Below are 72089 nucleotides of genomic sequence, written 5' to 3' on the forward strand. Positions count from 1 at the left end.
TTGCAAAAGTAGCTGCTTCTCCCCCCCCCCCCTCCACACACACTTCTTTTTTTATCAGAAGCTTTAGAACCGATGAAATTAACATTTGCTGAGAGCTTTCCCCTGCTAGACAAGTAGACTTTGACCAACAGAGGGCACTCAATGGTTTTTCAAAGGAGCCTGATAGGAACTTAAAAGGGTTGAATAGGAGATGACTGAGTATGGTTTTCAAAGTCTTTAGTACTGGTCAATCTATAATTTATTGGAAATGCTACCGATTTCCACAATAACGCAGAGTACAGGAATGAAAGAGAACCCTGTCATTTGGTCAAGTCAGATACTAGGATTAAATCTGTGATGTACACAGCCAGCTCTTAGGTACATCTTCAGAATTGTAAATTATGTGTAAAAGTTGGAAGGAACTCTGAGTTACAAGTGTAATTACTCAGTAGTGGTGAGTTTTACTCTTGCTGGTGTAAAAATCATTGCTTTGAATATCATAAGTGTAGACAAGTCAGACACCACTGCTGTTCCAAACAGGCTATTTCTTCCAGTTCATAAATAGGCAAGTTTCCTGGCACAAGCCTTACTTGTGCTATTGATTTTCCTGACTGTTTTGACTTCTGTTGCTCACTTATTTTCAAATCCAAATAATTGCATTTAAATCTAAAACTCGAAGGGGAATTTCATTAGAGCAAGTTGGGTATTTTTAGCCTATCTGTCTAGAATGCATAGAAGTAAAGTGGAGTAATCTATTAAAGATGTAACACAAAACAGTTCATCAATACGATGGAAAACTTTACAAATTAGTTAAAAGTAAGCCAAGATTTTTCAAACAGAAGCCAAACTATGAGAACCTGGCAGGAGTACTGCATGCAGAAGTATTGTACATCAAGGTTGTGTGCATGTAGTTGTATAAGGTAAACAGACCCCACTCAAACCCCTAAAACTCAAATGGGGAAAGTGATGCTGCATACTCACTCTGGAGGACACAGAAGTTAAGCACTGATGGAGTTTTAAGCATGTGCTTGATTCTCTTTACCAAACCTGCAAGCCTGTGATCCACGTGTAAAAGCAGATGTGCACACGTCAGGTAACATAGACGTGTTTAGCTGGAGAAAGGATGCTAAGGGTTAAGGCAGAGAAAAGTGCAGTAAGTCCTCATTCATCCATTCATCTGTATTAATCCCTCAGAGAATTACTGTATGATCTGTGTTTGTAGTTACAGACAAAAAAAGAGAGAGAGAGAGACAGTGAAGAACTAGTCAAAGGTTAGAGGGAAAATTCTTATCTTTTTGCAGTACTTACTAGGATGGAACGAATTGAAGGATTTCTGTGAAGCTGCTGGAAATGTACATGGATCAGAGCCTGGCTCACACACAGAATGAGGATTCCTTTATTGTAAACCTGGCAAGGAGAAGCTAATGAGGATTCTTTTATTGCAAACTTGGCAAGAAGAAGCTAAACCTGGTTTTCCCTGCTTTAACACTTAGCTCTGCCTAGAGTTTCTCAGCAGATCCCACTGTCTGACAAATAACCATCAATTAATTTCTGCAGTTTTTATTAGTAGGCATAAAAATAATGGCATCTGATTAAACCCATTTGTGCTTTCCCATCTTATAAATCCATAATAGGTTATGGATTGTTGCAATACATTACATCTAAACAAAAAAAATCATGGCAAGTTTGAGTCAGGGTATCTTTAGAAGGTTATGAAGCTGTAATTTATTAGGCACAGTCAGGTTCTATTTCACAGTTTATTCCAGCTACAGTCCACAGCGTCTGGTAAGCAATAGCATGACTTTGAGGCAGCACACTGTAGGAGATTCAGGTGCTCTTTCTGTCTCCAGCTTCTTGTCAGTGGATTGCTTTAACATTACAGACACACAGAAAAATTCTGTCTGCAAAAGGAGACCTTCAGCGTGCTGCTACAAAATAACGCTTCTCTAGAGGGTTATGTTTTCTCCCTTGGAAAGTTGAAACTGTGGCTGGTGTTGCTGAACACTTGTTCCCGTGGCTCCGACGCGTTCAAATACGCAGCATGCATGATGCCAGCAGACGCTGTGCTTGCAAGTGTGGAGCTGCAAAGACTGAGTTTTGCTTCTTCCCGCTGAGCACACGACGCCTTTCATCATGTAACGTTTTACCTTTGGTGTTCTACCGCCGTCCTGGGCAACACTTCATCTTCAGCATGCCAGCTTTATTAATTCATTCGGTATTCACTGTAATAACACTGATCACAACTAACTCGTTCCGTAGCCTTGTACATGTCACAAGTGCTCACGTGGAATTCCACTGCAATCCAGCATTAATGAAGGCACCACCTAATTTTCAGAGAGAAGCAACACTCTGTCATCTGCCTCACAAAGTAACTTTCTTAAAGTCTCAGTGGTCCAAATATTTGCCTGGGTGTTAGGAATATGGATGGATGTATTCCCCCTCTGAGGAAAATTGTGCATACTGTGTGGGTGAATTATGCAAGAACAACATTGGCTAAAATAATTGCAATTTAGACAATGTTGTTCTTGCACAATTTATTACACGTGTGCCTACTCTGTATGCCACTCTGTAAAGTATATTGCACTGCATTTAATACTGGTAAATACATTTCTACTTCAAAAAATATGAAAGCAAGTTGCCTTTCCAGAAAGCTTAGAAGCAAAGCTATGCAAGGGATTATTTTCAATTAAAGAGAAGTCCTTTACATGTTCTATGGCTATAATCCACATATAGATATTAATATATATCAGAAGTCCTTTACATATTCTAAAGCTATAATTCACATGTAGATATTAATATATAGCAGAAGTCCTTTACATGTTCTATGGCTATAATCCACATATAGATATTAATATATAGTAGAAGTCTTTTATATGTTCTCTAGCTATAATCCACATATAGATATTAATATATAGCAGAAGTCTTTTACATGTTCTATGGCTATAATCCACATATAGATATTAATATATAGCAGAAGTCTTTTACATGTTCTATGGCTATAATCCACATATAGATATTAATATATAGCAGAAGTCTTTTACATGTTCTATGGCTATAATCCACATATAGATATTAATATATAGCAGAAGTCCTTTACATGTTCTCTAGCTATAATCCACATATAGATATTAATGTATAGCAGAAGTCCTTTACATGTTCTATGGTTATAATCCACATATAGATATTACTGTATAGCCGTCCTTTACATGTTCTATGGCTATAATCCACATATAGATATTAATGTATAGCAGTCCTTTACATGTTCTCTAGCTATAATCCACATATAGATATTAATATATAGCAGAAGTCCTTTACATATTCTAAGGCTATAATCTGCATATAGATATTAATGTATAGCAGAAGTCATTTACATATTCTATAGCTATAACCCACATATAGATATTAATGTATAGCAATTGACTTAATCTTGTCACCCAAAAGCCATCAAGCAGCTTAATCAGCCTGCTTTCTGCAATGACGTTGTGAGCCAAATGATTTCCTTTAATTGAAAACAAACATACAATTGTTATACTTTTTTATAAAGTATGCCTTAGATCTGAAAATTACTGTATTGAGTAATAAAAATAGATGTTCAGTTTCACTGCAGCTTTGTGCAGTACATATACAGCTACATGATGCCACTGCAAACCCTTGAACTAATATTTTCAGGGATTTTCTCAGGGATATTTTCAGGGTCTTAGCCTGCAAAGTTGTTTTCTGTGCTACAGTGTCTTGGACTTCAGAAATTTCCCACTTTTGCTCATTTTCAGGACAGATTTGTAAAGTGTATCTAAATATTGTGTTCACACAAAACCACATTGCCATTAAAAAATACCTGAGGTGCTTGTTTCACCTGATTTGATATTCTTAGGTTAGTGGGGGCATGTGTGTGGTATTTTAGTTTAGTTTAGTTTGTTTTGGTTTATTTTGCCATGCTAAAACCCACCTTAATTGTAAAAGGGAAGTTTGAAAACTGAAAGCAGTGTCCTATGATTTAGACTGCTGCCTCGTGTCTGAATCATATGCATTAAAATATCAGTCCACAAAGTTCTCTGAATAAATTTATCTGTAGGAACCAAGGGAAATAAAAATAAACAGAATTCAGCCAGTGAATGTCTTAAAATAATGTTGATTTCTTTTCCAATCCAAACCTGGCAAAATTTTGATTGACTTCAACAGGGTCAGGATTTCCTCAAGGTTGGATGTGGCACTTGGTGCCATGGTCTAGCCTTGGGCACTGTGGTAAAGGGTTGGACTTGATGATCTGTGAGGTCTCTTCCAACCTTGGTGATACTGTGATACTGTGATACTGTGAAATACAAGGTTGAGATTCTGCTATTTTTTTTTAACCCACTATACTGCAAACCACTGCTTGACTAGAGGTCTACTCTTCCTCAATATCTAACTATGACTACTATTAGCAGTTACAGGTGTTCTGCTGCGAGATGAGAGAGAAATCCCAATGTTCTATGCAATATTAATTACTGACACAGCAAATAAGAGACATTTAGACACAGCATATTGAGCTTCATGGTTATATTTCTTAGAACTTTTAAGTGTTATGGTATGAAAGGTAAATAATTTGGTTTTGAATAGAGAACAGAGGAAATACATTCTTACATTAGGATAAAAAAAAAACCCACACTATTCAATTTATAACTTCTTAGAGGACCTGTCACCTTGTCTATTATGTAGGGTGATGTATTGCTTCAGAGAATGCAGGCAAAAAAGATGTTAAGGTGCCCACCAGTGAATGACTGAAGTCAAGCTCTGAATTCAGTTCTATAATCAGAACAAATATGCCTTGTACTCTATGCTTTCTATTCCCAGATTTTGGTCTTCATTTTCTAGAAGCACTAAAATGCATCCCTCACAATCTTTCTGGACTATGTAGCCTGAATCTATTAAGCAGCAACCTTCCCTAAGAGGAAAATTGACTGTGAGAGCCTTGCTGTTGCAATAAACACTTTTTGGCTTGTCTAGTGCTCATCACCTCCTGGTAACTCCCAGAGCAAGAAGTTTTAGAACCTATTTAATGTAGTCATGAATTTCTGCAGTGTTTCTTCTGCTGAAGATGTGGATACTGAATCACAGCATCACAGAATTTCTTAGATTGGAAAAGATCTTCAAGCTCATCGAGCCTTATCATTAGTTTCACACTGGCAAGTCCTTGACTAAACCAAATCCCTCAGCACAACATCTAATCACTATGAATCTCTATGGTTGGAATCATCAGTTTAGCTCTTGGTTTGAGCTTCCCAAGGATCTTCATCACATGGAACTGGATCTAGTCACCTCCTCTGAAATACTCTAGGTGAAAGTTCTGTATTGGTGTATTTGGTTTTATCTTACTTCTTAGGTGAGCAAATCCATTTCCTTTCTCTCAAAGTTCTATAACTCAAACAATTGGAAATATTTTCTTGTTCTCAAAAAGATTCAAAGTCAGAAGAGTTCCAGATGCTTCTTTTCCAGGTGTTTTATCTTATGCAGTGGTACAGCAGGAAGGGGCACGATGTGCCTCTCCTTTTGCTCCATGCTTATGAAAGATAATTGCAACAAGAATTAGTTGGGTTGTGTGTTTTGGAAGAAAATGTCAGGGTGTTGGTGCCAATAAAAGCAACCTGTGCTTGAGACAGAATTAGATACAGCAGTCACAAAATGCTACCTTCTCTTAATACTCTAAATTAGATTAATAAGTGAAAGCATGCAATAACTGTAAAGTTTCAGGAATTGAAGTAGCAGAAAGAAGGTTAAACAGGTAGGGGCGGTATGAAAAGAGTAAGCAAAGTTAAATGGAATACCACAGAACTGATTAACCCTGCAAAAATCTCCTCCTAGGGTAGTGTTTACCATAGCAGCCTACTCCCATATTAATACAACTTTCAATTATAATACCTGCAACCTCAGTGTCGGCACAAAAGGGTCATTCTTTCAACTTAAATGGAAGGAATGTGAATAAAACATTGTTATACACTTTTGCTTAATTTCTGGTTTGTTTAGTTCCTCTTCACTACTGGAAAGAAGTGATCTTTCTCCTAGATAGATGTAGTTGTTTATTATAGTAATGATAATTAAAATAATGATAACAGTAAAAAAAAAATTACACCAGAATACAGCATAGTACTCAAGTTTATCCAGAGCATGAACTACCACATCATGTAACTAGTATCTCAGAAGACTTTTAACTCACAGAGAAGTTGCACCAATTAGATTATACCAATTGCCAGTGAAATACAGGATGAAAACAAATATTAATAAGTCACAAGATTTAAATCAGATCATGAAGTACTAAAATGTAGGTCCAAAACAATTGCTTTGACACCAAGTTGGGAGGGAGAGTTGATCTCCTGGGGGTAGGAAGATGCTATAGAGGGACCTGGCCAAGCTGGGCCAATGGGCTGAGGCCAATGGTGTGAGATTCACCAGGACCAAGTGCAGGGTCCTGCACTTTGGCCACACTAACCCCATGCAGCACTACAGACAGGGGGGTGAGTGGCTGGCTGAGAGGGCCCAGACTGTGCTGGTTGACCACAGCTGAACATGAGTCAGCAGTGTGCCCAGCTGGCATGCAAGGCCACTGGCATCTGGGCCTATATCAGGAAGAGTGTGGCCAGCAGGACTAGGGATGCAATTTTGTGCTCTGCACTGGCGAGGCCTCACCTCGAGCACTGTGTGCAGCTCTGGACCACTCACTTCAAGAAGGGTATTGAGGTGCTGGGACATGTCCAGAGGAGAGCAATAAGACTGGTGAGGGGGCTGGAGGAAAAGTTGTATGAGGAGAGTCTGAGAGAGCTGGGGGTGTTCAGCATGGAGAAGAGGAGACTTAGAGGGGACCTTATCACTGTCTACAACTACCTGAAGGGAAGTTGTACTCAGGTGGATGTCAGGCTCTTCTCCTAGACAATGTGTGACAGGACAAGAGGGTATGGACTGAAGCTGCACATGGTGGGGGGGGTTAAGGTAGGATATTAGGAAGCACTTCCTCAAGGAAAGGGTGATTATGCATTGGAATGGGCTGCCCAGGGAGGTGGTGGAGTCTGGAGGTCTTTAAGAAAAGATTGGATGTGACACTTGGTGGCATGGTTTAGCTGCTGTCATGGTGCAGGTCATAGATTGGACTTGATGAACTCAGAGGTCTTTTCCAGCCTCAACTATTCTGTGAAAATTCCCTGTTGGTATTTAGCAGGATTCCCCCATCATAGTTTGCTCTTTGGGGTTGACACAATAAACAAAGTTTTCCTAAAGTGTTTAGATGCTATTAGGTATGCACTGGGATTTATAGCTAAGCCTCAGTGCCACCAAAGCAGTAAAGGAATGACATTCTTACTCTACTTTGGTTTAAAAAAAATCATATGTAACATCAGTCTCTGCTTAACCACGAGAACAGATTTGTATACACTACACATGGCTCTCAAGCATCTAATACTGGCCTGCTGCATATCACCCCTTCAATATCACCTTGAAAAATATGGCATTAAAAACTAACTAGCCTTTCCATCAGTAATCTTTAGGTTCAGAAGACTCCAATTCTATCATTTCCAAATCTGGTTATATATTGCAATGTGCTTTCTTACCTTCAAAACAAGATGAAATGCATCGTACATGGCTCCTGTGACAATTGTCTATGTCCTTTGCAGCTATGAAAGAATGGCTTGAAACACCCATCAATAAGAAAACAGCTTTAAAAAAGAATGCATTTAAGTGTAATGTAGCAATAACAATAACTAGCATATGCAGTAGTCAAGGATTCCATTAAACTGTATGGTGCTTCAGCAATGCAAGCGCTTAAATCAGTGACACGGAGCCAGAAAATAGGTTTATGCTTCTGAGGTGGTAGGGGGAAGAAAAATGAGACAGCTTGGATGAAAGAGTAATACAGAGCAGCTGAGGAGATGGTGGGCAGAAAAAGGGGGAGGAGGAAAAAAAGGAGGAAAACAAAGAGTTAGATGTTATCCCATTGTAGGAAGGCCATACGAGGTAGCAGAAGGGCTCTGGTGGTTGTTCAAGTAGGAGATGATTGCGGAGCACAGCTGTAAAGTCATTCCTAGCCTGTGGTGCTCTAAAGCAGTTACCATGGCCTAGCCCTTGGGGTCAGGCTCTGCAGCAGCTTTGCAGACTGCAGATTGTTTCACGTCCTACTTGAACTCTGCTGGTGGTGACTGCCAATTTCCAGCTCACTGGACGCCTGCTACTCGAGAAGTTTGCAAGGTCCTGCTTTAGGCAGGGGGTTAAAGCTTGAAATGTCAGCAGACTTTCTTAACTCCTGCTGTCTGGAAAGAGTAGCCTGAAATTCATAGAATCATAAAGTGGTTTAGGTTGGAAGAAACCTGAAGGATCATCCAGTTCCAACCCCCCCCCGCCATAGGCAAGGACACCTCCCACTAGAACAGGTCTCTCAAGGCCTCATCCAACCTGGCCTTGAACACCTCCAGGGAGGGAGCAGGCACAACCAATAGGCCTGGATGCCAGACAGTCAAAGTGACAGACTGGAGATCGCTGCCATGGCACAGGGTTTTTTTGATAATCCTCACAGAGTCACTCATTTACACTGTGTTTTGAGTCTGTGGTTCCTGATTTTCCTCCCGCTGCCCACAGCTACCCTGAGCACCAAAAGAACGGTCCTTCGTGCTTCATTTGCAGCAAGTGGCTGCATGCACACCAGATACCTCAGCCTCAGGGAACTCGTAGTCACTCAAAACAGAAGCTGGTTGCCCCACACTCCTTCCTCGCAAATACTGGACTTGGTTAATGCCACTTGAATCTGCACGATCACCACAAAGAGATACTAAAAATTGATCTACCGACATTGCCACAAAGTCATGGTGCAGCAATACTGCAGCCACCATGCCTCCGTTACCATTTCCTTCACTTACATCCCCAAAATAAGAAGAGAAGGCTTTGAGGAGGCCTTGTGGTGGCCTTCCAGTGTCTGAAGGGGGCCTACAGGAGGGCTGGGGAGGGAATATTGACAAGGCCTTGTAAGGAGAGGATGAGGAGTAATGGGTTTAAACTGGCAGAGGAGAGGTTTAAACTGGATGTTAGTAAAGTGTTCTCTCCAGTGAGGGTGGTGAGACACTGGCACAGGTTGCCCAGGGAGGTTGTGGCTGCTCCCTCCCTGGAGGTGTTCAAGGCCAGGCTGGATGAGGCCTTGAGCGACTTGTTCTAGTGGGCGGTGTCCCTGCCTGTGGCAGGGGGTTGGAACTGGATGAGCTTTGAGGTCACTTCCAACCTAAACCAATGTGTCCAGAGAAGGGCGACAAAGCTGGTGAGGGGCCTGGAACACAAACCCTATGAGGAGAGGCTGAGGGAGCTGGGGGTGTGCAGCCTGCAGAAGAGGAGGCTCAGGGCTGACCTCATTGCTCTCTACAGGTACCTGAAGGGGCATCGTAGCCAGGTGGGGAGTGATCTCTTCGCCCAGGCAACCAGCAACAGAAGAAGGAGACACAGTCTCAGGTTGTGCCGGGAGAAGTATAGGCTGGATGTTAGGAGGAAGTTCTTCACAGAGAGAGTGATTGGCATTGGAATGGGCTGCCCAGGGAGGTGGTGGAGTCACCATCCCTGGAGGTGTTCAAGAAAAGCCTGGATGAGGCACTTAGTGCCATGGTCTGGTTGACTGGCTAGGGCTGGGTGCTAGGTTGGCCTGGATGATCTTGGAGGTCTCTTCCAACCTGGTTGATTCTATGATTCTATGATTCTTGTGACATTAAGAGTTACATTGCCACCTACTTTGCTCATGCCAGAGGTTAAAACCTCAGAGCTGGCTGATGCTACTGAGAAAGGAATGAAAAACATGCCTCCACCATGGAGCTGGCTGATGCTACTGAAGAAGACATGAAAAACATGCTCCCTCACTGCTGCCATTCCTCCTTTTCCCTAGCAGCAACAGCAAGGCTTCCTTGCGTGTCTCCCCACTTTACAGAGCTCTCCTGCTCCCAGCCTGTGCCTGTGTCAGTGAAATGATCTGTGCCATTCTTCCTGGTGTCAGTATCTCCACGCAGTGTTACCCTGAGCCATGGAGATGGCACAGACCTGCTTGGAACAGGCTTCACTGCGCAATGCAGACGTGCCCTCAAAGACACAAAGAGTTAACACAGTGTAATTTTCCTAATAAAACTAAAGGCAGTGCATCATTTTTTTATAAGCTATGTGACACCATGTAATTTTTGAGGAATTTTATACTTTGCAAGGAAAACAACAATACCCTGTGTCTTGGTTTTTTGCTGCCAAAACCCAGCCATTACTTCGTCCTGATTGCAGTAGTAAATATTGCGGTGAAGACATCTAATGATGGCTACAAAGATTCTTTAATTTTGCCTCAGAAATGCCATTCCAGAAGTTTACTGAGCATGTTCAGCCTCATCTCAAGCCCATGAAAAATGCTGTGCACTGTGTATGGGCTGAAGTAGACCTTAAAGAAATAAATGCAACAGAAAAACTGCAGGCAGCATTAACACATCCAAAGGAGCATGATAGGTAAACATGTCTGTGTGACACAGACAGGTAAAGATAGGAGCTAAAACTATATTCCTTTGTACCATCATACTGTCAACAAGAGACAGAATTAGCAGCTCAAGTGCCCATCCCTCTCCTGCTGCCAGATTGAACATGTTGAGAACTGTAAGCAGCATCTCTGAGGCTGATAGAGAAGAGCCATCCACTCTACAGACTCTCAGGAAGGGGAAAAAACTCTGGGAAAAAAACTCTGTTGTGGGAAAGAAACTCTGGAAGGATGAGGAGCCTAGGAAAGCTGGTCAGTGTTCAAGGATCACCTCCTCCAGGCCCAGGAGCATCTCCAAAAAGAGGAAGGCAGGTGAGAACGCCAGGAGGCCTGCATGGATGAATAGAGAGCTCCTGGACACACTTAGATGCAAGCAAAAAGCCCACAGAGAATGGAAGCAAGGACAGGTGACCTGGGGCTAACACAAAGAAATTGTTCGTGCAACCAGAGCTCAGGTTAGGAGAGCTAAAGCACACCTAGAATTAAATCTGGCTGGGAACATCAAAGGGAACAAGAAGAAGAGGTGTTCAAGGCCAGGCTGGATGAGGCCTTGAGCAACCTGTTCTAGTGGGAGGTGTCCCTGCCTATGGCGGGGAGGTTGGAACTTGCTGCATGCATTTATTACCTTTGCATAGTAATGCAACCCAAGGAGCATGCCCATGAAGAAAAAAAGTTAAAATGGATTGTTTTTGTTGTAGCACTACATTGTCAGGTGTCATTCAGCACTTGTATGCCAACCAAAGACAGTCAGGGAAGGGATCATGCAGAGAGCAGCCACACCAGCCTGTGATTTTTTCACCCTTTGTATCAGCCTTTATGGGCAACTAGAAAAAGTGGTAGGCGGTGAGATACTGCTGAATGCAGCCAATTCACAGGATCACAGGATCACAAGACATTAGAGGTTGTAAGGCATCCAAGGAGATCATCAAGTTCAACCCCTCTGCCAGAGCAGGACCAACCAATCTAGCACAGATTACAGAGGAACACATCCAGACAGGCCTTGAAAGTGTCCAGGGAAGGAGACTCCACAACCTCTCTGGGGAGCCTGTCCCAGTGCTCTGTGACCCTTATAGTAAAGAAGTTCCCTCTTGTGTTGAGGTGGAAACTCTTGTGCTGCAACTTACATCCATTACTCCTTGACCTGTCCCAGGGAGCAGTGAGCAGAGCCTATGCCCCCTCTCCTGACCAGCCCTCAGGTGTTTATAAACACTTATTAAATCCCCTCTGTCTTCTCTTCTCCAGACTAAAAAGCCCCAGGTCTCTCAGCCTCTCCTCATAACCCACGCCCTCCAGTCCTCTAATCATCCTCATAGCTCTCTGCTGGACCCTCTCCAGTAGATCCCTGTCCCTCTTAAACTGGGGATCCCAAAACTGAATGCAGTACTCAAGATGAGGTCACACCAGGGCAGAGCAGAGGAGAAGAAGAACCTCCCTTGATCTCCCTTGATCAGTTGTATGCACAGACAGCTTTTCGAGCTGAAGAAGAGACTTCAGTAATCTGATGTTTGCATCTGTGTTCTGAGCTGGGACCTCTCTTGCTTCAGAACCCTGCAGGCTCTAAGTGTTTGTTATATGCAGCAGAACAACCACTGTAATTACTTACATCTACTCTATCTGAAAGCAGAATTGCCAATATTCCTTGTGGACAGTGCATCTGACATCAAAAAGGGCAATAATGACACAGGACAAAAAGGAAATGAAAAGTTGGGGTTTTTTTCTGGAGATGGGGACATTTAAACAAAAAGAACAAATTTCTAACCAAGAAGAGCTGCTATACTATCAGACAGGGTTTTTTTTTGTGGTGCTTTTTGTCATGTAGCCCATTAATGATTTGCCTTGCCAGTTTTGAAAGAAAAAGATTTTTTTCTTGGAGAATATGACATGAGGGTGACACAATTACTGGGTGCCAGCAGCTTTCATCAAGAGATGAAACTCTTCTGTTCACAGAATCACAGAAACATTCAGGTTGGAAAAGACCCTCAGGATCACCAAGTCCAACCCATAACGCTGATCTACAAGATTCACCCTTAGCCATATCCCCAAGCACCTCATCCAAACGACCCTTAAACCCATCAAGAGTTGGTGACTCCAGCACCTCCCTGGGCAGCCCACTCCAATGCCTGACTACTCTTTCCATTATTTTTTTTTTCTTAATGTAGTCTAAACCTACCCATTTGCAGCTTGAGGCCATTCCCTCTTGTTCTATCATTATTTAGCTGTGAGATGAGACCAGCAGCAGCCTCTCCACAATGTCCTTTCAGGTAGCTGTAGACAGCAATGAGGTCTCCCCTCAGCCTCCTCCTCTTTTTCAAACTACCCATCCCCAGCTCCTTCAGTTGCTCCTCATAAGATTTATTCTCCAGGTCCTTCCTCAGCTTTGTTGCCCTCCTCTACACTCACTCCTGCACCTCCACATCCTTTTTGTAATGAAGTGCTCAAAACCAAACACAATACTCAAGGTGTGGCCTCACCAGAGCAGAGTACAAGGGGACAATCACCTCCCTATCCTTACTGGACACAGCATTTCTGATCCCAGCCCCAGGATGCCACTGGCTTTCTTTGCCACCTGGGCACACTGCTTGCTCATATTCAGTTGCTTGTCAATCAGAAAGGGAGCTTGGTGTTCTGCCAGACAGCTCTCCAGCCACACTGCCCCAAGCCTGTACCATTGCTTGGGGTTGTTGTGGCCCAAGTGCAGGACCTGGCATTTAGCCTTGTTGAAGCTCATGCCCTCAACACTGGCTCATTGATCCAATCTATCCAATTCCCTCTATAGAGCCTTTCTACCCTCGTGATGATTAACTTGAAAAAAGAGTGAAGTTCACACAAGGTGAATGCCATGGAGTGCCAGGATACCAGGACCTTTCCTACCATTTGTGTAAGAAAAAAAAATGACCTCAGGGAAGATTCAACAAATCATCCATGTTCTTCAGGAGCCTCTGCTCCAAAATCTGAACAACTGGAGAGACTCACAGAGAGAAGGGACAAAGCCATCATTTTGAGCCAACCATAGCTTCCAAAAACAGTGTTTTATTGAGGATGGCAGGTCTCTTCCTACAGCCTCTTTCTGAACACTTGTTGGCATGGATTATTTTAGGCTTATATTTGTTCCACAATTTGATGAAGAAGAAAACCCACAATGCAGGTGGTGATTTAAAAAAAAAGAAAGAAAGGAGGGAAAAAAAGGGAGAGAAAGAAAGAAAGAAAGAAAGAAAGAAAGAAAGAAAGAAAGAAAGAAAGAAAGAAAGAAAGAAAGAAAGAAAGAAAGAAAGAAAGAAAGAAAGAAAGAAAGAAAGAAAGAAAGAAAGAAAGAAAGAAAGAGAGAGAAAGAGAGAAAGAGAGAAAGAGAGAAAGAGAGAAAGAAATGGTATGCTTAATATTAATGATAAGTGTTAATAAATGCAGTCAGCTCCTGTGCAATGGACATAATGCTCTTGGCATGCCTGCAAGAAACAAAGCAGAACAATTCTGAGTCATCAAATGTATTTGTCAGGGGATTTTGTACTGGGGAAAAAAATAACAAACCAAAAAAAGCTTGTTCATGTTAGCATAGTGCTGAAAGACAAGGAGTGAATTATAGCTTGGAAAGTGATGGGATAGATATAAAATCCAAGGGTCCAGAGGCCAACTGACTATATAGGCTCAGCTGGAGACAGAAAATACATGTTATGTGTTTTTTCAATGGATTCTTCCATTTATCCTGTTAAGAAGTAGTGACTCCCCAAATCAAATGTGAGTTAGGCTAGAATTTTAATCGTACTGGAAACATTGCCACTGCAATTGGTATTTGAAGCTCTCCTAACTGATTGTTATGCTATTTGCTCTACTGTGAATGCAGAGAACTAGCAACACTGACACAGGAGCTGTGGATAACAGGACGGGCACGGTGACATGCATGCAACTACATGAGAATTGTGTTGCTCCTGGTGAAAGGGTGCATATGTGCCCTTCCTTCAGAGATGCCAACATCGAGGGGGACTCCTGGCTCTTCTCTGATAACCCAGAGAGTTTACAGCAATGTTCTCATGAATTTTAAGTGTTCATTACACAGACTTAATAAAGAGGCAGTTGTGGAAAAATCTCTGGGTTAGTTACTTCAAATGTTAAAGCATTTCACTGGTCTTTGTATCTCTCCTTGTTATTTACACCTGTGTAAATGTACAATGGATTGCATATGATGCTATAGGTCATGGGGTAATATTGGCTATTAGTGACAGTTCATTAAAATATGTGATTGTTACTATTTTTTCTAACCTAGTGATTCTGATTTGTCATTTCCAAGCATCTTCCATCACACATGCTATGTAAAAGTGACACCAAACTTGAATTCTTCCACTGGGATGGAGCCTGAATGCAACTAGTCACTGCCAGTGTCTGGCTGAGCTGACAATGAGCAGAGGAGTGCCAAATCCAGATGAAGGAAGCTGAACAGCTGAAAAACTCATGAATCATAGAATCAGTCAGGGTTGGAAGGGACCACAAGGATCATCTAGTTCCAGCCCCTGTACCATGGGCAGGGACACCCTACCCTAGACCAGGCTGGCCAGAGCCTCAGCCAGCCTGGCCTTAAACACCTCCAGGGATGGGGACTCAACCACCTCCCTGGGCAACCCATTCCAGGCTCTCACCACTCTCATGCTCAACAACTTCTTCCTCACGTCCAGTCTGAACCTCCCCATCTCCAGCTTTGCTTCATTCCCCCCAGTCCTGTCACTCCCTGATGGCCTAAAAAGTCCCTTCCAAGCTTTTTTGTAGGCTCCCTTCAGATACTGGAATGCCACAATAAGGTCACCTCAGAGCATCCTCTTCTCCAGACTGAATAGCCTCAACTCTTTCAGTCTGTCCTCATAGCAGAGCTGCTGCAGCCCTCTGATCATCCCCACAGCCCTTCTCTGGACATGCTCCAGCATCTCCACATCCTTCTTGTAGTGGGAGCTCCGGAACTGGATGCAGTACTCCAGGTGGGGTTCTCAACAGAGCAGAGTAGAGGGGGAGAATCACCTCCCTTGATCTGCTGGCCACACTTCTCCTGATAGTAAGCTCTGAAGTGCAAACAATTTACCTGGATGTAACATGCAGGGACGAGAGGTCAATAATACCTCAGTATTTTTTTCCCAAATAAACAATATGTACAAATGCACTGCACAATTACTACAGTAGTAGCAGATGTGATGTTATCAGGGTTTGACAGCATTTTCACATAAATTATTATGTAAGCACAGTTAATCATTATGTACAGGTGGTTTGCCACCTGTTTCATTCAGATTCAAGCTGATTTACACAGCTTTTAAGGCGAACACCTCCCCCTTCGAAATTACAGTTTTGCCTCTGTATCAACTAATGTGGACAATTTTATTTTCCTTCACTCCCCACCACCCCACACAGAGAAAGGAGTAGCTTGTGTCCCCTCTGCAGCCTTGTTTTAGCTGCTAAGTTGTAGGAAGTGCAGTAACACAGGTAGTAACAGATGGTGCCAGCCCCTCCAAAATGAATTTTTTACGTGCTGTACCAGCAGTAGCGGTTCCGTCGCTTCCTTTCACTGTTGTGCGATTTCATGAATTGAAAAACATCAAAGCAACAACAAAAAGAGAGTTCAGGCACATTTTTTTCCCTCGTCCCTTCACAAAGTTCAAAACCCTGTTGACAAGGAAAGGTATAAGTGTAGCATCTTAAAGTCTGCAAAAACTTTTTCAGGTATAGAATGTTGTGTACAACAGAAGCTCTGTCCTTCCTTTAGAGATGGTTATTGTACTGATGGTCTAAGAGAGAGGAAAAGAGACCTAAAGATTGATTTGGAAGATCTACACACACACACAAAAGAAAAAAGAAAAGACATTTCATATTCAGTTCTATAGGACTGGAACAGGTTGAATATCCCTGGAGATATTCAAAATCCACCTGGATATGCTTCTGTGTGATCTGGTCTAGGTGATCCTGCTCTGGAAGGAGGGTTGGACCTGAAGAGAGGCTGTAGCCAGGTGGGGGTTGGTCTCTTCTCCCAGGCAACCAGCAACAGAAGAAGGGGACACAGTCTCAAGTTGTGCCAGGGAAGGTCTAGGCTGGATTTTAGGAGGAAGTTCTTCACAAAGAGAGTGATTGGCATAGGAATGGGCTGCCCAGAGAGGTGGTGGAGTCACCATCCCTGGAGGTGTTCAAGAAAAGCCTGGATGAGGCACTTAGTGCCATGGTCTGGTTGACTGGCTAGGGCTGGGTGCTAGGTTGGACTGGATGCTCTTGGAGGTCTCTTGCAACCTGGTTGATTCTATGATTCCATGATTCTATAATCTTTTAAGGCCTCTTCCGGCCTCTGAGATTCTGTGATTCTGTGACTGCCCCATGTATGGAAGGTGACAGTGTGGGGCTTTGTGGCTATTTGCATCATAATGCTACACAGGCATGAGCTTTACCTCTCTGCCCATCATCCAGCCTACCTGTGTGACCAGAAACTGGCAGAGCAGGCAGGTATGTCTCATAGTAGGGGAAGGATTTGGCAGAGGGGTGTTATGGGGTGTTGTACAGTATTACATAAATCACAGAATTATGCAAATTTTATCATTCTTCCTTTAGGTTATGGAGTAGGAAAAGGGATGAAGAGGTAAATACATCCAATGTCTGGAAAGAAAATGGGCTGATCTGAAAGGCTTTTGCTGCTGTGAAGTGGGGAATGAGTGGCAGTGACAAGTACATTTGTCTTCAGTTTGCTTCTCTAATTTACTGGAGTGTCCCTAAGGGTTAAGTCTGCCTGATAGTTTCCGAGTTCATCCAGAATGTTTTCATAGGGGTGCGCTCGAGAGCAGACATTGGGCATCACCTGGATCTGTGGGGTTACTCCCCAAGAAAATGGCACTAGCATCAATTCGTTTGCATGGGCTGGAACACAGGTGGAATTTCACTTGTGTATTTTGTCTTTTTAAGTAAACATCCTGAAGTTGATTTTCCTAGTTAGAGCTGTAGGTTAGTGTCCAGGTAACAGAGGTGGCCTGTTTTATTTCAAGCTGTTAGCCCCGTTGAGAGGGCGCAAGATTCATTTGATTGTACCTGACTATCACCTTAATGTGTCACTCTCCTTACTGCTTCTCCATCACCTCTCCCTGTCCAAATATTAGCAGGTGTGTTGACGTGATTATAAACAAAGCAGCACAGAAAATATTCCTGGCAGCGGTCACTTAATGAGGGGACTTATTTAATTGAAATCACAAATCTGACTAAGTTCCTACTCTGATGCGATCTGACAAAAATGATCATAGGATGAAATTGCTGCTTGCTGATCTGCACCTATCTTACATCTCAACTTGCTGCAAGATTGAGGCAAACTGCACCAATTTACTGCTCCCAACTGCCTGATAATGGACACTTTGCTGTGCACTCTCCCTTCATTACAGCACAGGTCAGGGCTGTTAACAGGGGCTCTTGCCACTTTTGACAGATAGTCACTACCAAGATGAATGGCACTAGCCACATGACCACTTAGTACTCTGCTTTTCCTTTCTAGCACCTTTAAAGCACTTATATTTTTAAAAACTCACTTCATCCTTTAACTCTTTATTAACTAGGAGAATCAATAGGGAGCTGCTGAAACTGACCTCATGCAATTCTTCTAAACTTAATTGGGTGCATCGCCATAAATACACCTTGGCATTTGTTGCATCCCAGTAATGAGATATTCACTTAAGCATTTATTTCAGATTTCTCAAGGACTTTCAGACAATTTGCAGTGAATTTCTGTGTCTACCCTAGTGCTAGATTTTAGAATACTTACAGGTACAAGGGCTACAAGGGCTGAATCAAAACACTTATTTTAATTTTGGGGTTTCTTATCCCCTTTCCAGTGAAAATCTTTTAATTTGAATTTATGGCTTCTTGAAACACTAAGAATTTCTATTTTCCAGATTTCCTATGGCTGCTTCTGACACTGTCAGCCTAAATATTAATGTATTTTCTTTACTTAATTATTGTTTTACTAACAGATTTGGGAAAGAATCATAGAATCAGCCAGGTTGGAAAAGATCTCCAAGATCCTCCAGTCCAACCTAGCACCCAGCCCTACCCAGTCAACTAGACCATGGCACTAAGTGCCTCATCCAGACTTTTCATGAACACCTCCAGAGACGGTGCCTCCACCACCTCCCTGGGCAGCCCCTTCCAATGCCAATCACTCTGTGAAGAACTTCCTCCTAACATCCAGCCTATGTCTCCCCAGGCACAACTTGAGACTGTGTCCCCTTGTTCTGTTGCTGGTTGCCTGGGAGAAGAGACCAACCCCACCTGGCTACAACCTCCCTTTAGGTAGTTGTAGACAGTGACGAGATAACCTCTGAGCCTCCTCTTCTCCAGGCTGCACACCCCCAGCTCCCTCAGCCTTTCCTCTTAGGACTCTGCTCCAGGTCTCTCACCAGCTTTGTCGCCCTTCTCTGGACACGTTAATACCTTAAACGTGTAAATGCCAAAGACTTAACAATGAAGTTGCTTAAGTGCATTCAGTTAGTTACAGCAAAATGTTTCTGAGATGGTGAGAGCCATAGTTGGAGCACACAGTTTTAGTTCCCTCACTGCACTACATGATAGTTCAGTAAATAGCATTAGTTTCCAATCCAGCAGAACAAATTAAACAGAGAAACACTTTAACAACATATTAATATTCCTTCACTTTTGGCAACTGCTAGTTTTTATTAAAGTCTCCCAAAATTCCCATGTATAGAAACAGAAAATCAGTATCAAGGATCATGCTATGCTCTCAGCATGCAGCAGACTGGTGCTAGAAGCCAACCAAATCGTAACCTGCCAGTGCAGGATCTGTGTCCAATTCTGGGCTCCCCAGTTCAGGAGTTTAAGGAAGTTGAACATCTTCCTTCTGAGGAGAGCCTGAGGGAGCTGGGGCTCTTTAACTTGCAGAAGAGGAGACTAAGGGGTGACCTGATCAATGTTTATCAGTATGTAAGGGGTGAGTGCCAGAAGGATGGAGCCAGGCTCTGCTGAGTGATGTCCAATGACAGGACAAGGAGCAAAGAGTGGAAGCTGAGGCACAGGAGGTTCCATGTGAACCTGAGGAAGAAGGCTCTGTCACTGTGAGAGTGACAGAGCACTGAAACAGGCTGCCCAGGGAGGTTGTGGAGTCTCCCTCTCTGGAGATATGCATGAACTGTCTGGATGTGTTGCTGTGTGATCTGCTCTAGGTGATCTGCTCTGGCAGGGGGAGTGGAACAGATGGTCTTTCAAGGTTCCTTCCAGCCCCTGACATTCTGTGATTCTATATCTGGACCCTGGTTCTTCCATCTTACTGTTCAGTGTATCAAAACTACTGATCTGCACCTTGATGGTGAGGTGAGGTTGTTTTGCTGATTTTGGTAGAACAGGTAGAAAATCAACATCTGCTGTACCTTTGTGGAAGTTGCTGGAATTTCACACCCTGCCTTGGCAGCACCCTTATCTCTTGTGCTGGCTTGTGTGCCTTGAATTCCACCTGCTGCTAAAGGCAATGTGGATAGGAGAATACATGCTACAGCTCAGGCCACATTTTCTGCCTGCAATTACACAAAAAAACCCAACTTCTACTTCAGACTAGAAGCAAGAAAAATCACCCCCAAAGTTCTAATTCCTCTGCATTTTGTTGTCAAAAGAAAAGCACTTTGAGCCCTTCTGTTGCTTTCCGGGTGGTTTGGGTTGTTTTTTTTGCCCGTGTTGCAGCACGGGAGTGTGATGCTCCTTGATTCTATAGGTTACTAAGGTGTCATTACCCAGTAGGCAGGGACCACTGCTGCACAGACAGCCCTGTATCCATGGCGACGGGTACCTCAACATGTATATTTCCAAACATATACAGAGGCAACCCCTGTATGTAGTGTTTGTGCTTTAAGGGGATCAGGCAGCCTGTGCCACATAACCTGTGCCTGCTGCCATCCTGCCATCGCTGCCCCACAATAAGCGTGCAGAGCATGGCTGCCAGTGGCTGCCATTGTGCTGGGCACAGGGAGACTTCACTTTTGCTCTTTCCTGTTTTTGCTGGTTTTGCCTAATCCAGAACAAATGCCACTGGGGTGGAAAGCACATTCCTGCTCTCTGAGCACAGGGAAAAAACCAACCCAGAACAATTACCATGGCTTCGATTAACAGCAACAGTGACCCCCAGGGTCGGGCATTTCCCCAACATTAGTGACCACCTAGGTTAAGGGCCCCTTGCTCGACATCAGGTCTTCAACTCTTCCAGCTGGTCATTAACAGGCAGAAATGTCTGCTCTCAGGGTCATTATCATTTAATTAATGCAGACTATAAAACAATTTTAACGTAGTTTCACTGTATAAAATCTCTGGCAGTTGAATAGCATCTCTAAATTGGAAGGACAGAAAAGTTATTTTGTATTATTTATCAACTTGCCTGGTTAATATGAATACATAATTAATAATACAGGACCACTTTAGGGAAAGACCTAATAGAAATAATTACGCTGAACCTGCAGGCTTTTAGGGTTACAAGAAACTGTCACTCAGTTTACACACAATTAATGTTTTTCTCTCTGTGTAATTCTTGATCATTTCACTACGCTTTGCTCTTGACAAACAGTCAAATTATGTGGTTACGACTGCTATTAGATTTACACTGCATTGTCTAATTCCCTTTGCCTCATGAAATTAGATGAACTATTAAACACATAATCTGTTATTCCCTATTAAAATTAATTGATTTTCATGTCAGTTTAAAGTTAATGAATTGTCTGGGGATATTCCCCTAAATCTCATCACACAGAAGAAAGATTCTTTTATTCGTCGTGATTTCTGGTAATGATCTTTAGAATGTGGTACCTCTACACCTTCACACAGTAGCAACACTGTAATTAATCCAGCACTGGCACTTCATATCTTTTGTGTAGTTTGCTTTCAGCTGCTCTGTCTCAAAACAAGATAATACATAAATGTGGAAGCATTTCTTGCTGACAGAGGACACGATTTGATAAACATGAGCAACCTGTGCTCCTTGAGCCCATCCCGGAGGCAGGGACTAAGGCAATGAAATGAACCCCCACATCCAGCTGCAAGGGGGCAGGACCTGCTGGCTGCAGGAGGCTGACCCATAAATGTTTTCATCTGTACCTCACACACAGCCTTAGCCTATCTGTGCCTTACATGTGTACCAATCTTGAAGTTAGCTGTGCACTCCTCTTCCAAGTTAGCATGTAAGTCGTTGTACCACTGCAATAAACGGGAGCAGGACTTTAACCACATTGGTATGGCATTGTGACTCTGGCCACCTTCTCACAGACACATGAAAGTTAGAAATGGCCTGAAAAACTGCCTGTAAGCAAAGCTATTGCAGACCAACGGGAATGCAAAGAGGACTACAGGCTACTCCAGGATTCTAAATTTTCTGAATGTACTCTGCTGACATTAAAACAAAAGAAGAAAGCAAAGTGACCACGCTAGGCAAACTGATATCTGTCTTCTCACTGGTGAAGTGAGTAGTCAGGTAACCTCCTCCAATGAAGGCAATATTTTGACAGATCAAAAACCAAACTGTGTGTCATCTTAAAAGTGGGTAAAACTTTGAGCAGTGGCTTCTGAGAAATGTGTTTAAGGTGCTATTCCTCAGGGTATTAATATTTCAGAGAGTTGCCCAGCTGTGCCTGAGTTCTGCAATTGATTCTTTTATTCAGACGTCCTCTCCTCATCTCCTCTCCCTGCCCAGCTCCTTTTCCTGCCGGGTTACTTTAGTTTTGCTGAATCCAGCTGCATCAATGACATTGTTATATTCCTGTAGACACCTATAAACCCCCATTCGGCTCTTTTGTCTGCAAGCAGCTCCATCGCTTCACGCTACAATGCACCAACTCACTTTTAATACCCCTGATTGCAGTGCTCATCTAAACCAGTAGCACTGGCATCAAACGGTGGTCTCCAGCGTGTAGCATTGACACAATAGCTTCCCAGGGTTTTGAGCAAGCTGCTAATTTCACCTTTCAGCCGAGAGAAAGCACTTGCACAAAATGAAGCAGCCCAACAGTATTCCACAACGTTAAAGTTCCTAGGATTGCAGATGAATAGGTTTTCTCTTTCTTTATTTATTTCCACATCTCGTTCTCGTTTTGTGTGTGTGATTGCTATTTACCAGGAAACAAATGTTATTTATACCTCACATTGTAAAACCTTGAAAGGTTATGCCTTCCCTGACTTTTCTTCTCACTCTGACTTCTATTGCATTCTTTGACTTTTCTTTCTTTCAACTCTGGGAGAAAATAATTTCAAACAAGCTCAATTATGCACCCTTTAAACATGTCTCTGTGTTTCACTTCAATAAAAAAAAATGCAATGGCACTATGAAAATTAAAAACTCTTGAAGGAACATAAATGGTATTTTGCTATTGTTTTCATAGACTTATGCATAAGCTTACAAATATGGCTAAGTAATATTTACAGTATAATTTTAAAGCAGTTTGCAAAGCTTACTAAATTTTACTCTGATTTTCCAGGAATTTTAATTCAAAAAAGGAAGAGTTGCAACCTTTTAATAAATGTCTGACTGGAGACATAAAAGACATAAAAGAGTAGTGCAATGGCAGCATGAAAATGCCTGTAGTTAACCTGCATACTGATAACCAAACCGAGCTTCTGTTTTTAGGGTTCTTTCAGACTGCTGAGAAGGTACAATGGATTAAAAGGGGTGGTTGCTCATCCTACAGCCAATTTATCTGATCTGCTGCCTGATTTGGGTTTCAAGCCATTCAAAACTATCAACATCAGATACTTTCTGCATGAACTGCATCAACTTGGTGACAGCCAACTGAACATGAGTCAGCAGTGTGCCCAGGCGGCCAAGAATGCCAAGGGCATCCTAGCCTTTATCAGGAATAGTGTGGCCAGCAGGACCAGGAGGTCACTCTGTCCCTGTACTCAGCACTGGTTAGGCCTCACCTTGAGAACTGTGTCCAGTTCTGGACCTCTGCATTTAAGAAAGATGTTGAGATGCTTGAATGTGTCTAGAGAAGGACACCAAGGCTGGTGAAGGGGCTGAAGCCCAGCCCTATAAGGAGAGGCTGAGGGAGCTGGGGGTGTTCAGCCTGAAGAAGAAGAGGCTCAGAGGAGACCTCATTGTTGTCTACAACTACCTGAAAGGAGGTTGTATCCAGGTGGGGTTGGTCTCTTCTCCCAGGCAACCTATGACAGAACAAGAGGACACAGTCTCAAGCTGTTTAGGCTGGACACTAGAAAGAAATTCTTCAGAGAAGAATGGAATGGGCTTCATGGAGAGGTGGTAGAGTCACCATCCCTGGAAGTGTTTAAAAGGAGGCTGGATGAGGCACTTAGTGACATGGTTTAGTTAACTGGAAAGTGTTAGGTGATAGGTTGGACTTGATGATCTCGAAGATCTTTTCTAACCTGGTTAATTCTGTGATTCTCTGATCAAATCAGTGACACTGAGGAACTTCATGGATTCCCTATGAGTCTATCACAAAGGTCATCACCATCATTATCCGAATGGGAAAGCCTGAATAAGATAACTTCCTTCCTTCCTTCCTTCCTTCCTTCCTTCCTTCCTTCCTTCCTTCCTTCCTTCCTTCCTTCCTTCCTTCCTTCCTTCCTTCCTTCCTTCCTTCCTTCCTTCCTTCCTTCCTTCCTTCCTTCCTTCCTTCCTTCCTTCCTTCCTTCCTTCCTTCCTTCCTTCCTTCCTTCCTTCCTTCCTTCCTTCCTTCCTTTCTCTCTTTCTCTCTTTCTCTCTTTCTCTCTTTCTCTCTTTCATTTTTGCCATCATTCCTTGTTTCAATTGTGGTGTAAACTCCCCATTGTCACATCTTCCCCAAAAGTCACACCGTAACTTGTCAACATTTTGTCTTATAGCCTTGCAAAAATGCTTCATCTGCTGTGCTGAATTTAGCAACACAGTCACTATTCCCCTATAAAAACCCATCAGTCTCCACAGTGGGAGAACATAACCATCTAATAGAGACACCAAAAGAACTTAATTCAGGTCAATAGAGTAAAAGGTAGCTTATATGTTACTGAAGCCCAGTGAAAATTAAGATTCCACATACCAAGTGACATTCCAGCAGCAGCAAAACTCCAGGGAAATACATCTCTCTGAAATACACCAGGAAAATGCATCTGTTAGTATTATTATATTCCTGTGCTTAAGAACACCACAAACCCCTAATTTCATATCAGGAATGTGTCTTTATTTTTCTTTAACAATGCATAGCTTTCCCATCTGTATGATCAAAAAAAAGAGATCATTTACATTTCTCATTATTAATTCATTAAATGTGTGTATCATCAATTCAAGAAGATGCATACTAGATGATTAATGTTATTATTTATTATTATTAGCTTTAAATCTTAGTGCAAAGATTATTTTCTAAACTGTGAATGAGAAACTTGAAATGAATTCTTTTAACAGTTCCTTCACTCTGGTTTGTACAGTGTCTTCTTTCACTATATGAGTTTTATGAAGGTGGTGTAAAGCAAAAAACGACAACAACAAAAAGCTGTTGCTCATGAAAGACAGAATACAAAATTAAATGAAAAACACTGAAAACCAAGATACAGGCATTCAAAGACAGATTCCTGCTTAGGGTCATTGCTTCTCCTATATGAGGTACATGAAGTTTGAGGATCATTTTGTGTCCAAAAGGCAATGCAATAATAAATTATTGTGACAGTTTTAGTCACTGCTGAGGTGATTTCTAGCAAAGGTGACAATTTATTGTGGTAATTTGAGATTTCTACATCAAATTTCTACATCAAGAGTGATTTGCCATTGCAACAGGCTGCCCAGGTTGGTGGTGGAGTCACCATCCCTGGAGGTGTTCAGGAAAAGCCTAGATGAGGCACTTAGTGCCATGGTCTAGTTGATTGGCTAGGGCTGGGTGCTAGGTTGGAGTGGATGATCTTGGAGGTCTCTTCCAACCTGGCTGATTCTATGAAGTTCTTAAAATGGAAATTTAATCTCTTCTCTTGGAGACCAAGCAAACTCTTTGCTTTGTTAGCATGCAGCCAGTCAAATATGAAGAGTTCTCCATGTGCACAGCATAAGCAGTTTATCGGGAGGAGGTATCATGGTGGCAAATTAAGTTTTATGTCAGGCAACTTGGAATGAAAATTCTGCAACACTGAATATTCAAGTGCTACGTAATAAGGAGCAGGTTGCATGTTGACTTTGGTGCCAATAATAATATGTAGATGAAAACAAATATAAAACTTTAAAACCTTATAAATGTAAAATATAAATATATATATATAGAGTACTTTGCTGTCATATCCAATTGACAAAAAAAAAAAAAAAAAAAAAGAGGAAGAAAATTCTCCTTACACACCCAGATGCATAAGCTTGAAAAGAGAACAAAGACTGCTATAAATATTCCAAGAAGCCAATAAAAAAACTAGGAGTGGTTACTTCTGTGTAATGGGCTGCCATAAAAGCTTTTATTGTTAAGGGAGTTACTTTACTAAGAGCTGTATGAAGAAAACTGAATGAATGTGAAAAATTGTATGCAATAACCTGAACTGAAAGATGATTATCAACCTCTGAGTTCTATGCTTTTGAGTGGGTGCTGCTGTTAGAAGATTGCTGTTGTGGTTAAAGAAAAGCTTGTTTTGTACTACTATCCCTCCTCCAGGTGTACAGAGAGTCAGCGTGTTCTTGTCTGTCGCCTTTGTCTGTCCGTATTAAATGTCATTTTTCAGAATTGAAGGGCCTGATCCTGCAGTTTTGCTTTCAGGAGGCACATCTTTCATATGCTGGAATATTTCTATCACAGTAACGTTTAGGATTGAAGGGTCTGATGGCCTGATCCTCGAAGGAGAAGCAGTCTGGACTCACAGCTATGTTGCATCGAACTGGGACCATTAGGATGCAGGCCAGAATGTGTAATTGGAGCTTGACCTACAACCACAGAACTTATTCTGCTCTCTGACTCAGATGACTGCTGAACCCATTGCTTCCCACAGCAAAGTTTGGGTTTGTGACTTTTTGTGGAGTTTTTATGTTTTCCTTAGTGAGGTATTTACAAGTACTCCGAATGCACACACTGGAGACAAATAAAAGCCTTGAAAACCTTTTTGCTTACAGCTGCGAAGGAAAGAAATGAAAGATGTGGCTGTTTCTCTGCTTCACTATAGAGGAGGTGCTCTGAGTGCTGTGCTAATTAGGACCTTATCTGTGGCTAAATGAATAGGCAGGTATCATAGGCATTCCAGGTCACTTCAAAGGGAGCTCCAACCTCTGAACATTTACAACATCAGGCTTTTAGATACTGCCACTTTACAGAATATATTTCTGCCTTTGATTCCCTGGTTTGGTTTGTGTGTTTTGGGGATTTTTTTTTTTTTTTTGCTCTTTCTGTAACTTAACAACAGAGCATGGCTGCAAATCAGAAACCCAACAGACATATCTACTTAGAGTTTCTGACAGAAAGTGCTAAGGCTCTGTGTTTCGAGCCTCTCTTTCGCAGTTGCATTTTGCATTCACGATTCTTTAGCCTCCCGACTAACACTCTCAGAGATCAAACCAAAGAGAAAAACACATCAGCTTTACTATTTCTCTTTCTGTTCTCTTTCCAAGGGATAATGTAGCTTGGGGTTAAAAAAAAAATTGAAAGGAAGATATTGTTTGATCTTTTGCAAAATCATCATGATGAAAACCAAAAGCACAGGAGTTGAGCACTCTTCCATAAACAAGACACGGATTGTCCTAAATCTTCTGGAATTGGTGCCTTTTCCTGCAAATCTTCAAGGATTGCTACACTGCATTAATATCATTTCAGGTAATATTGATAGTTATAACTTTAATTCATCCTAATAAACATACCATTTGTTAGCTCTGGAGCACTAACTCATTTCTGGCATCACCAGACCACACAGTCATTTCAGCTAATTCTCCATAGCAGACACTATTCTTTATACAAATAAGTTTTGCCCTGCACTGGCCATTAGACTAATCTCCTGAAAGGTTAACAAATCAATGCTGCTGCTAGCGTATCTTAAACACAAGAAAGGAAGTGCTGTGCCACAGCAGGAGCCTATTTCACTGATGTGAGGCTCTTCTGAAGAGTGTCTAGCCAGAAATCATCTCTCCACAAGAAGGAAGCATCTCTCGCGCTGCATAAATGCCCCTTGGGGAGAGATAAGGCTGCTTTCAGACCACTCAATTCCCTTGATATAGTTTCTGCTAAAGAGATTCCATGGGAAAAAATGTCCACAAAATTCATACCTCTCTTTACCTGTAGCTGTTTTTTTGGATGAGGATCAGTGGCTATAATCACATACTCCTTCAAATAAGAGCAGCCCTTCATTGATTGTAGGTAGCATATGTGATTTGTACCTGGAAGGTTAAGAGTACTATCTGCTCTGCCTTTTGCCTATAAATCTCATCAGTTCTCACCAGATCAGGCTGTATGTGTCAGGCTGAACTGTGTCCTTTTTGCTTCTTAGCATCAGGAAGCTTTCCAGTCTCATGTATCCAAAAGAGGATTGCAGATCTGACAGAAGGAGCACCTGGTCAGTCGTGTTAGAGTCAGCCACACTTGCCATCTTCACCTGGCATGTCCCTGATGAAGGCCACATTTGACAGTGAAGTCAAATGTCACATTTGCCTCCTTCAGCCCTGGGAATGCAGTTTGTATAACCATTAAGATGGGAACTAAGTGCTAGGGAGGATGTGAATTCATAGGATACATTACTGTGGTTGGTAATGACGTGGCTGGGGGGCTAAAATCTCTCCTGACACTTGAGATGGAGGGCATGGCTTGACATTGCACTACATCCCATCTAACTTCTGCAGATCCAGCATGAGCTGTTTTTTTATTGCTTGCAAAATACACCTGCTACCGATCCCAGCACACTCTACTAAACACATAACTTGTCTGCAGCATTTCCAGGTGAAATTAAGTTCTGTTTCTCTCACTGTCATCTGTCTGGCTGAGATAATAGGTTGCTGCAGACCAGCTGCAAGAACCTGGGAGTGTTCCAGCCAAAGGAAGCCTTAAGAACATTGCACTGTGCTAGAAATAGCAGAAGGTTATTCCAAGCTTTCAGTTAGAGAAGCGTCTGTGTAGCAGAGGTTGCACAGCTTTCTGGGGCAAAAAAAGCTCGGCCTTTGAAACCTTCCTTCAGTGTACTTTGAAATCTAAAAGACATGTCAAACCACAATTCTGCTAAAAGTAGTTGTGCTAATGGACCCACTCATAGCACTACCAGTACTACACAGGTGCTTGGGAAGTCTCAGCACCTCCAAGTGTGCCAGAACTACTTAAATTTGCTGCACACAATTGTAAGGCATGGTCTCATTCTCACTCTTCCACTCCTAAGCACTGGCTTACTGCTTTTCAGTGAGTTACTAAAGCTGCTTGTAAAGCAACAGTCAAACTAAAGAGCTGCTCCCTTGTCATTTCCCCAGGAAATGTGTGTTGTTGAGAGCCCTCATAATAAAAACCCCTTGCTTATATAGAGCACAGTTATGGCTAAACAAAAGGAATTGTCTAAAAGGCCAGTACTGAGGCATCACTCAGGCAAAATTTCCATTGCAATCGAGGAAAGTTCTGTTTGAGAAATTACTTAATATTGGATCTATAGAGACATTAATTGAGGAAAAATGCATTATCATGTTGGGCTACATACAGTCACTGTTGAGCAACAGTAGAATATTTTGTTCATAATGAGACCTTATTGAGTTTGGTTGCTTTAAGTTTTTAGCTTCTAATTACGGTCTTTAGAAGACAATGGAGACGGCTTAAAATAATCAGAATGCTGACAAAATTGCTATGGCTGCTGTGGTATTACAAAGACAAATGTTGGCTCCCTGTGTATAGTATACATTTAACCTGTCACCAAACACAGAGCATTTTGCAGGTAAAATGTAAAAGGATGCATTTAGTAGCTATCAAATGAACAATTTTTTGGGGGGTCGTTGTTGCACTTGAAAGTAACTACTTAAAATACTGCTTTATTAAATTATAAATTAAAGTATGCTACATCAAAAATGCTTTCTGTTGCCTTCTGTTACTGCAAGAGTCATTATAATGCAAAGTTACAGGTTTCTGGAACATAATGAAATTCAAACTTGCATTCTTAGAGCAGTTGCCATGGCCAATTCAGCTGAAAATGAGAATTATAGTGAGAGCATTTCCTGGTCTTTGACCCCTCTTACAGGGTTTTTAAAAGCAGGGTTTTTTTTTTTTTTTTGTAAAGCATTAACCTCATTCTCAAGCAATTCATTTCTCTGAGTAATATGAGAGGTGTTAAAACACTTCAACAAATGGAAAAGTATTTAAACATCTTTTATTCTAAGTTCCAAAAGACTGGACATTTAACTTTAAGGATTTCTGGCTGTGTAATGCAAAAGATTTTGACAATAGAACCAACTGTAATAAAATACAGTCTCTGGCATATATACATATTTATCAAGGTAATGCCTCATGACAGCTAGGCAGTAAGCAGCAGACGTAGTTGACAAGTTATAGTTACATATATTTAATGTTTGTGTGTTTGTCTCTACTTTACTGTTAACTGCACACAATGAGAAAGGAGGGGGGAGGCAGCATTGTCTGTTGGTCCTGGACAATGAAAGAGAATTTCATGGGCCCTTGTAGTATTGTGTGAGCTAACACCAGCTGACTGGTTCTGAGCTAAACCAAAGAGCATATTTTAGCCATGTTCAAAGTCTGTGTATGAATTTATTTTGCTTTCAGAGGCTTTACATTCACACTATATTGTGGCTATGGACTCTTGCAAAAGTGATTCCTGCTGGAAGCAATGGGAATTTCTCAGGATCACAGGATGTCAGGGGTTGGAAGGGACCCAAGGAGATCACTGAGTACAACCTCCCAGCCAGAGCAGGACAATACTATCTAACACAGATCACAGAGGAACACATCCAGCCAGGCCTTGAAAGTCTCCAGAGAAGGATATTTGTTTAAATATATGGCAGAAATCAGTCTTATCCTATCTGGCATTAAGGATAAATATGTCCTAATGCTAAATATGATACACTATACTCATATACTATATAGTATACTAATATGCTGTAACTACATACTATGCTAATAACCTAAATAGTCAATATTATGTACTAAACACTAAATGCTAAATATGAAATACTAAACACTAAATACTAACAATGAACCTATTCAGTTGCAAAATACTCAGTGCTTTATGACAGAGGTAAGAACAATCATTGCAAATACTATGTTATTAACTAAATGGACTTAATTATTTGTTACCAAGTTAGATCCTAACCAGTTTTTGTCCTCATAAAGTTTATTGGCATTTTGTGAGTCTTGCTCTCTGATTTCTGTGCTTTGACAAACAAGTACCAACCTATCATTTAAGTGGCCTGTCATAGTGGTTAGCTTGCAGAAAGTATTTGAAATCAAAATGGTTATTGTGTACCAAGTAATAAACTGAAGAAACGATCCATCATACAGAAGTGATATTATTTCATTATCCTGGAAAACAACTACAAAATAGAAGTGTGAAAATTCAGTGCTGGGTGAGGGGAACCTTAACAAGATTACTTGCTTTCAGGTCTTGTGCCTCTGCTGAGTGCGGGCTGGAGTGTTTCATGCTTTTGAGGCAAAACAATGGCAAAATGTTGTTATATGATAGGGCACATCCTGTGTACAGAAAGGTGCGTGTCTGATGGGAATTAATAGAATCACCCAAAAGGAAACCAGAGTGGCCCTCATTGTACGTGTGAGTTTAGCCCAGTATTTGGGAAGATTATCTTTATTTTTTATCTCAGCACGCTTGATGTCCCTGAAACTCCCTTTTAGCTTAGTGGTAAATATTTGCCTGTCTACAAGTCTGATGTAGGGAATTTTTAACTGCAATGTGAGATCAGCATGCAGTTCTCAACATTTTATTTCTGGGAACACAGGAGACATCAGGGGAGGGTGCACGTTGTGGAAACAGTGGAGCTGCAGGAGCAAACGTGGCTGAAGTGAGGCAGAAAAATTCACGGAGGCAGCTTGTGCAAAGGTAAGTAACAGAGCACAAGGGAGCTTGTATGCTCATGCTGAAATGACTGGCTGAGGGCAGTGAAATGAGCGTTGGAGGGATCTTTACCATAACAGCACTTCCCAGTTAGGGAAGAGAGAAAGTACCCAAATGCTGCTGTTACTGAAGATCCAAAGGATGTTAGTTCTTGGGGACTGAAAATAAAAAAAAATAACACCTCCACAGCTGCATCTAACCCTAACACAATGTCCTGGTTTCAGCTGGGATAGAGTTAATTTTCTTCCCAGCAGTTGGCACAGTTCTGCGCTTTGGGTTTAGGGTGAAAACGTTGTTGATAACACGCTAATGCTGTAGTTGCTGCTGAGCAGCTCTTGCACTAAGCTAAGGATCCTTCAGCTTCTCACGTTGCTTTGCTAGTATGGAGGCTGGATGTGCAGGAGAAGCCGAGAGAGAACACAGGCAGGACAGCTCACCTAAACTGGCCAGAGGGATAGTCCATATCGTGTGATGTTATGCTCAGCCTATGAACTATGGGGGAAGCTCAGGAGCAGGCTGGACATCAGTCGCTCGGTGGTGAGCAATTTTTTCCCATTTACATCACTTGTTTGTCTAGAGCTTTATTTTTCTCTCTTTTTGTAATTTTCACTTGCATTGAGTTTTATTATTTTACCTTCTTCTGTTTTAATGATCAAACTATTCTTATCTGAACCCCTAAGTTTTCTGTTACCCTTCCAACTCTCCCCCTCATCCGACTGAGGGAGTGAGCGAGCAGCTGTGTGGTGCTTGTTTGCCAGCTGGGGTTAAAGCACAAGGTATGAACATCTGTCATTTGTGTAAGAGGTATCCCTATGGTGTGTCTTGCTCTTGGTCCACTCAGGTGCATCCACCCAAAGTGCTGCTTCTCCTTTCTGCAGCTGAAAGCCCAAACCATCCTTTGAAAAAGAACACACTCAAAGTGGTAATGGTGGAACTGTTACATAAATACATTACTGCTTGCTTTATGCTACTGGAGAACAAGAACATCATTTGGAGAACTGGTTTACAGCAGACTGAGGACTACTCAATAATGTGCTTTTTTTTTTTTTGAGACATAGATCTCTTTTGGGCTAGGGAAGAATGTAACTTAATTGGTGCTTTTGCAAGTAATGGCTGCTTCCTTTTCAAGCATTCACCTTGCAGAGGAAAAAATTGAAATGCATCCCAAGATGTAAAATATTGATGTTGCATTATTCAAACGAGAAAGCTTTGGTATGTGTCTCTTTTGTTTAATCATGCTAAAAGCAGAAGTGCACAGGGCATAAATGACAGAACAATAGGGCTCTTATGTGTTTAAATGACATCAGATTCACAATGCAGAGGAGAAAATAGAACGCCTCTAAACCTAATATTTCCTAAAATGTTACAGATGCATAGAAAAATTCGAGTTTATTAGCATGATCCTGGGGTTTTCTTTTATTAATGGCAATCATTTTAGGAATGTCACATTTATATGTGCTAACATGCACCGAGTAAATATTACTTTCTATGTTAAGGTTGCCAATTTAAGCATTAAAATTTAGGTGATTCTCATGTAATCCTTATCTGGGCAACTTTAATTTCTACACTAAAATGCAATCATTAATGATATGATCATACAGTGTATTTACCACCGGCCTTCTGTCTCTTCCAGGATGCTTAACAAGCCTCTATTCAACATTACATTTCCTCTCTATTCAGCATGTGGCCATATGACCAGTTCATTGCACTCCTTGCTCTGAATAGCAAATTGTTAATATTCAGGATCCTGTTTTCCTTTTTTATTGTACTGCTCACTGAGATATTTGAGTGCTTCATACAAGGAGTTTATCTCACAGTGCTCTTGGGAGGCAAGTTGACTTTTTTTCAGTGTTACAAAACAGAAGTTGAGCTGCAGAGATAGCCACACAGGATAAAATCTCTGATTTTAAGTGTCCAAACTGAGATCTCTATGGTTTTATTTTCCATAGAGTTTCATATTTTATAATAGCAAACAAGTCTACATTACTTGAGTGCATATCCTAAGATGTTTATGTTTGCATTAACTCTGTTACACTGATGTTAATGTGTTCTTTCCATTGTTTATAAGCAAAGCTAATTAGAACTACATTTAAGCACAAGATTAGTTTCTTTTCTACTGTGAATGTGGTTAAACACTAGAACAGATTCATCAAATACGGTATCTAACACACACCTGGGCATTGTCCTTGGTAACTTGCTTTGACTGACCATGCTCAGGACAGGGGACTGGACTAGATGAACTCCAGAGGTGTCTCCATGCCTTATCCGCTCTAGGATTGTGAGATTTGGAGAGATTTTAGTTATGTTGGCAGTGAACTACTATGAAATAAGAGAAATTGAAATGTACAGATCTTATGTTATTTGTCCTTCAACTAAAATCACCATATTGGAGTTGCTTTTATTTAGTCTGATGCTTCAGTTCAATAGAGATAATGTCAGCATAAATATAAATTCATGGGGAGAAAAATGTATATCTGTGCTTAATCAAACATTGCAAGGGGACACCTTCTCAAGTTGCACCAGGGGAGGTCTAGGCTGGATGTTAGGAGGAAGTTCTTGCCAGAGAGAGTGATTGGCATTGGAATGGACTGCCCAGGGACGTGGTGGAGTTGCTGTCCCTGGAGGTGTTGAAGCAAAGCCTGGATGAGGCACTTAGTGCCATGGTCTAGTTGACTGGCTAGGACTGGGTGCTAGGTTGGACTGGATGATCTTAGATGTCTCTTCCAACCTGGTTGATTCTATGATTGATGTCCCATATCGATCTCTCTTAGATTTAGCGCAAAGACTGAAATGAAGCTAAATGTTTTCGTGTTAAAAACTACTTTCAATCAAGGAGAGATAGCTGGTTTAAGATCATGGAGTTTAGCAGCTTAAAAGTAAAATGATAAGCAGTTACAATGCAAATTAAAGAACATTTATGGAAATAGTATTAATTGCATGATTTAATCTGGGAAGGCAGATTATTATGATTTGGGAAATATAATTATACTTCACCATCTATGCCCTGTTTCCTTGAATCATTTTAAATTGTCTCTTTCTGTAACATACCAGAGTAGAAAATACAAATGATTTTTTAAATACAATAACATGTGCAGCAAGTATTTGGTGGAGCATAAGGTAAGACATTTAAAGGTCCTGTTCTTTAAGGCACACCTAAACAAGCAGGGGTTGCTGTGTGATACAGAAATGGTTGCCTACCACTTCACTGTCCAGGTAATGTGAAACTTCAGATAGGACTTTCAAGGGAATTGTTCCACCTGTCAAACATGGAGTGACACAGGATGACCGTCACAGCAGCAGTGGATAAGGAAAGGGCAACTGACATCATCTACCTGGATCTCAGTAAGGCATTTGGCACTGTCCCACATGATATCTTGGTCACCAAACTGGAAAAAACACAGACTTGATGAGTGGAGCACTGTTGAATAAGGAATTGGCTGGATGGTGGCACACAGAGAGCAGTGATCAAGGGCACAATGTCCACCTGGAGACCAGTGCCAAGTGGCATCCCTCAGGGGTCAGTGCTGGCACCAGAGCTGTTTAACATCTTTGTCAGTGATATGGACAGAGGAATTGAGTGCACCCTCAGCAAGTGTGCAGATGGCACCAAACTGTGTGGCACAGTCGACTTGCTAGAGGGCAGGGATCCATCCAGAGGGACCTGGACAGGCTGCAGAGGTGGGCCCAGGCCAACCTCATGACATTCAACAAGGCCAAGCATAAGGTTCTGCACCTGAACCAGCACAATCCCAAGCACAAATCCAGGCTGGGTGGGGAATGGCTGAGAGCAGCCCTGAGGAAAAGGACCTGGGGGTCTGGGTTGATGAGAAGCTCAACATGAGCCTGCAGTGTGAGTGCAGCCCTGACAGCAACTGCGTGCTGGGCTACATCGACACAATGGCCTGCCAGTGTCTGAAGGGGGCCTACAGGAGGGCTGGGGAGGGCCTATTGACAAGGCTTTGTAATGACAGGATGAGGAGTAATGGGTTTAAACTGGCAGAGGGGAGATTTAAACTGGATGTTAGGAAGAAGTTCTTTGCAGTGAGGGTGGTGAGACACTGGCACAGGTTGCCCAGGGAGGTTGTGGCTGCTCCCTCCCCGGAGGTGTTCAAGGCCAGGCTGGATGAGGCCTTGTGGGACCTGTTCTAGTGGGAGGTGTCCCTGCCTATGGCAGGGGGTTGGAGCTGGATGATCTTTGGGGTCCCTTCCAACCTAAACCATTCTGTGACTCTGTGATCTTGCAATGTTGCATTGTAGGGCACTGTTCTGGAGGTGAGGGTCTGTGCAGTGACCTTGGGGTTCTACTTCTCCATGGTGAGACGTGGAGCTGCAGAGCGCAAGCAGGATATTACAGTCAGGAGACTGGAACGACAGAGGAACCAAAACTCCCCTCAGCAGAGTCATCCCTCTGGCTAATGCTCAACCAAACACCCCATTCTACACACAGATCTTCCCATAAAATGGCTTTATAGAAGTTTAAAGCAGTCTAGTAGCCCCAAAAACCTTAGTTTTTGCAGTGCTGTGCATATATCACAGCTTAAGATCTTGCATGGGTTTCTTCACTGATGCCCAGTGAGAGCACAGTTTTAAGCACCAGAGTTACTGATGTGATTTGTTCGGTTGCTTGGTGGGTTTTTTTGTTGTTGTTTTGTACTGTGGGTGGTTTTTTGATTGTTTCTTGAGGGTTTTTGTTTGATTTGGTTTGTTTTTTTTTCCCCTCACAACATCCAAATGAAACCAAGCTGGAGCCTGCACATGATGGAGAAGACTGTAACATCCTCTTTGCCCACAAGAGGGTACATCCCACACTGCACCACTTCTTACAGCAATATGGGTTCACCTTGACCATTCATAGTAAGCATAATGCACAACAGGCAACACTTCAGCTGCTTTATCTCTTACACAGAAGAAGATAAAGGGGAAAAAAAAAATACTAGATGCAACTCTAGAGAGAAGAAAAGCTGGGAAGATGTAAGAAATACTGGGTTGTCCAAAATAAACCTCACACAGGCTTGAATCAAGTCAGGATGGAAAGAAGAAAACCAAAGAGCATCATCACACTTTCCACAGGCCAGGACACTGCTGTGCCTAACAGTGCCCATCCACAAAGACACACATCAGAGAACACTTGCCTTTTTGAGTTCTGTGTTCAGAAATACTTTTAAAACAGAAAAGTAATTTCTGAGAAATAAAACCTAAGGATTACTGACTCCCTGGTGGGCCACTCATGCCTATAAACAAACCTGAGTTTAAAAGCATCCAGAATGTCACACTTTGCAAAATCCTTGCCATATTTTGTTAGAGCTGCATGACAGAAAAGGGGATGTTGTCTTTGATCACCAATAATCTTTGTCTTTCCTTCATAAACTCTACACACATTCCTGACAGCTTCCATGTTTTCATGTCTCTGATGACTTCCAGGGCTGTGTTTTCTCTGTGCTTGGTCAAGTAGCATGTCAATATGTTTCACTGATACAGAAAAAGATGCTAAAACAGGAATGGAGACAAAGCAAGGATCTAGAAATGACACATTTGTATGGCTGGGAAGGTCTATGCAGGAAGCAGTCAAATTTGTGTTCCTCTTAAGTTCAGGAGTTTAGAAATGCACATGTAAAGTTTGCATCTCCTGAGGCAGTGGACAGTTGTAGTGAGATGAGCTGGACCTAGGCCAGACAGTCCTTGAGCTGCAAGGAGGCCATGGGGTGTCCTGGAGTGGCTGAGTATCTTGATGGCCTCCTACTTATTTTTTCACCCCCTTCTGCCTTTTCTCTGTTCACACCCACTTTGTATTATGGGTAAGTACTCCCTGACACCTACATCCACATCAGAGTAGAAAGGATTTATTTGAATCCAGCATAAGGACCAATTCCTTAAGGCTGGGAAGCATTTGTTGGCCAAAGAGAATTCCCTAACCCTGTGACACTTTGTTCAAGCCATTGAACCCTCTGCCAGAGCAAAGCAGAGACATAGCAGAGACTGGAGACTAGGCTATTTGCTGTCTGTAAAGACTGTTTGATCCACAACCTTTTCATGTTGCTACATTCCATGTAGCAGCTATGGAAGGATAATTCCAAGTATGCTGTGTTACTTCTGACAGTTTAAGAAAGACCAGCACATTGCACTTGCAGCTAACATGAATTCCCAATAGTGGTATCACTTTTACATACTGATGTCTTGCTTTATACTCCTGTGCATATGTGCACACAGCTTTGATCACTTGTAAAGAAAAGCTAGAAGTATCACTGAATGTTTTTTTGCACACACCAAGCTTTTCCCTGTATTATCCAAGTGTGTATTTTTTCCTCTACCTCTGAGCCTCACAAGCATTTCATTTTCACAAGCTCCCACCCTGAGCACTGTAAGTGCGATGGCTTTGTAGGGAACATCAGAGATCTTTCCACATCTACAAGACTTCCTGTGCAAGGCTACAACACACCTGGCTTTTAGACTCTTGACTACTAATGCCTTAAGTCACAGAGTAGCTAAAGAGAAATGCTTCCAAAAGGAGTGCTTGTTTTTAGGAATCTGGATTCTCCACACTATCTCAGACCTACCTACCAAAATAAATGGGTATAAAGCACTGGAGAAACAAAACTGAAAAGCAAATGGGCTCAAACAAATGTTCCTTAGTATCTGAAAACAGGGAAGGAGATCAAAAGCACGCATTCAGGAGCTTTGTTTTCCATTCATTGCCCCTATCTATGCATCTGCATGCCTTCAACTTTCATACAGTGTCACTGATCACCTAAACACAGCAGGAGAGAACATGGATCTTTAAAAATACATTCACTGGGAGAGGTTGTTTCTGAGGATTTGTGGCCTTCCAATACACGTGGGGAAAAACAGAAACGAAAGCCTGTAATTAAAGATTGCATTAGTCTGTGGGCAAAAGGAGACAACATGAAAATTTGAGGAGTAAATTTCATTCTCCCATTTCCTACCATTAAAGTGTTTGGCTTTGTAATTTCAATATTTTAAGATCATTTTTGTTATGTTGTGTATATCTGCAGGACCCCACGTTTTAGTTTACACCTCCTGAGGGACTGAAAGCTTCAAAGTTAATGAACTTTCTCATCAGTTGGCCATTAGTTTGAACTGAAGCCAACTCATCAGGATGAAAAGCATCTTGCATCTAATGGATGTTTGGGGTTCTGTATAGAATGAGTTTGGCAGGTCTCTTTCTGTGGCTGCCACAACACAAACATGCCATAATGCTCTGCACTAATTGGCAGATTCAGTGAAGAAGCCAAATGGTGGCTCGTCTATTGAGGCTGATTTGCCCTTTTTGCCCATGGAGGAAATCTTTCCCCCCAGGTAGGCTGTTGGGATTTGATAGAGTTTGTTAAGCTAACCAGACTGCCTGCTTTGGAAATTCAGAGGATATCAGTCGTGAAGGCTGTCTGGGAGGATTTTATTTCTAATGACATAGACAAACTCTTCTTTTTTTCTCTAATAGGAAAAGATCATCATTATATGGCATTATGAAATAAACAGTAGCACCGAGATCAGCCAGGCTTCTGACTCTCATTAAAGCCAAACCATGTTTTGTCCCAAAATCTTGGAGGCAGTTGCCTAAGCAGCACTTACTTCAAGGTTACTTCTGAGCAGACATAAGGAATTCTGAAATAATGAAATTATTTAAGTGCACCTCAAGTAATGAAATTCATCTCCCTGAAACTTACTTACTGTTTTACAACAAAGTGAAGATATCCTCTGAATTAATAAGGGGACACAGTCTCAAGTTGTGCTGGGGGAAGTATAGGCTGGATGGTAGGAGGAAGTTCTTCACAGAGAGAGTGATTTGCCATTGGAATGGGCTGCTCAGGGACGTGGTGGAGTCACCATCCCTGGAGGTGTTCAAGAAAAGCCTGAATGGGGCACTTAGTGCCATGGTCTAATTGATTGTCTAGGGCTGGGTGCTAGGTTGAACTGGATGATCTTCGAGGTCTCTTCCAACCTGGTTGATTCTATGATTATTACTTAACCCACACAACTATTTAAAGAGGTAGTTTAGCATGAATACATTTTTTTTTTGCACATAGCTACACATCTCATTAGCTAAACAGGAGAAAATGTCACACAAGCTTGACAGCTACATAAGGCTTTGCAAAACTTTGGGTTGCTTCAAGGAAGAATGTGCTGGGTTATGCACATCTGCATTTGTGCAGATCCCAATCTTGTGTCAACAAGCATTTGTGTTTGCCTTCATATTGTAACCCTTCAGCCTTTTATTTGTACATTCCAAAGTGTATGTGTATATCTATATATACAGGTACATAATGCCACTACATCCAGTATTCCTCCTTGAAGGGAAATAAACAAGAGTCTCTAATTGATTGCCCATGGTAATGAATTCTTGGGATGCCAGTGAATGGACAGGTTTAAAAGCATATTCTTCAATAGTATCTTTTTGACCTGATCCTTTTTCTTTTTTATTCCTTTCTTCCCAGTAATGACATGAAATTACTGAAACTTTCACAGATTTGTATCCTGAGTTATTGTTCAGGATGGCTACAGAGCTAAGTCCTCTGCTGTGCTGGGATCAGACTCACAAAATGGGGGTGGAAAGAAAGAATTGAATGATGTTGCCTTGTCTTGTGTTTTCCTGCTCAAAAGCTGCTGCTGAAGCAGGACTTGTGCTGTCCTAGTTACCAGTCCCTGTGCTGAAATAGGGCAGTGCTCGAAATACCTACATTTGCCAACCATACAGTAAAGTGCCAGCCCAGCCTGGAAGAGAGATACTTGACGTACTCTTTGGCTAGCCTGATCTAAGGTAGGGTCCCCCTGGCCATGGCAGAGGGTTGGAACTAGATGATCCTTGTGGTCCCTTCCAACCCTGACTGATTCTATGATTCTATGATAACCGCTCAAAAAGCTTCATAATTATGTAACCTTCCTTTATCTCTTTCAACAGGAAAAGCTTGGTGGTGCTTGGGAAAGTGGGACAGGGATCACTGTTTGACATAACAGCACATATCATTTAAATACTTTGGAAAAACATAAGCAAGGTCCCTTCCAGCCCAGACAACTCCGTGATCACATGTTAAAGTAATCATCAAGCTCCTACCCTACCTAACCGGGGGGCCACCAGGCCCCCCGGCCTTTAGATCCCCACCACCAGTCACCCAGTGTGCACCATGAGGACTCACCAGTGATGATGGGAGGAGGATCCCTCTGCCCAGATGGGCAAGCTTAGGGCTTGCCTTTCCTGGGGCTGTTTATAAAGGGCAGTGTGCAGGGAGGTCTAAGTGGTCACACCTGGGGTGGGAGGAGACTCCAAGAGAGCCCAGGTGCTGTGTGTTTAGGGGTGGGAAAGGGGCAAAATGGGGTGGGTGGGGTGGAAAGGGGGCAGATACAGTGTTCCAGTGTCATCTGCTATAGGTGGTCCTGTCCTGGCGGAGGGATTGGACTTGATGATTTTTCAAGGCTTCCCAGAGTGGTTGTGGAGACTCCTTCTCTTCAGACTTTCAAGGCCTGTCTGGATGTGTTCCTCTGTGATCTGTGTTAGATAGCATTGTCCTGCTCTGGCATGTGGTTGGACTCAATGATCTCCTTGGGTCGCTTCCAACCCCTAACATCCTGTGATCCTGTGTAAATTTTAAAAGTCATACTTGCCAAACTCACCATTCCAGTTTTAATGTCAATCCATTTAATATGACTTTCAATTGATTGTTACTTCTGGCTTCGCTTTTTGCCCATAGCTTGGACTGTATCTTATATCAGACGTGCATTGAATGGAAGAGTGGACAGTAAAATTGAAATGTTTAGACTATCAACTAACTGAGTCTGTAACTAAAAAAAATATGGGAGAACTATCACACCTAAACAGCTTGTGTTTTCCAGCATCAGTGACTGAAATCAATAATCTCCAATATATTTCCACCAATGCCATAATTTTGCTTTTAAAAGCAACAAGCATTTCTTCCCTTTCTTACTCCTTTTCTTCCTTTGCTGTGGCAGCAATTCCAACACTCCTTTCTTTTCTTCCAAAATGTGTGCAGTTTTGGACCAAGAGTGCACTAACAGACCTGTTCCAGGACCTATTCCAGCTCCTATAGTTTTACTGTTGTTGAGACGTCCTCAGCTCTGCAAACATCTTTGTCCAAAATTCAACTAAAATGAAATACCAACCAACATGGCAACCAAGAAGTCCATGATATCGAAGCTCTCATGATAGAAGCAAATGGACAGGAACTATCAGATTTGTGCTTAGCACTTTGAGGTCTTACAATGTTTTCACTAACAAGCTTCCAGAGTTACTAGCACAAAGACTTGGGTTTTAATTCAGTGCCAGTAAGCACACATCTTAGATCAGTAGTGGAGGTGTGCACCAATGGGCTGCATCAGGCAACAGCTTTATATTGTTAAAAGCACTCTCATTTTCCCTCTTAGTGCAGAAAATGTTGTTTCTTTGAAATACATTTGAAAAACTGCATGGGTGTTGGCCTCGTTCTTTTTGCAGCCCTCCTCAATAAGTACCTTTTCCAGTGTCATCCACGGCAGTCTATTGAGCCTTACCCTATTTTCTGCTTTCATTGTAAGGCCTGGAAGAGGAAAGAGAACTGGAAAAAAAAAGGAGATTAAAACCAAAAATGAAAGTGAAGGAAACTTGAAGAAATGAAGTTTCAAAATCCCTCAGAAAAGGTAGTGTTCTAAATTCCTATATTAAATCAAGCCAGTAAGATATACTCTGTCAATTGCTTCCCGATTCAGGGCCAGAAACTACTCATCTTGTAAGAACATTTGAAAACTATCACATATATATATATATATATATGTACATAGCATATCAGAGTGATGCTTTTTAAGCTTGCATTTATACATTTCACTTGAATATATAGAGATAGATAAATGCTTACCCTTAATTAAAATAGATAGAAACTATGTATGATAGGCACGTCTCAAGCTCTCTCTAATGCTTTTGGTTTCACTCAAGTGTCCATCTACAAAGGCAGATATTAAGTTATTGTTTGGTGATCTGTATTCCAATTTCTACAAGTCTTTCACAGGTCTAATTAACTTACCTTTTATGTTTTTAGTGAGTGTGATGCCACAGGAATGCAACAATTGCTATCTGTGAGTAGTTAACGGGGTTGAATACTGTAGAAAATCCCAATTCCTGTATCTACAAAACGGTGCAGAGTTTTCCTGTGCAATTACAAAGTGAGCTAATCATTCATATTTTACATTATTTACTGAGTAAAAGGGGTCATGGTACACTTTTCCCATTCACAGGCTTCGGCCCCAGACTTTCCAACCCTTTATTTATCAGAAATGAAATATTATGCTAAGCATGACCTTTTAACAACAGTCTATTCACAGTGACCAAAGGTTTTTATTGCTGACCTATTAATCTATTATAAAACAATAATTTTCCTGGGTCGCCTCATTTTTAAGGAGAAGCAAAACAAAACCACAAAGATTAAAAGAGTAAGGATTAAAATTCCCTGAAATGTTCACCGAATGTGAAATTTCTTCTTGTTTTCTCTGCCAGAAAACATCAAGCAAATACTATAATTTATAGCTTTCCTCCCCATCTAAATCAAGAATCTACACAGGGGAAAAAAAATAAAATCAGTTCTGTACATACCTCTCGTGTAGTAATTTTAAGTTTTCCCATGTCCATTAGGCCCTTACAACCTAATCTTGCTCTGCCAATTGCTCCCATGGTGAGATCATTAAGTAAATTATTTAAAGATCAAACAGCCTGCAGTGACAATGGAGTTCCATGTAAGGTAAATGCTTCAAAGCCCCCCTCCCCCCTTCTCAAATTATAGCTCTACAGGCTATTCATCACCTCTGGATGGGGCATGCCCCACCATTACTTGGCTTTTTGCTGCAGGCTAAGGTAGCACCACTAATTGGCCTTTGTAACAAAACTGACCTGTGGACAGGATAAAACTTGTTTGGAGCTTTAGAGACAACAATTATTCAAGGTTAAAAACACATCAATGCCACAGCTACGTCACTATAATAAGGGTGAATGAATTTCTTCCTCTTGGGTCTTAATGTGAAAGAATGCCTTCGTGTTGTGCCCATGCCAAACAAAAGCTCCTTCAGGTAGTTGAACTAGTCCACTTTTCTTTCTTTCCCCCACCCCTTCTTTTTTAGCTCAAGGACAAGTAGGTCTATCATTTGCTTTATTTCTTCAGAGCCCCTCACAGTGAGGGCCCTTTGATCTCTGAGAATAATGGTAGATGGAACAATTTAACTGCTTCATACAGGTGCAGGAGTTTATTTGACAGGTTGTGGGCTTTTATTTCTAGCACATTAGCTGCGTGCATACAAATGGGGCTCTTGACAGATTCAAGCAGGTAGATCAGAATTTATTTCTTTTTTCAAGAAGCCTCAACAAAAGCCTGGCCACACCTGCAATGATGGCACGATTTAAAACACCGAATAAATTAAAGTCAGGTAAAGCCACTGCACTCCCTGCTGGGAATGAATTTTTACAACTCAGGAAGACAGTCTGTAGCTTGATCTAGTAAACAAAAGGGGATCCAGTCACTCACCTCTTAACTTAAGAGCCTCTACTTGATCCGAGTTGTCTTTAAAGGAGTAACTCAGAGAGACAAGTGCTGGTGTTGTATCGCCTGTGACAGGGAACCAAAGGTAGGAAGAGAAGCAAAGTTAAGGAATGCGTTTTCAAGACACAGTTGTGCAGATCAGCACTTTCCCCCCAAAGAGCTATCTATATTATCTTATGATTAGGTGTATTGCAGAGAAAGTCTGCCCTTAAAAGATTTCTAAACAGAGAAGTTTTTCATTTTGTTTTGCTTCGTAGTTGTTGGTTGGGATTTTTTTTTCCCACTTAGTTTAAGCGTCATTGAAATGGCTTAGGTAAGGCTCTTCAATAACCTACTAGGTAATAATAGGTCTGTTAAAGATTGCTTCATCAGACTGTTACAGCTTATGGAAGCCACACATACATTTTATTCTTATTTTCCTCCCTTCTGGTTTTCCAGTGCATTGCAGTTCTTCAAAGAACATCCTGCCCTCTAAGTCGTGCTTTCACTACACATAAGGCCTGGGAATGCACACACCTTTTGAAAGCATGAATGATTTCTGTTGGAAGTGTTATATCAAGACTGGTAGTATAGGTGCAGTTATGATAGCTTCAAAGTATTTTACACTGGTTTAGCTTATTTGACTCATGGAAATATTTATTCTACACTAAACATCTTTATGACAATGTAAGTGCTTTGGCACTGCAGGACAACGTAAGTGTGAGGATGTCACTGTGTTTAAGATGATAAACCTGGAGCTCACATTTACATCACTCACCATCTCTGCTGATATGGCTGTGACAGAGTAGGATATTAAGAGGTAAGACAGGCAGGCAGCACTGAGGAAAACCCTACATAGTCTTTTCCAGTCTGAGCTGCTGTATCCTTAGTGAGCGCTTCGCTGCTGCAGCATGCTGGTAATGTACTGCTTCATAGCTAACCTGCTCCTGGGGGACACATGGCCATGTTTATCACCTCTGTGGTAACTACAGGAGCTGCTAAATAGATTTGGTGAAAATTACAGCCCAGTTCTCCAGGTGATATACCGTTCTCAGAGAAGTAACAGAAGCACGAGGCTGCACTAAGGAATACATACCAGGGATAACTATGAGTCAGTTTAACTGTTTCAAATTTGTGCATAGTGGGTATTTATTCAGGTGAGCTGGTGTCTTACTCCACATAAACAACCTAGAAGAGAGCTTGAGTCACACTAAAATGTTTTAGAGCAATAGTCATAAAGTGAAGGTGAAGCTCAGTGACGGACTACAGAATATTAAGATTCTGCATTGGACAAAACCCACATTTTTCTTGCTGGCACAGTATAAGGCTCATGGATGGTACAACTACCCTGGGAGGTTTTCTGTTATTGGCACATCCCTAGAGGATTTGGGGGAATGAACTGTTGGGGAGGTAATTTAACTACACTGCTTTACACTCCTTTTGGCTACTGCAGTTCATCTGTGGGCTTCACATTACCGCGGTGCTGCAGGGTAAGCAACAGCCATGTCTGGGTCAGCAACTGCCTGCAGGGTTATGCTTCCTGACAGTTTTCTAAGACGTGCCACTTGCAAGTTGGATGGCAGGCTGCTGCTGTAGAGCATGCTAACATAGCCTTGCTGTAGCCTCTTCACTATGGGCAGACTCCACCAGTAGCAGAGCAAAGAGACTTGTCCCACCCCACACTGGAGAGATTGCAATTTCCACATTGCTGTGGGAAATGCTGGCAGAAGCCCTCAATGCAAAGACAGATGACTCCCCCAGGCCAGCCTACAGGCTCTGTGGTGGCCGGCTGTCCTCTGAAGGGACTCACCAAGAGATCAATATCTGAAAGCAAACTCAATTCCATATTAAATTCTTTCTTCTCCACCCTGCACCAGCTGTCCTAGGATGCTGACCAACAGGCGCCCCTTGTTCTAGAACAAACAGCCTCCTTCTTTGTTTGCCTGTTAATTAAAAAGCAAATTCTCATTTGGAACATCAGGATGTGGGAAAGACTGGCTCAGACACACGGCAATGAGTTCTGTCGGCAGTCTGCTGCTCTAGCTCCCACAGCCAGGATCCAAGAAATAAATGTGAGGGATCTCAGCTGCCAAAATAGTTTCAGTTAAAAAAAAGGAGGTGAGGTGCATTAATGATCAGATATTTCAGAAAACTTAATGAAAAAAAAATGGAAGACTTAGCCTGCTCTGCCTGTTTTGCCTTTTCTATCTTAATATTGGCAGTAAAATAACCTGCAGCAGATTGTATTTCTGTTAAAGGTATTACAGGTTTATGACTGGACTGAACCAGCACAACAAACATGGAAATGAATATTGAAGTCTTGGGGGGTTCTTTGTTGCTTTCATTTAACGAAATATATAGTAAGTTCCTGGTACTTAAAACTGAGTAAGCAGGGTTTGGATTTTTCTTTTAGACAAAAATTTGACTTTGTGTCCCATAAGGCATCAGTCAAGCTTCACTTCCAAGCATTTTTCATATATAAATTTTAAAGGGCTCTAATCCAATGGATTAGAAGCACAGCTAAAAATAAAGATTAAAAGTAATAACTTCTAGAAAGTGTTGGGTTGTGATGGTAACAGTTAACAACAGAGGCCTGTGGTAAATGCTCTCTCAATGATTCACCTTTTCTGACGAAGGTGGTCATTTTAAATCAGTGCTGGTGCAATATGGCAGTCAAGGATGACATCAGACAAATTGTTGGGTTTTTTTGTAATTATTCTGGGTTTCTTTGCAATGGATTTTGACACTAAAGGTTTGGTGCTCCAGTTGATGGTGTTTGCCCCTTCAGTGTATATTGAATCAACAGTGTGGCTTTGTGTTTTATGCCACTCGCCAATTGAAACGCCACCGTCTGTCATACCATGGCTCTGACCATGGAAACATCCATGAGTTGTTCTCATGGTCCTAATGTTATATCTATGTGCTGCAGGGGTTTTCTCTAAAATCACCCCAACTGAGTAATTTCAGCCAGATTAGTATTCCTCTTCCCTGATTTCCAAGAGATGGGGTCATATTGCAGAGCATCTGAATGCCTTTACACAGCCATCTCCACGTGGCTCAGCTGCTCTTGCTAAGGCTCCTGCTTCAACTACCTATGGCTCCCAGAGAACACGACAGCTCCACAGTCCTGCTGACTGTACCACTCTTCTCTGTAATTTTTGTACCTCATCTCAGTATGGATCTGAGATGGACAAAGCACTTTGCTGTACATCTGGAGACCTCTCCTTTTAGGACAAGAAATAAGTGCTTCAGCAGGTCTTTTTTCATTCTAACATCTCCATCTCTGCCAGCTTGAGAACTCAGGAAATACCTCAGTTATCCAATTTTGGTCTCACTATTGAAGGTTGCAAAGTTGTCTCCCTTTTATATTTTTCATAAATCTTAAATGAGATATTTAAATTAAAGCTAAAATTTACATTGGTCCTATCAATTAAATTGCAGGCACCCAGTGACAGAACAGGAGGACACAGTCTCAAGCTGTGCCAGGGCAGTTTTAGGCTGGATGATAGGAAGAAATTCTTCACAGAAAGAGTGATTGGCATTGGAATGGGCTGCCCAGGGAGGTGGTGGAGTCATTGTCCCTGGAGGTGTTTAAGAGGAGACTGGATGAGGCACTTAGTGCCATGGTTTACTTAATTAGAAGGGATTAGATGATGGAGGTCTTTTCCATCCTTGTTAATTCTGTGATTCTGTGATAGTCCTTTTGTCTGTGTCCAATTGAGGATGCAACCATCTTAATCCATAGTAAAAAATAATATATATATTTGAAATTATAGAGAAGGCAAGAGAAGGAGAAATTTGTAGCCTTTAAATGATCAGCAGGGACTTGCCATGACTTGCCTGTGATAAGAACCTGCACCAAAGCCAGATGACTGTCAGAGATGAAGGACCAAAACTGGCACTGGCGTGCATGGTTACTCTCAAGCAACCACCTGAAACAGTAAAGACTTTGTCTTGCTAAGATCAAAGCTGCTATAATAAAAGAATTATTTGAGTTACTATTAATTAGTTTTCAATACATACCTCCCAATAATTATAAACTCCATTCAGCTCCTACATCTAAAGATGACAGGTTAGAATATCTAATGTGAATTTTAAGTTATGCTTTTGTCACCAAAATTAATATCATAATTATGCATCGCTGTAGACTATCTACATATGTAATATTAAGCAGTGTCAAAATGAGATTTTGCTCACCTATGCTGAATAACAGAGATTTCTTGGGTTTACAGCTCTTTGGATGTCAAGCACAAATCCAGGCTGGGTGGCAAATGCCTGGGGAGCAGCCCTGAGGAAAAGGAGCTGGGGCTCTGGGTTGATGAAAAGCTCAACCTGAGCCTGCAGTGAGTGCAGCCCTGACAGCAACCAAGTGCTGGGCTGCAGCAAGAGCAGTGTGGCCAGCAGAGCAAGGGAGGGGATTCTGCCCCTTTGCTCTGCTCTCAGCAGACCCCACCTGGAGTGCTGTGTGCAGTTCTGGAGCCCCCATCACAAGAAGGACATGGAAGTGTTGGCGCAAGTCCAGAGGAGGACCACAAAGATGATCAGGAGGCTGAAGCAGTGCTGCTATGAAGACAGGCTACAAGAGCTGAGGCTCTGCAGTCTGGAGAAGAGAAAGCTTCAAGAAGACCTTACGGTATCTGAAAGAGGCCTACAGGAGGGCTGAGGAGGGACTGTTTGTAAAGTCAAGAAACAGAAATAGATGAAACTGTTTAAAGCTGCACCAGGGCAGGTTCAGGCTCGATATTAGGAAATGTTTCTTCAGTGAAAGAGTTCTCAAACATTGGAATGGTCTGTTCAGGGCAATGGTGGAATCACCATCCCTGGAGGTGTTTAAGCAGAGTGTGGACCTGGCATTTAGGGACAAAATTTAGTGTCGACTCTTCAGTGCTGGGCTGAAAGTTGGACTGGATGATCTTCAAGGTCTCTTCCAATCAGATATATTCTGTGATACTGTGATGCTTCCTTCTTAGCAACTTGCTGTCCTCACTTCCATTTGATGAGGTACACTAAAGAGCATCACCAACCCTGACACTAACTCTAAACTGCAAGAAAACAATTTAAAATAGCAGAACAACTTAAATGGGCTCCTGAGTCTTGCCAAGGTGATACCCCTTTCTCAGCAGTTTAAAACAATTTTTGATCCCGAGTTTTTCACTGCAAATTAAGAGCAATTTAGGGTACTATACAAGCTGAAATATCATTGTTTGGGCATCTCAGCAGGGAAAATATTTGATTTTTTTTTAAAGCAGTTATATTCTTATTTTGCTGCTCTGACACGGTTTGGTTTGGCTGGCAGTGATCGCTTGCAGTGGCGAGCACAGTGGCAGGGCTAACAGTGAGTCTTTTATTGCTTGTTGGTCTCTTTAATAAAACAGTGCTATATTGTTTACTAGTTCTATAGGATTATGTAAGCAGCCTATTACAACTGCATTTACCATAGTCCTCTTAGCCTATGAATACTACAGAGCATTAGCATTTCCACCCCTGTAGACTCAACCATGGCACTGCATAATGCTGCTTCAGTCCATTTTGAGATGACTGCAAATTGTCTTTTTCCTTTTTTCCTCCTTTCTGTTAATGATCAAATATTGATATTTCTTCCCTTCATAGAAATGCATACAACCTTTTAACACATAACTTAGTCAATATATTCTGATGTTCACATTAGGGATTTGGAAATCAATGTAGTTTTCCTGTTATTCTTTTATGATTAAATCAATTGAAGTTATTTACTCATAGCAGAAAATATGGGTGATTGCCAACCCTACAGCTCAGTGAATTGCTTTCTCACTACTGCTGCCCTGTAATGAGGAGGTACAGGTTCTCCTCAGGGGTTGACTAAACTTGCTCATGTATAGAAGCAATTGGAGGTGCAGAAATTGTTTATTATTAAGGGCTAGCAATGTTTCCTGCCAAAGGGCATCTTCATCATTTGCTATTACATTAACTCTGACAAAGCATGGTAATACTAAAGCACAGCAGTGCTGATCATATGGAGGAAAATAGCAGATACTTGGCAATTCAGCTTAAATCAGCATACTTCATACTCCTGGGGTAGAGAGACCCCTTAAAAGACAATGGAGTAATCAAATAGGTGCCTAACAGGACTTGGGAAATACTATTCATGAGATTAGGAGCTATAAAGAGATGGAAGATTGTGAATCACACAGATTTATACTAAAACTTCACATAAAAGCTGCAGTGGCATAATCTGGTATTCTGGCAAACAGATTTTGTTCATCTTTCAGAGACAAGAATAAATTGTAATCTGCACAGAAGCTTGAGGTAAAGCTAGAGTTGGTGAGTTGGAATACAGAGCTTACACTGATTTTCAGTACTCATTTTACTTCTGTGTGCATTGCCTTTTCTTCTGGAAGGGTAGGAGTGTGTATGTGTGTAATGTATGGAATTGGCAATTTGCTTGGTCACTTTAGAGAGAGCACCTCTCAGGCATTAAAGTTTTGTGAGTTCCAGCTTGTTTGACTAACCTAAAATCCTATTAAGCATAAAATCCCACTATTCTTATTTTGTACAGTTCATTCCAGAACCTTAAATTTGGAACCACTATGATCACCAACTGTTAAGATGCAGCAAAAAAAAAAAAAAAAATCACTTGGAAATACTTCTGTTTGATATAATGCACTGTGCTTAAAATCTGGGAGAAGAAAATAACACCATGATGAAGGTGGTGAGCCTACCAGTTTTAAAAATCATCATGATGTGCACTCATGAATCACAGCCATTATTACTTTTGAACATGTGATTATATTAAGGGGGTTGTGTATCAGCCTAGTTAATAGCTAAAACATATGTTAAATCATAAAGGTATGGCTGCCTGCGACCTGTGCATTTCCCTCTGACCAAGTTCATTATTCAAGAACATACTTAACTAACTTTAATTTAGGGATACTTCTGCACTGCTAACACCATGGATATAGCTGCTGGCCTTGCATTCATTGGCTCCCTCCTCCTCCTCAGCAAACACATTCAGTGTGACAGAGGTAAAGCCGTAGCCTTGCTCTGTTACCTCGGGCTGACTCTAAGAACCTTCTTACTATAAGTCAGCCTCAGGCTTGGCAGGCATTCTTTTTCCAGGATTTCACTTTTTAAATCTTACATTTCTGGGGGGTTTCTTTCTCTCTGCCTCTTCACTCGGTTTTCTCAAAGTTGTAACTGTCCAGAAGATCTTCAAAGCATTCATAATAATGGTTATCAAATGGCAGAACTATATGCTTGTTATACAGTCATCGGGGAGAGCAGCAGCAGTTGCCTTCCTTCATGTCTGTACTCAAAATAAGACTGTGCTGTAGTGTTAAAGCCTTTATGTTTTCCTTCATTCCTCAAAATCCTAATTTTGGGGCTTTTGAGATGTGTTCCATACCCCATAAAAGTCATTTGAGTGAATGAAGAACTAGAGGAGGATCATCTCCACCTGGTGAATCCTGGGGAAGACTTGTGCTGCTCAAACTTACCAAGGGGTTAGCAAATCAAGACACCTGCTTGCATTCCTCTGAATTTCTCTTTGTAAAGTGTTTTGTTTCAGGAGAGAATCTGATTTGGAAGCTTTGAACTCTTAAATTCTGATGCACTGCCTATGAATGCTTACATCTTCTGTTGTAGCAGGAACTTGGAAAAATCTATTTTCCATCAGGTATAAGCCTTGTTGTCTCCCCCAGAAAAAGAGTTAAACTTCTTAGGTTATTATTATCATCACCTTTGCCAGCTGAAAAAAAAAAAACAACCACATAAAATAGATTCATGTTTACCAAGCCTTAATCAAAAGTCACTTTTATGGCTTGTTTTTAAACTTCTCAAATCTGAGAACTTAACAAAACCCACTTACAAGTTCTTAATTATATTAGTAAGGCTGAGTGGAGCTACAATAAAAGTCAGGTCACCAATTCGTGTTACTACATCTGAACACACAGCCAAACACAGATGTCAGTAAGTGCAAACTTGTTAGGGCAGCAATGTATTTAGGCCCTACTTTAAAATCAGAGGAGGTGATTCCCCTTCTTTACCAGCAGCATTCCATAAACTGGCATCATTGGTGAATGTTTTAAAACATATTTTCTCCTTCTTCCTCCTCTTTTGAGCTAAACAGGAAAGGTTGAAATCTCCCATACATGCAACTAGTGAAGTCAAGCCTTCCCAATGCACCTCTAGAAGAATTCCCAGCCAGTGGAACTGGCCATCTGAGTCTCTTAGATAGTTCTGAGAAACTCAATCAAGACCCAGAACAGCAGGGACCAGGAGCAGCAAGGAAAATGTAAATTTTATGCAGTTTCTAGCTCTGGATTCAATAACACTTTATGAGCCACATCTTGAAACCAATACCAACATGAACTTAGACATTGAAGGAATGGCTTTAAAATGCAAGGATTATGGCCAAAATGTTTGAAACAGACAACAATGAGTGACTGGCAGTGTGTTGTGAAGTCTGCTCGCAGGGGCTGCCAGGGCTGCTGTTAGCAAGGATGGCAGTAATTGGCGCTGGAGGCAATAAGGTACGCACAGGTCTCAAAGCATCTGAATGCTTAGGGAGCACTGCAAGGGACTTTTAGCAATGGTAGAAAAGTGACTGTGTAATATAAACTGAGCTGATCCCTAGCTTGACTTACACAACTGTAAATCTAGTGTAACTCCCCTGCTTTCACCATTGTACCAGAACAGTGTCTCTGAATCCGTCAAAAAGTGGTGTCAAAAGTGATCACAGTGAACAGAACATTGCAAGATTAGCACATTTGATAAATGGACGTTTCACTCATGCAGGTTACTCCTTAATTTCCTTCTCCTCCTCCTCTCTGTGGAATGACGTTGCTCACCCTTACACCTTGCCAGTAAAGGAAGGCTTCCCTCGCAGCTTGCGGCAGGGTGTGTGCAGAGTCCCACATTAGTGACGTGCTGAAAGAGGGCTGCTAGTCTCCTTCCCCACAGCTGTCAGCACCTCATCAATAGCCTTCTTCACCAGCCTGAGTCTGGCCAAGCATTCCAAGATCGTTTCCAAACCTGGCTGTCCTTCAAGCGCATGTCTTTGCGCATGTCGCCAATAAAATGCCGTTGGCCAGCTCCCTCTTGGTAAGCAATCTTCCTAATGCAAATAAGTCTGAAGTCGTTACCAAAAAGGGCATTTTACATCTAAGAAGCATGGTTAAATACCTTGATGGAACCTAGTAAATTTTAAGTACAAATTTTCAGAGGGTGAGTGACAGGCTCTTTGAAAAGAGTTAGGAAGTGTTAGTGTTCTGCGACTGCCAACTCGATTTGCCAATAAAGACAATACCTTACCCCGAAGGCTTTTTCCAGCTGCAGCCCCTGATGCACAAACATTGAGCATGTATCACACAGAACTGTCAGTTACTACTGGAGCCAGAAAATTGTTGTTTCAAATGTTACAGTACAGGAAAATCGCCTCTCTGCACTTGCTGCCAAAAAAATGACAGCTTAATTTATGCCATGCTGAAGCTACATTACAGAGCCATTCAGCCTGGCAGTTAAGTACACTCCATGCTCACATCCTTCCCCCTGTGCAAGTGCACTGGGGAGAAATACACAGGGACTGTAATAAGGACAATTGGCTGCAGTGTTTTCCATGTCACTGGAACTAAATACAGGTGAAACGGTATCAGCAATAAAATACATCACCTGAACCTCATCTGCAAAAGACAATTGGGTGTGTGGGTCACGAATAATCAGGAAGGATGTGTTACAGAATTGTTATGCGTGAAGCAGATTATGGAGAGGTTTGCTTGTGTCAGATCTCTGGGTTTTATGTTGAAGGGAGGTTCTGAGGTATTACCCATGCCTTTGAAAATTATGTCAGTATCCTTGGTTCAGACCTTCAAAACTTGGCAATGTTTACACTTTCTGAAATTAAAAATCTGACAGTATTAAAGCACAGCCTAGTGTCGATATTTGTCACCAAGGTTTTCAGAAGATATTAAAGATGCACATGACATTATTTAAAAAGGGACCATCAGCCAACCAAACCCCATAAAATTATCATCTTAAATGCATCCTGAGATTGCTGTGGAGTTTTTTTCAGGCCAAAGCTTAATTTTATTTGACACTGAAACAATGATCATCCATGTAACAGAATGAAAGGAAATTATCATGTCTGTTCTTCTGCTTAGTTTATTCATATTAATCACATGGTAATTATGTCCAGAAAGATTGATCTTAAATAATCTTGCAAATGAAGAATTGTAATTCACTTCATAAACACATCAAGATCAAAACCAGTTGATCTGGATGTCAGTTAATTTATTTCCCCTCTCCCTTCTTTTCTACTCAATGTTTGTACGAATATTAATGCCAGCAATATTAATGCTGACTGCTTACCCTTAGAATGCTTTTGCTGACAACTAACTCAGTCACAGCAGACTCATTTCACAGCTGTCTTGTGGGGTGGAGGACAGTAAAACAAAAGGCTTCATGAAATAAATCAAATGCACTGAGTGAGGTTTTTAAAGGGGAAAAAGGTCTTCTATCTACCCATTTTTTGCTGTCAATGCTGCCCACAGTGAGAAGAATTGTGTGCAAAACTACAGCAGGCAGTTGGAAGAAAATATTTCTTACTAACTAGTAAAGACACACTTGGAAATTCTGAGTATGACTAAATAACTTCATAATATCAGAACAACGTTTGGGAATAGCACAGTTCCTCTGGCAGCTCCTGTGTGGGATTGCATCCACATTTATTTTGATCTAAATGAAACATTTCTCAGAGTTTGCATTTTGAATTAACCCCAAACAAGGGAAAAGAAAACTCCAAACAACAAAACAAACAATCTCTTGAAATGAGTGAAATGTGTCTGTTAAACTAGAAGTAGCCAGCAGTTTTCATGGTCTTTATGCTGAGCTGTAGAACCTATGTGTCTGTTAAACTAGAAGTAGCCAGCAGTTTTCATGGTCCTTATGCTGAACTGTAGAACCTTGAAGAATCATAGAATTGTTTTGGTTGGAAGAGACCATTGTGCTATTTTGAAGCTAGCTAGAATCATAGAATCATAGAATCAAACAGGTTGGAAGAGACCTCCATGCTCATCCAGAATGTTTTGGTGAGAAGAACTAGATTGCAGGCTGTGAAAAGGAAAACAGAATGATGTCTACCTCACTCACAGGCTTGCTGAGAGATACAAGAACAAGAATCCAGACATAGATAACTCATTTCTTCTTGGGGCGTTGCCTGAGCTGCATTTCTCTCTCTAGCCTCTCTGCCATTCCTCTGATTAATTCACTTTGCTTCCTAACCCCCTGGCCAAACCTCCATTCTTCCTTGAGACTGGGGTAAAGTTGAGGGGTAGGGGGAAGGTGAAAGGGTGGTTGGGAGCCCCTCCTGGGGACTCAGGTTTCTGGGAAGGCTGCTGTGTTCCTCTATTACTTTTTAGCTTGTATATTTGTGTCTATAGCTGCATATGTTGTAACTATCTGCTGTATATTGTGCTAGGCTGTAAACATAAAGCTTCATTTCTTAGTTCCCAGCCATCTGAGTCTAGTCTGGGTGATTTCATAAGAGTGTGGGGGGTGGCTAGCACCCAAACCATCACAATGTTTTGGCCTTTTTTTGAAATCTTGTGAATTGCTAAATACAAGACTTTTCAGTCTTCTGTCATGTAAAAATCTATCCACTCCAAACTGGGCATATAGCAAGGTTTTGTCTTACAGTGCTTGTTCTGTCTTGCTCTCTCTCTCTCTGTAAAGTCTTTGAATCTAATCACTGTATTTTTGTGCCTGTTCATAGATTGACACTATCAAATCCATAATCTCGTAACACATACAGGACATTTCATACAAGGGATTTTTCGTGTCATTAGGAATGTTGTAAACTATCCATTTTCACTCCACCAGAAATAAATTCCTGTATTACAAGGGTCTGTGCCAGTTCAGACATAGACACAATGTTCTATCTCTTAAGAGCCATAACTCATTGCTAGCTCTACCACATAAACAACAGGCTCATCTTTAACCTGTATATCTCCACTTCTATGGACATGTACATATTGTTCTACTTCAGCTATGTCAGAATTTAGTGTGTTATTATCACACATGAAATAGGGGAGGCAATGTACTACTGGAGGAGTGAGTTTCACACCCATGAATGATTAATGGCCAGTTAATGAGACACTGAATGCTCTTCCTAATAAGATTAACCAGCAAAGACATAGGAAGATGCAGAGATGCCACAGGTTTCAACTCTGTAGCCCTCACAATTTACTATATTAGCAAGCAGAAAGCAGCTTCACAAATATAAGACAATGTTTCTACTGAGAACATAGAGGCACTGTGATGCTAGAATCAAAGTTGATTTGCAGTTCCTATTTTTGTAGTATTAGCTAAACTTTCACAGTTTAAGCTAAGGATTATAATTGCAAGAATCCACTTTGTCCTGGGAACTCCCCAAAACTGATATATAGTTAGTCATCAGGAAGAGTCACTAGATGAAATTTAGTGTTGTAATTAATGAATGAATTATAACTCTGCCCCAACACAGAACTGATTGGAGTGAGGTTTCCCAGACTAGAAGAGACTTCTGCTTAAAATAACGAAGTTATAGACTGTGTAGCTACTTAATTGTTCTGTGTCTGTCTTATGCTCTGAGGATGTTTTGAAGAGTAAGGATGAGGATTCCTATGAAATATAAAAACACATAGGTACAACATCACATCCTTTGTTAGATGTTACAAACATTTTTAAATGACACCTGAAGCAAGCGTTTTGGTTGTGTATGATATGTGCCAACATGCAACAAACTGCATTCTTTGTGTTTTTCTGTAGGAAAGAGAACTGGAGCAATTGTGGATAAGGCTGGCTGAGACATTATTGAATTCCTCTGTGCCTTAGTTTACCCACCTGTAAAGGAAGATAACTGCTTAACAAGAGGACACAGTCTCAAACTGTACCAGGGCAGGTTTAGGCTGGACAATAGGAAGAAATTCTTCATGGTAAGAGTGATTGTCCATTGGAATGGGCTGCCCAGGGAGGTGGTGGAGTCCCCGTCCCTGGAGGTATTTAAGAGGAGGCTGGATGAGGCACTTAGTGCCATGGTTTACTTAATTAGAAGGGTTAGGTGATAGGTTGGACTTGATGATCCTAGAGGTCTCTTCCAGCCTGGTTTATTCTGTGGTTCTGTGATCTCACAGCTTGGTTTAAAAAACTGATTATCATTTTGAAAGCATTTCAGGTTATGATTGCATAATGTCATTATACATAACAATAATATACAGTGATGTTATTATGATTGTATAATGTCAGAGATATTCCTCATGAAGGAAAAAAAAAAAAAGATATCTCTGAGACCACAAAACTTCAGCTCCTGTATAAAAGAATAAAAATGTTCAGATTTTTTTTCTCTCCCCCCCCCCCCTTTTTTTTTTCATTACTTGTCTCTTTTCCAAAACATTTATCCTCATCTACATCAGTTCATTGGGTGAATTATTCACTAATCTTCTCTGTTACCATATTAGATGTGTGTGATTCATTGGCCACATATCATATTTCTTTTTCTGAAGCTCTTTAGAACAGATAGGGACTAATAAGTAATGAATGAGAAGGGAGTTTCAGGAGAATGGCTGTTTGCACTGAAGTGACAAGACTGTGCCTGCAATGTTTTAATTGAAGAAATAATGCTGATCAATGTCCTGCTACCCTAGGAGATTTACTGTTCATTGAGCTTTAGTGTGAAAAGTAGAAGAGAATCAACTTCATTATATTACAAGGTAGTCACATAAGCCACCAAAAATTTTAGCAACATTGAGTGCTAACCTCAGATCTTTTGGACCACTTCAGCCACTTGTAGTCCATAGATCATGCATATTCTTGCAAAGACAAACAGCTTAGGTGTGAATTCTCATGACCATGGTGGGTGAAATCAGAAGCATTGCAAGGGCCATGATTTCTCCCATTGTTCTGGTATTCTTTCATTTGGATGAGAGCATATTTTATATCATCCATGACCTAATGTAAAAGGGGACCAAATAATCTCTAGTGGTTCAGAGGAATGTGCAGTGTAGGTGAAATACAGCATTCATGGAAGAAATTGAAATGCTGTCCCTTTAAATAGTAATTTGTCACATCAAATTCATTAATCCCATTCCTCAACTAACTTCCAGTACAAGAGTACAACAGATCAGAAAACAAGCAGTAGCAGTTACACAAATAAATGGTATGGTAAAATATGATTGAGATGAGGGTTGATTTTGGATAGAAATGAAAAATGCAAAGCCTGGAGACTAGTTAAGTGCTTTAAAAAAACCCTCAGCTTACTGCATTTTAGCCATTTCCACTAATGATAAAGGTAAATAAGGTGCCTAGTAACTTCATTGTGGCCAACACTCAGTTCTACAGGAACTATTAGATAAACAGCTTCCAAACCAGAATCAAACCTTACATCTTTCAACAGGAGATGACAGGATAATAGAGTTGGTTTTGGTTTAATCATGTACAGAACATGATTTCCAAATGAGCTCTGCCTACAAATTGGAATGCTTTCAGTAACCCCCCAGCATGGCTGGGAGATGAGATGCCTCCTGTGAAGGCTGAGTGCCTCTGTTTTCACCGATGTGAAAAACTTGTGGTTTATCAGTCATTGTCATGCAGATTTCAGTAAGCATCACACTTTTCATTTTGCTCCTGTTTCAGTAATGGAAAACTAGATCTAGCCCTCTTAGAGGTCATCGATAAAGGGTCTGGGAACTGCATATATGAATTAATTAGTTGCACAAATATTTGAATGAGTTAATTGCAACTAATTAATTCATATATGCAGTCCAAATGGACAGATCTAAGTCTGAGCTCACAGTCTAGTCACTTCAAGCCCAAGAAGCAGGTACTCAAACATCCTTCTCTGTAAGATCCATAACTGTATGGCAAGTAGAATTACAGATGTCTATATAGAATCATAGAATCAACCAGGTTGGAAGAGACCTCCAAGATCATCCAGTCCAACCTATCACCCAGCCCTGTCCAGTCAACCACACCATGGCACCAAGTGCCTTATCCAGTCCTTTCTTGAACACCTCCAGGGACAGCGACTCCACCACCTCCCTGGGCAGCCCATATATGTTCCTTTCCTCAGTTTTTCCAGCACTTGAGTATACTTGGGATTGTTATTCCCCAGAGAACAGCACCTCCATTGTCACCCTCTTCTGTTAAGACCCTCTGGTCCTATCTGGATTCTCTGAGAAGCACTGATGAAGACTGTGTAATTTTATCCCCTTATATTTCATGATTTCCCCCTCCCTCCCCCCCCCAAGTTAGCTTCCCTCACACAAAAATCTTCATTTCCTTCAGCTGCAATAATGATTAAACCATCTCACCTCAATGGGAGGAAGTAGGGGTTACATTCTTGGGTTTATTGGTCAATACATGTAATTGGATTCTTCTGCAGAATGCAATGATAATTGTGGGTCAAAATGCTAGTTTCAACCCCAAAAGCAGTCTTTACTACATCAGGGAGAATCATTAGGTCTTGCACAAGATTCAGTTTAGAACTATATTCCACTGAGTGTTTAAACATGCCAGTACTGTAGCTTGTTTGAAGGCTCAATAAAAATGATGTAGTTTAGTATCTTAATTTCCCAAAGCTGTGCACTAAAACGCTTTGCTTTCACTAATTTTATCAATCATATTTTAAAATAATAGCTTATCCTAAATCTAAATCACTATAAAACATAGATTGTAGCATTTATTTAGCAACAAAAAATGCATTTTCCTTTTTTTTTATTTGGAAGTGCCAGACATTCGAGGCACTGATCTTTTAAACCACCATCATCAACAACAACAACAACAACAACAAAAATATCTTAATAGTAAGTATTAAGACTTTTCTTGTCACTCAAAAATATTGCAACTCATATTTGGAAGCAACTTTATTTTAGTTTGTTTTAGGCTCCATCAAGGCAGATGGAGTGGAAGACAAGGAGAGCAACTAAAATGAGAAATGTAAATCCTTTCCTTCAAAACTGAAGTGTTTTATAATAAACAAAGAGCTAAATTTCTAGTTGCTAAGAGACCTATGTCAAAACAACTACCTTTTCCTTCTAAATAAGGACCCTGCATAAGGCTACTATTTAACTCTTTGTGGTCTCCAGATTTCTACTTCATAATATTGAGAATGAGGAAGGGGGGTGGGGGAATCACAGAATCATAGAATCAACCAGGTTGGAAGAGACTTCCAAGATCATCCAGTCCAACCTAGCACCCAGCCCTAGACAATCAACTAGACCATGGCACTAAGTGCCTCATCCAGGCTTTTCTTGAACACCTCCAGGGATGGTGACTCCACCACCTCCCTGGGCAGCCCATTCCAATGCCAATCACTCTCTCTGACAACAACTTCCTCCTAACATCCAGCCTATACTTTCCCTGGCACAACTTGAGACTGTGTCCCCTTGTTCTATTGCTGGTTGCCTGGGAGAAGAGGCCAACCCCCACCTGGCTACAACCTCCCTTCAGGTAGTTGTAGGCAGCAATGAGGTCACCACTGAGCCTCCTCTTCTGCAGGCTGCACACCCCCAGCTCCCTCAGTCTCTCCTCATAGGGTTTGTGTTCCAGGCCCCTCACCAGCTTTGTCGTCCTTCTCTGGACACGTTCCAGCGCCTCAACATCTCTCTTGAATTGAGTGGCCCAGAACTGGACACAGCACTCAATCCAACCCAAATTCCAAGGACTACAACAAAGGCAGTTAATAAAACATAATGTACTTAACGATTTTAGCTATTTGCATTTAGGATGCTATCAAATCTTCCTTCCCTCCCCCCCCCCCCCCCCCCCCCCCCCAGGTAAAATAATGCAAGGAGGTGTCAGACTACATAATATTGTTGTGTTTCATTAAAGTTATAAAATGAACTGTCTCCAGAATGTGTCCCTTTAAAGAAAGAAACAAACAAACAAAACTTCTTGTTAAGCCTTAAGTTTAAGTAGTGCCTGCATTGTATTGACTAACCCTCATGATGTAAGTGTCTAATCCACCATCCAAGAGAATGTGTGGCTGCAAGCCAGCAGTAACAACCACAGAAACCTTTAAAGAGTCAGATTTTCATTTTTTCTCCCTCCCCCTTTTTTATGTCAAGGAAATCAAACACACAGCTGAAGGGCATCATAAATACATCTCATCTCTGTTCAGGGGGTTTCCAGAACGAGCTACTGGAGAGACTATCTTTATTGCAAGGCCAATCCCAGTTTTAACCAAAGTAAAAGTGCTTTAAAGCACATCTGATTAAAGATTTGATTAAACGTCAAAACAAAGACCAGAGAAAAGCATTTACACAGAGGTTGTCCCTCTCATTTGCAGGAAGCCCAGGGCAAGTTCCTGCACTGTTCTGAAAGCTATCCTATTCGTCAGGAAATTTGTCCACAGTGCTCTCTTCTGGGCTTTGGGAAAGGGAGAAGAGGAAGCACTGTGCTTCCAGTTAGCTTTTCAGCTGCTTCAGTATCTCCATACATAGTTCTCATGTCTTACTCTTTCAGCATTCAGTGAGCTTCCCTGAGTTCCTCAACCACAGCACTGCAACTTTTGGGGTCCAAGCCCTTTAAACAGCCCTGTCCATGAAGCCAAGCTTCCCAGCACCAGCACACGTGGGCTGTGTGTTCCTCCAGCTGACCTTGTCTCCGTGCAGGTCTAGTGGAAGAGACAAATGTCAGCTCTCAGTTTGATTGAACTTCAGCTCTATAGACAACATGCCATCTAGATGATAATTTCTGACACTGGAAGAGGTGGAAATCGACACCTGCTTCCAGATTCTTGCTGACTGCTGAGGTGCTTGAGGCTTTTTTTTCAGAGAGTGAAAAGAATATCAAAACACAGGAGATGTTGACTAGCAACCCGTGGGAAATTGGATTGTTATCAGCCTGAAACACATTAGGGTAAATGCTCTACATCATTTTCTTATATAAAGGCTGTATATATATATATATCCATCCCATAATAAACAATTGGAGTATACAAATTGTATGCAAAGGAAACAACTAGTAAAAAAGGACAAAATATTTTGGGTGGTGGTTGGCAAAAAGTGACCAGGGAGTAATGTATATAGCAGTCCTCACTCCAAAAGTTGCCTCTGTTACTTCCAGCCTCCCCACGCACATGAAGCCTCTTAGGAGCAACATCATCTTCCAGCTCCTCCTCTCAAAGTCCTTCTAGTTTCTTGACTCAGAGAGAAATGGTTTTTCCATCTCTCCATACTGTTTTGTAAACCTTCACTGAGCAACAGGAGATATTTCAGCCTCACAGCCCTGTCTGCAGCTGCAGTTCTTTGAGAAATATAAAAGACCTCTACACTCTATCCAGCCTTAGCCACTCCAGTCACAATAATCATAACACATACCTCAGTGTTCACAAGCCTTCAGAATCAGTGAAATCTGTTCCACAGGTCTGTTGTTTCCCATCTAGTATTTGTCTAAGCCCTTCTTTCATTCCTGCCTTGTGGTTTGTTAGGAGTTGACATGCAAAACTTTCATGGACCATGTTGCCATCATATTTCTGATGCAAAGTCAGCTGCAGGGCAGCTGAGCCACCTTGCCCTCCAAACACTGTTGCTGTGCTTGTGTTCAAGGGTTTCAGTGATTCAAGGGCCAACAGAGTGGTGCAATGCATTTAGTAAACTTAATTCATCTCTATATATATTAACTAATTTATATATTTTTATGTAGATATACATATATATGTAATTAGTTTTAATATCTAATAATATTTTAATAATATCTAAAACATCTAAATATTAGATTATATATTAGATTAGATAGATTAGATTAGATATTAGATTAATATCTAATAATATCTAAAATCATATCTATACAATTTCTAAGTATATATGAACTATTTTATGTATTTTATATATTATGTATATATATTCTGTCTATATGAACTACTTTTATACATATAATGTTTACATATGAATATATTGATTAATTTTATATATTTGTTGCTCTTTGTTTATAGTTTATTAAATATTATATCTGTATTTATATTTATTCATGTGTATAAAAATATGCACTGCATCTAATAATTTATATAAGAATATATAGTGTATATAAATATCATTATTTATATTTTATCTCTTTATACTTGTATATTTATGTGTATTTCTTGTAGTTATATTTATAATGTATTATATATTATGTTTATTTATATATAAAAGGTATATATATAAAGTATACACACACATATATATATATACACATATATGAACTAAGTTACAGTATCACAGTATCACAGTATCACAGTATCACCAAGGTTGGAAGAGACCTCACAGATCATCAAGTCCAACCCTTTACCACAGAGCCCAAGGCTAGACCATGGCACCAAGTGCCACATCCAACCTTGCCTTGAACTGCCCCAGGGACGACGACTCCACCACCTCCCCAGGCAGCCCATTCCAGTGTCCAATGACTCTCTCAGTGAAGAACTTTCTCCTCACCTCGAGCCGAAATTTCCCCTGGCGCAGCCTGAGGCTGTGTCCTCTTGTTCTGGAGCTGGCCACCTGAGAGAAGAGAGCAACCTCCTCCTGGCCACAACCACCCTTCAGGTAGTTGTAGACAGCAATAAGGTCACCCCTGAGCCTCCTCTTCTCCAGGCTAAACAACCCCAGCTCCCTCAGCCTCTCCTCGTAGGGCTTGTGCTCGAGGTCTCTCACCAGCCTCGTCACCCTTCTCTGGACACGCTCAAGCATCTCAGTGTCCTTCCTAAACTGGGGGGCCCAGAACTGAACGCAGTACTCAAGGTGTGGTCTAACCAGTGCAGAGTACAGGGGCAGAATGACCTCCCTGCTCCTGCTGACCACACCATTCCTGATGCAGGCCAGGATGCCACTGGCTCTCTTGGCCACCTGGGCACACTGCTGGCTCATGTTCAGGCGGGTATCAATCAGTACCCCCAGATCCCTCTCTGTCTGGCTGCTCTCCAGCCACTCCGACCCCAGCCTGTATCTCTGCATGGGGTTGTTGTGGCCAAAGTGCAGCACCCTGCACTTGGAGCTATTGAACCCCATCCCATTGGACTCTGCCCATCTGTTCAGGCGGTCAAGGTCCCACTGCAGAGCCCTTCTGCCCTCCAGCTCAGTCACATCTGCCCCCAGCTTAGTGTCATCTGCAAACTTGCTGATGACTGACTCGATGCCCTCATCCAGATCATCTATGAAGATGTTAAAGAAGATGGGGCCCAGCACTGATCCCTGAGGGACACCACTAGTGACAGCTGCCAGCTGGATGTGGCACCATTCACCACCACTCTCTGGGTCCGGCCCTCCAGCCAGTTCCTAACCCAGCACAGAGTGTTACCATCCAAGCCGCGGGCTGACAGCTTAGTTTACTAAATACATTGCACCACTGATGGCCTTTGAATCACTGAAATTCTTGAACACAAGCACAGCAACAGTGTTTGGAGGGCAAGATGACTCAGCTGCACTGCAGCTGACTCCATCAAAAATATGACAACATATATATATATATGAACCAATTTTGCTAAACTTATTAATTATATATATATATAGAGAGAGAGAGAGCAGTAAATGAAAGTTGGATTCATTCAGTAATTGAAAAAACCTACTCATTAAGGGAAGAGAGAAGCTCAGAGAGCAAAGAGAGCTCTGAAAGCCCAGTTGCCAAGTCAGGCGTGTGACATACCTCTCAAACACAGTATCACAGTATCAGCAAGGTAGGAAGAGACCTCACAGATCATCAAGTCCAACCCTTTACCACAGAGCTCAAGGCTAGACCATGGCACCAAGTGCCACGTCCAGTCCTGCCTTGAACAGCTCCAGGGACGGCGACTCCACCACCTCCCCGGGCAGCCCATTCCAGTATCTAATGACTCTAAATAATTTGATGGAGGTGTTCAGGGGATAAAAGGAAGAGGGGAAAACATTTGCTTTTGGTTCCTTCCAGCTCTCTGTCAAAAGTATTGAGAGAAACACTGAGTGTAGCTGATCTGGTGCAGAATATAGGACTGCAAGTATGAGTTAGCAGAGTCAGAGATGTGTAAGGTGTGTACACTTTCCCTCAGCTGCCAGCATGTGACAGCTTCCTCCTTTATGTGGGTATTATCACCATTCAGTCTGTCTTATATGTACATAAGAAGGGATTCTTCTTGAAATCAGCTCCCCCACAAGATGAATTTTGGAATTAAGCTATTAGTTAATGAGCTGTGGGCTAGTTGGTATTAAACACAGCCTCTAGAGGACAGCACTGCATATTTGGGAACTACGCTGTTAGCATAGGGATTATCTGTCACTTTTTTTCTGTTAAAATACTTGAGTTTTGGTTTCCTTAGGTGATAATTCTGTGATTCCTGTAGAATATGTTATCTGTCACTCAAAAAAAGACAAACCCCAGATTAAATGAATTGCTTATTTGATCTTCAATTTACATGCATTCTCTCGATGGTAATATCCATCTCCTGCTCTTCATGTAACTATAACCAACAATGTTAAGAGTTTCTGGGAGGGTCTCTGCCATGTATCACATCTTTTATTCAGAGGCAGCTAGCGGATAACAGAAAAAAGGTTTTATCATGGGATAATTGCCTTGGTAAATAATGAGAATGAGAAAAGACTGAGCAAGTCCTGCAAGGATAGCTGTGGGTATTAACTGCCATGGAAGTCAACACGTCATGCCTGCCCTTGGGTTTAAGGGCATTGCTTGATGGGTACAACCCACAACAGAAAGCAGGAAAGAAGAAGTTGTTTTAAAGAGAGCTGTTTCAGATGACTGATCTCTTGGTTCTCTGGGCCAGGGGATCTAAACTAAAGAAGGATAAGTCTGGGCAAAGAGAGAGAACCTGAAGTTGGGGGAAAGATGAGACTGTGGAAATCAACAGCAATTGGGGATAAAAGGGGGGTGAGAAAAAAGACTTCCATAGTGGAGAGGAAGTAAACCCCAATGTTTTTATGTGCAGATTTTGTTTCCTTTGGATGGACCTGTAACTAGCTCTTTTTGCATATGAACAGTAGGAATGTAATTAAAATGTTAGCTCAGGAAGGGTGTCTTCTTTGTTGTGGATGAACCGAAAAACACAGAACAAAACAAACAATCCTAGCAAGAAGCCAGCAATCTACAGAGCAGGCTGAGGGAAGAGGACAGTGCCAGCACTTACTTGGGGTACTAAAGGAACTGAAGAACATCCTAACCCTTTTGGCCAGAAAGGCTGAAACAGTGACTTCCTCTGCAAAGAACCAAAGCAACTCAACTGTGGTGCTGTCAGCCTCAGTAAAACAATTTCTAACATTGTTTTCTACAATAAGGAATTGTTCTGTGGTCCATTTCAGAAGCTGCTTTTCTTGAAAGTAAAACCTCTTGCTTTTCACTTTTTAGCTGAAGCCAATTCCCTTCTAGAAGAGCCAGGCTGAAATCTTGCCCAGCAACGGCTTCAGAAGTCAGGATAGGATTGGAATGGGCTGCCCAGGGAGGTGGTGGAGTCACCATCCCTGGAGGTGTTCAAGCAAAGCCTGGATGAGGCACTTAGTGCCATGGTCTAGTTGACTGGCTAGGGCTGGATGCTAGGTTGGACTGGATGATCTTGGAGGTCTCTTTCAACCCAGTTGATTCTATTCTATTCTATTCTATTCTATTCTATTCTATTCTATTCTATTCTATTCTATTCTATTCTATTCTATTCTATTCTATCTAAATAGGCAAACTGTGCATAAGTCTGTTCATACAGAGCAAAATCAATACTGTTTATAATTAAGCTAAGGATTTATTCTTTTATTATAGTCAGAAGCCTAATTGCTTGCTATAAGATAGGAGTTTCAGTGCTTCAATATGTGAAGTATGTCAAATATTCAGGGGGATGTCAAACAGAAGCATCAGGCTGGGTGATGGGGGTTTGGTTTCTTGATGGGTTTTGTTTTGTTGGGGTTTTGTTTGCTTCTTTGATTTTTTTTGGGGGGGTTATTTGCTTTGGTTTTTTGTTTGTTTGTTTGTTTGGGTTTGGTTTGTTGGTTTGTTTTTTTGTGTTTGATTGATTGATTCGGGGTTGGCATTTGTTTGTTTGCTTTAATTGGCTTTATTTAATTTCCCAGGTTTTGAGCCTTGTTTTTAAACCCACGCTTTGACTTCAGCATGTCACTGCTCTTCAGGCACATGACCCCTTCAGTGGTGTGGTTCAGTGTTAGTCTAATCAAAACATGTTAGTCACATGAATATTTGTGAAACACACAGATGACAGCTTCACTATATGCATCCAGGATGAACTATCTCCTCAAATGAATGACATCAATGTAATCTCTCTGAATTCAGCCAACTATAAGTCATGTCAGCTGTGTTCTCCCAACTTTACAAGACTGTAGGACCCTAATCAATCTCGCAGTCATGTTTTTAATCCAAAATGCTTAACCTTGCCCATTTACAATGTCATGCCTTGAAACTCGACTAGCAAACCAGACTCATTTCCTTTCTTAGAAATTGTCTTTAATAATTTCTGGTCTTGCTGACTCATAAACAAAATGATTGTCAGGGAAGTGTAACTACTTCCTGAAAATTACTTTCTTATATGGAACAGTATTTGGGGGTCTTATTTTAAACTGACTGAAAGCAAACATAAAATGAAATATTAAATGTTAGAAAGACACATTATTCTATAGGGGGGGTAAAAATATTTTTTTTCCTATACATCCACTATTTAGGAGGAGAATTTAATCTTCTAGCCACAATAATTATATGCCTCCTAATCCTTGTACGTTGAGGCCCCCCTCACGTGGTGGAAGCATAACCTGTCAAAAGAATTTGCATGTGGCATGCTGTCTTATTAAGTTCCTCCATCACAATTAACTGATTAGTTTTAAACTGTGGAGTTTTAAAAGAAGCTGGCAAAAGACCTAATAAAACACTCAAAATTCAGAACACTGGATTTTACCCCTATGAGACGCGTTCAAACAGCGGATGTATCACGTTCGTGGAGCTAAGGGTATTGTTGCCTTCGTTTCAGGGGCTGTGCTATTAAAGGATTACAGTATAGGCAATATTTTCCAAGGCTAAAGAATGTTCCACTGTATGGTAGGTGCTGAAGAGAAGGCTAATGAGAAAAAGAGTGATTGTGACAAGCAATTATGTCACCTATGTGAACGGTTTAATTTTCTAAATTAGCCACTTTGATAATTATGACATCTCATCTGTCTTTTAATTCCACGAGCTGGGAAGTTTACCTTTGATTTTTTTTTTTCCCCCAATCAGATAAGAGGCTTTGATAAGCCAAGGGTCTATTATGTGCCTGAAAGAAAAAAAAAAAAGCCCCACACATTTCAGTCTGATTGTCTGCTCATCTGCTCCAACTGGAGAAAATAGCACTCTTCACAAGAGCTCTCCAAATAAGGCTTCCACTCCTTCTGTTTACACTAACTATTAAAAAATATTTGCTAAGCAAATTAATAATGTAAATAAGACTGCAAGTGGGAACACTTAGTCTGCTTGAAAGGGAAGGCAAACAAACTGTTTTCAAGCACTCCTTAAACCACTCGAACAACAGGCCGTTTGCATACAAGCAATTAGCATGTTAATTACAAATGGTTCTTATCCACTCATTAGAACATTTCTGAGATTCATTGACAAATATAAGTCTTTCTTTAATTATCTTGACTCTTAGGGGGCTCATGAAGCTTGTATTTAATTAGATTAAAAGGGAAGAGCACTATTTTAAAGCACTAAAAGGGAGTAGTGGTTTAAAGCATTAAAAGGGAGTAGTATTTTAAAGCATTAAAAGGGAGTAGTATTTTAAAGAATTAAAAGGGAATAGTATTTTAAAGAATTAAAAGAGAGAAGTATTTTAAAGCATTAAAAGGGAGTAGTATTTTAAAGAATTAAAAGGGAATAGTATTTTAAAGAATTAAAAGAGAGAAGTATTTTAAAGCATTAAAAGGGAGTAGTATTTTAAAGAATTAAAAGGGAATAGTATTTTAAAGAATTAAAAGAGAGAAGTATTTTAAAGCATTAAAAGGGAGTAGTATTTTAAAGCATTAAAAGAGAGAAGTATTTTAAAGCATTAAAAGGGAGTAGTATTTTAAAGCATTAAAAGAGAGAAGTATTTTAAAGAATTAAAAGAGAGAAGTATTTTAAAGAATTAAAAGGCAAAAGTATTTTAAAGAATTAAAAGGAAATAATATTTTAAAGAATTAAAAGAGAGAAGTATTTTAAAGAATTAAAAGAGAATAGTATTTTAAAGAATTGAAAGAGAACAGTATTTTAAAGAATTAAAAGGGAACAGTATTTTAAGGAATTGAAAGGGAATAGTATTTTAAAGAATGAAAAGGGAGCAGTATTTTAAGGAATTAAAAGGCAAAAGTATGTTAAAAAATTAAAAGGGAAGAGTATATCAAAGAATTAGCTCTGATTTGGGATTGAACTGCTGTCATCCTTTGTAACTCCTGTGTCCATGTGAAAGGCAAATGCCCACAGTGTTTGGTAGGGTTTATGCATACCATGGAAAACAAATATTTCAGGCAAGGTTTTAAGGCATGTGTTACTCAGCCTTCATTTTCCTTCAGGTTTTATGTTTTTGGGGACCAGTTTTAAAGTTGTGAGGCAGAGCACACAAGTTAGTGATGTGTGGAGGAATCTGACAAAGTAAAATGTCGTTTAGCTTGTTTAGTGCCATCTTCTCCTCTCTGTTTGGATGCACTGGTTGCTATTCTACCCCCAGAGAGAACAAAAGTGTACAGTTTTGACCTCACTGATGTAAGTTATCATAACATCATTGCCAGCATTTTGCTTCTGATTGCATGCTCCATGTTTCGGTACATGTTAAGATGAGTTCCCTTGGCTACAGAATTTTTGTTCTGTGTGATAGTTGCTAGAATTCTTATCAACTTCCTTAAAAATGCATGCCATTAGATGACACTTTAAGGCTTCCTTCTTCCTTGTTAAACTATGTCCACAGAGTTGCAGATAGAGACTCATAAAGCATAGATTAACTCTTGCCTCTGAAAATCAACCCAAATCTCAAGTGTGGAATTACTGAGTTTCTGATGGCCTCAGACTTAGTGACATTGCCAAACTTCTTTCTTATCTTTCTTATTAAAATCACTGAAATAGAATGAGGTCAACTATTTTTAAAAGCATCTTCACTGCACATTTGAAATTTAATGTAAAACAAACATTGCAATGAAAAAGAAACCAACAGCATTTGGGCAGAAACCTCACTTTATCCCCATGTAATTCCATTACTAAAACAGCAGAAATCCACTCATTTCCTTGCCACTGAAGTCTCTCAAACTTTTGTCTGGTTTCTCAAGTTTACTAAAGCAAAGCTGGAGGTGGGGAGATTCAGACTGGATGTGAGGAGGAAGTTGTTCAGCATGAGAGTGCTGAGAGCCTGGAATGGGTTGCTCAGGGAGGTAGTTAAGGCTCCATCCCTGGAGGTGTTTAAGGCCAGGCTGGCTGAAGCTCTGTCCAGCCTGACCTAGGGTAGGGTGTCCCTGTCCATAACAGGGAGTTGGAACTAAATGATCCTTGTGGTCCCTTCCAACATTGACTGATTCTATGATTCTATGAAACCAAGTTACTTTCCCCCTCCCCCCCCCCCCCCCCAAAAAAAAATAATCACAGCATTACTTATGGCTCTTTTAACAAACTTTCTTCTGACTCTCTGCACCTGAATCCATTACAGACTTGACATTTGCCACTTCATCCATTCTGTCTTCCCTTTATTTTGTATTGCTCACAGATATTGAATTGCTAATTTAATAACTGTTCCTACTGCTTCTAGTGTTTCTTCTGAAATTTCTATCACATCTCTGCTTTCTTGTCTCAGATCCTGGTCAAGCTACTACTCTGATGATTTCAACTTCATAGGAGTTATTTCCAACCACAAGCACGCGTTCGAATCGCACTGATTTTCAGTTAGGTGGCACATGCGCAGAGGCAGAGTTCAGCTCCAGTCAACATCTCCATTACTACTGACTAAATTTGAACAAGTCCTTGCCACAGTAAGACCAAAGTACCAGAGCAAATATCCACTACACTATAGAAAATAAAAATATAGACCTGGTTTTCCTGTATCAATTTCCCATAGGAGTTGAAGAGAGGTTTGCATGCGTTTGTGGAACAATCCCAAATCCACTTAAACTGAATAGTCAAATAGAATGATAATATGTAGGATAGGAAAGAAAGCTGATGTGAGATGTGGAAGCTTGACAGTCTGAAGTCTGCAGAGTAGTGAGAAAAATGTGTGGTATTTAATGCTGTGAGTAAGTGCCAGGAGGCTGAAGCCAGGCTCTTCTCGGTGATGCTTGATGACAGGACAAGGGGCAACGGGTGGAAGCTGAGGCATAGGAAGTTTTTGCTGGTTTGGATGTTACCTGCCCCCCACACACTTTGGAAATCAGCTGGCTCTGGAGATTTTGAATGAAGCTTATATTTACAGTTTAGCACAATATACAGGCAGATAGTTACAACATATGCAGCTGTAGACACAAATATACAAGTTAAAAAGTAATACAGAAACACAACAGCCCTCCCAGAAACCAGAGTCCCCAGGAGGGGCTCCCAATCACCCTTCCATCTTCTCCCACCCCTCAACTTTACCCCAGATGTTGCCTTGTGTTCCAAGGAAGAATGGAGGTCAGCCATGGGGTTTAGGAAGCAAGCGGATTAATCAGGGAGACGGAGGGTGAGGTTAGAGAGAAATGCAACCCAGAGCTCAGGCAAAGAGTGACTCCCTTATCTATGTTAGGATTCTTGTTCTTATACATCTCAGCAAGCCCATGAGTGAAGTAGACATCACCCTTGTTTCTCTTTCACAGCCTATGATCTAACCCTTCTCACCAAAACATTCTAGCTAGCTTCAAACTAGCACAAAGTTCCATTTAAACACGAGGAGGATTTTTTCCCTGGTGAGGGTGACAGAACACTGGAACAGGCTGCCCAGGGGAGTTGTGGAGTCTCCCTCTCTGGAGATATACAAAACCCACCTGAGTGTGTTCCTGTGTGATCTGGTACAGGTGATCCTGCTCTGGCAGGGGCAGTTGGACTAAATGATCTGTCGAGGTCCCTTCCAGCCCCTGACATTCTATGATTCTATGATTTGTTTGCCTGCTGAGTTACTCGAGCTGTCGACAGCCGTTTGTGCTTTCTCAATTTTTCTGTTTTATTTTCTCACATCTGCTCTACCTTGACCACAAGGAGCCTTGAAGAGCAGCTGGAGTGAC

General features: G+C 41.3%; 2 long non-coding RNA genes across 2 annotated transcripts; both read right to left on the minus strand.

Moving 5' to 3' along the window:
- Window positions 1-13842: 13842 nt before the first annotated feature.
- Window positions 13843-33682, minus strand: LOC135188059 (uncharacterized). Its single transcript, XR_010307550.1, has 3 exons — window positions 33621-33682; window positions 24496-24541; window positions 13843-13920 (listed from the first exon to the last, which is right to left on the minus strand). It is a non-coding gene; the product is annotated as an uncharacterized LOC135188059 (long non-coding RNA).
- A 7424-nt stretch (window positions 33683-41106) lies between these two features.
- Window positions 41107-43104, minus strand: LOC135188006 (uncharacterized). The gene is made up of 3 exons (XR_010307534.1): window positions 43038-43104; window positions 42307-42390; window positions 41107-42009 (listed from the first exon to the last, which is right to left on the minus strand). It is a non-coding gene; the product is annotated as an uncharacterized LOC135188006 (long non-coding RNA).
- Window positions 43105-72089: the final 28985 nt, after the last annotated feature.

The sequence above is a fragment of the Pogoniulus pusillus genome, chromosome 28, assembly GCF_015220805.1.
Source record: "Pogoniulus pusillus isolate bPogPus1 chromosome 28, bPogPus1.pri, whole genome shotgun sequence".
Lineage (NCBI taxonomy): Eukaryota > Metazoa > Chordata > Aves > Piciformes > Lybiidae > Pogoniulus > Pogoniulus pusillus.